General features: G+C 46.8%; 1 protein-coding gene and 2 long non-coding RNA genes across 6 annotated transcripts in view; 1 reads left to right on the top strand and 2 right to left on the bottom strand.

Moving 5' to 3' along the window:
- Nucleotides 1-4126, bottom strand: part of Skap1 (src kinase associated phosphoprotein 1) — a 307146-nt gene extending 303020 nt beyond the window's left edge. The window contains exon 1 of one of the 2 annotated variants that reach the window (XM_017597053.3): nt 3928-4126. In XM_017597053.3, coding sequence (XP_017452542.1) covers nt 3928-3973 — 46 coding nt within the window. In that variant the 5' untranslated portion in view covers nt 3974-4126. The remainder of the gene's footprint in view (nt 1-3927) is intronic. The other variant, NM_173311.2, reaches the window with a different exon arrangement.
- Nucleotides 4127-61564: 57438 nt separating this feature from the next.
- LOC120095285 (uncharacterized) lies at nt 61565-67660 on the bottom strand. The gene is made up of 2 exons (XR_005490725.2): nt 67525-67660; nt 61565-62472 (listed from the first exon to the last, which is right to left on the bottom strand). It is a non-coding gene; the product is annotated as an uncharacterized LOC120095285 (long non-coding RNA).
- Nucleotides 61728-70404, top strand: LOC120095284 (uncharacterized). Of its 3 annotated transcripts, XR_010055753.1 has the most exons (3): nt 61728-61865; nt 62363-68694; nt 70301-70404. It is a non-coding gene; the product is annotated as an uncharacterized LOC120095284 (long non-coding RNA). The 3 variants fall into 3 exon arrangements; XR_005490724.2 differs by lacking the exon at nt 70301-70404 and having other exon boundaries at nt 66880-68540; XR_010055754.1 differs by lacking the exon at nt 70301-70404 and having other exon boundaries at nt 61729-61865; nt 66888-68540.
- The last annotated feature ends 1153 nt before the right edge of the window (nt 70405-71557 follow it).

The raw sequence follows: 71557 nt of genomic DNA, 5'->3' as shown, positions 1-71557 counted from the left end.
GTTATCAATCAACAAAGGCACAAAAAGAAAACGTCTACATCTGAAGCCTGACCACCTAAAAACAGACCCGAATATTTCCTGTTCTTTCAGCAAATCGGAAGATGCCCTCCGTTCCTTATCTACACCGTGCCTTATTCACTGATATGGGACCACTTTCTGTCCCTGCGTGGGGAGCTCACAGAGCCGATGGAAGAGGCTGCTTCCTGGGATGCTAGAAGCTTCTCCTCACCTTACCCTTTGCTAAAATAACAACAGAGACAGTGTTTTGGTTTGCTCTGTTTTGATGTAAGCTTTCTACACAACTTCCCACGGCTAAGCAGGAAAAACCATCACTCCTGAAGTTAATGGCCCTTTAACGTCTGGGCCTCCGTTCGTCTGTTTTGTTTTGTTTTGTTTTGTTTTAAACCTATCTGACTATTCTTTCTTGACTCAAGAAGTAATACATGACCTTTGCACAATTTAACCAATTGAAGATAAATGTAATAAAAATCACGAACCCCTACACGTCTCTCTGTCCTTAAAAGGAAACTGTTGGGGTTGGGGATTTAGCTCAGTGGTAGAGCGCTTGCCTAACGAGCGCAAGGCCCTGGGTTCGGTCCCCAGCTCCGAAAAAAAGAAAAAAAAAGAAAAGAAAAAAAAAAAACAAAGGAAACTGTTGAGAGCGTGGGACACTTCTGAGGCTTACATAAATCTATATGGTGTGTGGAACTTTTTTATTTTGGCCTTTTGTTTTGAAATAGAAATGGGCCATTATATGTACTACTGTGTATTTTGCCTCTTTCGGCCTAAAAACATGCCATGGACACTTTGTAAGCCAAGATAGACAGATGTCAGACAGACACACAGATCTCCTGCGTTCTTTTTTTTTTTTTTTTTTTTTTGGTTCTTTTTTTTTGGAGCTGGGGACCGAACCCAGGGCCTTGCGCTTCCTAGGCAAGCGCTCTACCACTGAGCTAAATCCCCAACCCCTCTCCTGCGTTCTTTACATAAACTAAGATGGATATCCCATGATCCAATTGACCATCACCCGCTTTTCCCACCTCATGGACATCTGGGATACACTTATATAAACATATATATTCCTGGTCTTTAATTTCTATAACATGTTCCTAGAAGTGGGACTTCCATGTCAAATGAGACTCCTCAAATGTTGAAATCTTTATACTTAAAATTAATTCCAGACCCTCATTATTGCAAAAATCTCGGTATGAACCTGGCACAGTATTGTGCATATTTTATTTTTTTAAAGCACAAACACTATATCAAAAAGTGTCCCTGTCATTTTATGCTTCTATTGTTACAAATAGATAAATGTTTAAGTTATGGCTGTGATGGCCAGCATTAAATCACTGTGCAAATGCTTATGACTTGGTTTATGAAAGCAGTAATTCATTGTGGAAACTCCAGCCCCATGCTGTGCGGTAGCAACAGTCACAACTCTCACATCCTGTGACTCCCTCCCACCGAGCGACTACACAGAGATCAAGGACCTATGTTTTTCCTAATTCTTAACAGTGAACCACAGACAACAAACCGACGGCCATTTTGGATTCCTAATACTCAAAATTTGTAACAGTGAATCATTTTGCTGGTTTACACTAGAGAACACATTCCATTAAAAATAAAAACCTATAACCAATAGGTTGCTCTCATCACACAAATCTTTCGAGAACATACTTTTAAATCACTCTTCAATAGAATCGTTGGTTATATCCCACTTCACATCTCCCCCACTTCAGATCCAAGAGCACAATTACAAACTTAAAGGGGAGGGGTGACTTTAAAGAAATCATTAGCCAGCGAAGCTCCTCACAATGTAACCTCAGACTCCCCTATATCTTCTGAAGACCGGAGCACTATCAGAGATTGTTAAGACACAGCAAGTTTGATACAGAAATATGTGACATGCAATTAATCTCCATTCATAGCCGGCTCTGCCTGTCAGCAAACAAAGGTTCTGCTTTAGAAGGAGATCTGAAGACTTCAATTAAAAACAGTCGGCTAACAAGAAAATAATCTGAGCTAAGGGAAGGTGGCAGGTGCAAAAATGAGTTGTTTACCAAAGTGTCAGTTTTGAACAATAAGGAACTGCATGTCAAAAACATCGAAGCAGGGGAGGGATCGTGTCGCACTCGAGCCTCCAAAAAGAAGAGGGGCTTTCTATCGATGCTGTGCACCAAACTGAGGTATCATTTAATAAGCTTGTAAAATGGGTTTCTTCTCATAAAATAACTGACACCAACAGAGAGAGAGAGATACTCCGGCTTTAAATACAACTTGTGGCTGCAGTTCCTTCCCTAAAACCCAAGACAACCACAGCCTTCCTTTATGTATCTACTACCAAACTAGCGCTGGTTAAATCTCTTTAGGTGTCTGGTGACTTCTATCTTCCAAATAACTTGTTATTTCTACAGTTCCTTGGTTTACACACTGAGTGGACTTTAGGTAATTTAGAGAATGTAGCTCAGTGGTAGGACATCTAACGATCACGCATATGGTCCTAGATTCAATCCCCTAAGCACAAGGGAGGGCGGTGGTGGGTAAAAGTGCTTAGCACCAAGCCTGAAGACCTGAGTTTGATCCCCATCACTGGAGGATAGAAGATGAGACCCAATTCTCAACAGCTGCCATCTGAACTCCACAAACCCGCTGTGGCCATGCACACCCCACACCCACACACTCCAAAAGTAAGTAAACAAAACGCTTTTCTAAGAATACATTTTTTGAAACATCACCTCAAAAGAAACACCTAGCTTCCAGCTCTTACAGAGAAGCAATCCAGAATAGAAACAGTGCCGCAGACAGAATCCAAATGCACTGGCCAAATCCTTGATTAGAAGGCATTTATACCAAGATAACAAGGTAATGGAGATATGAAACCAATTAAATGGAGAGAAACTGGAAAGAATACAGCTTGCCAAAATCATGACCTGCCCAAGGCAGGCCATCTGTTAACTATGTGTCAGATATGTCGCCTGGATGCCAAAAGGCTTAATTCTGAGCAGTTTCCTCTTGAGACCCTTACGCAACTGCAGATTCCAGACCTCTGTCCTTCCAGGAAGGTCAGTCATAGGAGTAAAATGAATTTTCACCTTGTGAGCCAAGCACAAGATACTGTCCATCAGGAAAGTTCTTTGGAGTATCAGGAATGTATGCTAAGTGTTGCAAAGTGTGACTTTAACTCTAAAAGACTTTTTTGAAGGTGAAGCCATCACAACGTGACACTTCAGGAAGGTTAGGAACGTCATACTCTGAGGCTTCCCTTGGATAGATGACAGCACCCCCCTCCCCCACCAGTCTTCAGAATAGTAAAGGACTCCTTGGCTTACCACACTTATAAGAAGTCCTGGGGCTGGGAATTTAGCTCAGTAGTAGAGCGCTTGCCTAGGAAGCACAAGACCCTGGGTTCAGTCCCCAGCTCCGAAAAAAAGAACCAAAAAAAAAAAAAAAAAAAAAAGAAGTCCTCTAACCACCAGGCTTGGCCCAAAGACCCATATATCTCCACAGATCCCTTCTGTGTGTCGTGGGTCTTCCGCGAGGTGAGGAGTCAGGACTGGGGAGGGTAAGAACTAACCTGCTACAGACCTCAGGGATTTCCCAGGAGACAGGTTCAAGACCAAGCAAGGTGTCAGGGGAGGCCATGAACTGGCCTGCAAGACCCCAGAAACCTAGAAGTGATATAGATGCCTAGAAGGGACGGAAAATGTGTAACTCAAGGGAGATGTGGGGACCCTGAGGTGGGACAATGGGCAATAGGCTGGCTTTGGGGACAAGAGGAGGATTGAGGACTCTGGGAGCCTGGAACTTATATTATAGGGCTGTAGGGCTGATGCCTTGGTGTCTCCTTTCTTGCCTTCAGCCCAGCACTGAAAGGCCCTCCCAGAGGGGAGGGTCAGGACAGAGGTCTGGCACTGAGCCAGGAGTTACCTTCCAGGAGCCAACAGATCTCCTCCGGGAGGGCGATGGCCTGCATTTGGCACGGCGAGAGGGTGGCCACAGCAGAAGGAGGGACAAGGGACACGAGGCCTGTTTTGACGGCGGCAGGCAGAAGGAGGCGAGCTGCACCCCGGGCACCTGTACCTCGGCTGCACTTGGGGCCCCGCGCCGGGCGGGGCCGCCGGCCGCGCGCTCAGGAAGCGGCGCGCGCAGCGGGCGGCGGGAGCGGGACCCGGGGCGCAGGTGCACTGATGGCACCAAGGTGGCATGCAAGGTCAAAGGCGTGGCCCTTTGAGCCCCGCACCAAAAGATTGCTAGACTCCGAAGAGCTTTAGAGGCTAAATCTTGGCGGAAACATCTAAGCCCTGAGCAATTTGACCTTGGGGCGGTAGGTTTAAAAGGCCATGGTTGTTCCTGAACTGGGGGGCAGAGGCAGAATCCAAGAAAGGACTTGGTCCTATCCAGCTCACCGTCGGGGAAAGCCTTGCTGGTTAAAAATTAAAATCTGGAGTCCCAGCGACAATATAGATTCTCAACATTTGAGAGACTCAGCATCAGATGCAATGCACAGAGAGAGACGGAGGGAATGTCCTCTCTGGAGGTGAAAGGCTGTGGGAAGGTGGGAAACAGCTCTTTCTCGGAGCACAGGAAGGAAGAAAGTGCTCGACAAGATCACAGGGCTATACCCTTTCCCCCTCAAAGTACAGCCAGTCAGTGCCCAAGTTTGGGTTGTAGTAAGTACACCACGAACTTGGGCGGTGGTACGTGGAATCCTTTGTTATTTTTGTCAACCACTTGTCAACGGGGCCGTGAAGAACCGAGAGCAGCGGCATGGATGAAATAAGAAAGAGCATGAACACAAGGGAAGGATGGGAGCACCCGTGGGTGCGCAGGTACTTAAAGGGGAGCTAAATACCAGACCGGGTTTTAAAAGGGTGGGAAGACTTCGTAGATGGAAAATGATCTATAATTATGTGGCCTCTGCATCTCTTCACCTCTACCAACTCTCTCTCTCTCTCTCTCTCTCTCTCTCTCTCTCTCTCTCTCTCTCTCTCTCTCTCTCCTGGATTCTATTCTAAGGATAGGTAGGAAGGACTCGGAGCACATGACAGGAGGGAGGCAAACGATTTGTTTATTATGTAGAAGAAGGCAGAGCAAAGAGAAGAGGCCGTTCAGAAGGGCCCAAGGCAGACGGATGGATCTCCTGGAATAGGTGCGTGCACACAACCCATGAAGCTGTGGCCTCAAGGTTAGGGGCCCTCCCTTTTAAGGGTTTCAGTGGCGTTTATCATATCCCGACACCCGAGAAGGAATGGTCTTGGTTTCAGGACCTCATGACACACATATAAATTGCAACAAGTTGATCTGAAGGGATAGAACCTGTCAGGGGTCGCCAGGGAATCCGACTCCATGGTGCTGCTTGTTCCTTACTGGGTGAATCTATAGGGATGGGCTTGGGCTGCCTCTTCCAGGCTCTGGATGGGTGTAGGCTGCCTCCGGGGACATTTTTCCCTACCTTGCTGTCCCCCTGATAAAACCGAAGCTGCTTGAGAATCACTTGGGGTGCATGCATGTTTAAACATGGAGGCCATGTGGGTCTGACACTCTCTTCTTTTTGTAAACATAAAACCGTTCTTCCAAAGGGGAGGGTATAAGCTTCCCTCTATAGTGCACAAACTTCCTCCATTTCTCTTCTAGCAATGGGGATAAAAAAGGACAGCCCCTCCCTCTTTCTTCAGTAAAAGGCAGAAGGTTTCTAGGTTCTGAGGAGAGCCCAGAGTGCCCCACCCTCGTATTTAAGGTCAGCATGGTCACATAGGGTAGGTGCTCAGGAGTTGTTTGACAAAGGGCAGAACCCCAGGCTTCCTGCCACCTAGGGAGAAGCGAAACTGCACCGGGTAGACACACTTCTTGCATTTCTTCCCCTGTGGATGCCTGGGATGGGAGAGATGGAGGTAGAGGGAGGTGTAAGTCAGGTGATGTGTGCTGGTGACTGGCAGTTTCCAATACGCTATTGTCATGTTGCATCAAGGTTCCTCGTTGCAGACAGAAGCCTGCCTCCACACATGAGTGCTGCCCCTCCTTAATCATCTGAGGACCCCGGTTCAGCAGTCAGCCTCACTCCTAATGACATTCTGTTAAATGGACAAATTCCTTTGAAGCCCTGTCCTCCTTTGAAATCCAATTTCGCAGGAAGCCAAATCTGATTGGGGGTAGCCATGGAAACGACATGGAGGAGTCTTGCAGGAGGTGGAGAGAGGCAAAGCAAAAAAAAAAAAAAAAAAAAAAAAAAAAAAAAAAAAAAAAAGAAAAAAAAGGTGATAGTCAAGAGTCCTTTACTGCTCTGTCGGAAATATCAAAGAGATCTAGAGAGGTTGCCAGCGAGTCCCTGCCCAGGTCCTGTTCTGTGTGGCTGGGTACCTACCATGTGGCTGTCATGGAAGAAAGCAGCCAGCTGTCTCCACACACAGGCAGCGGTCCAGATCTGTCTGCCTTCCCCCTCCTCCCTCCCCCACCCCAATCCCAACATCTTCCCCTTCTAGCCATCACCCCTTAAAGGCAAACAACAAAAGAATGACAAGGTGAAAAAAAAAATACAAGGCCCCCGCAGATAAGAGGTCCTAGGGAACAGAGGCCGTGAAATTAATCTAAAATTCCTTGTAATTAGATAAGATAAGGGTATCTAGAGAGAGCAGAACAGTCAGAAATGGAGTCCAGCCACACAGCATGCAGAATACGCATGCCCTGTCCACTGAGACTCCTCACATGCTGTCAGCAGACAGAAGATGCAGAGAATGGAAGCCGTGTTGGCCTCTGGGCTACTTGAAGATGCTGTCTGCACGTCCTCTTGCCAGGTGGGCGCTTAGTATTCATCCATGGGGCGTCCAAAGGGCTCAATCAGGGAGAAACAAGAACATCTGGCACCTAAAACGCCATGGTGTCGGTAACAATCACAAGCAAAGCCGGAGCCGGCTGGCACTGCCCCACGCTGGGCTTGGTGGGTCTTGGGAGGAGACTGCAGGGCAGCATCTGAGGCTTTATCCTCAGCCTGCTATCGATCCCCAAACACTGGGTCATGACACATGGCAGAGCTGACGTCTGCCCTGTGGATGTGCCGAAGCCACATCTCAACCTTTCCATCCCAGCCGCATCAACCAGGTTTATTGACTCTTTTATTGACAGTGCTGGGGCTTAATGAGGACAAGAGTTGCACACTTCATTAAGGGATGTGGAAGGGAGAGATGATGTGCAAAGTCGGTGCCAAAACCTGGGCTCACCGTACGCCTCTTTCAAGGCCCCAGAAACCAACACGCATCATGCTACCTCGAAGGCAGAGGAAGGGCAAAGACGACAGCGTGGCGCATCGCTTCCATCATATCTGGGGCCTCAGAGCACAGGGCTTCCACCGCCTGCCAGGAGCCTTGCTATAGCGAATTAGCAAACCCCCAAAAACGTGCACCTTCAATAATGTCCCTTTCCAGGTCACACCCATAAATTCTCTGCTATTTGAAACAGCAAGGATGGCAGGTGGGCAGCACAACATATCAGAAAAGATTCCCATAACAGGTTCTCATTGAGGTCCAGGCAAAGAGTATATGAGGGAAGATTAAAATTCAGGAGACCTGAATGTGGTGGTACACACCGGAATCCCAACACTCAGAAAGCTAAAGCAAGAGGATTGTCAGAAGCTCAAGGCCAACAAAGGCTGCACGGTTAGTACCAGGCCAACCAGGCCTATACTGTGAGAAAGGATCTCAAAAGAAATAAAGGAAGAAAAGAGTGATTGCTTAGCCTATCGAGTGCTTCCAGCCAGCATACGTGTGAGGACTTGAGTTAGATCTCCAGTACTTACCCAAGAAGCTGGGTGGGCATAATGGGATGCACTTGTAATTCCCAGAGCTGGGGAGGTGGGGCAAGCAAGTCCTAAGGCTTGATGGATATCAAGACTGGCCTATCACTGAACCCCAGGTCTTAGTGAGAGATTCTGTCTCAAAGAGGAATGACAGCCAAGGTTGGCCTCTGGCCTCTGACCTCTACCTATATGTATACTAAGTACATACACACACACACACACACACACACACACACACACACACACACACACAGAGAGAGAGAGAGGGGGGGGGGTTAAAAGAATCTTTAAGGGGCTGGGGATTTAGCTCAGTGGTAGAGCGCTTACCTAGGAAGCGCAAGGCCCTGGGTTCGGTCCCCAGCTCCGAAAAAAAAGAACCAAAAAATAAATAAATAAATAAATAAAAAATAAAAGAATCTTTAAGGGGATCAAAGGATCAAAGTCAAGATGAGCATCAGACTCAGTGCTTTAGCCAGGGGCCCCCATTCAGAAGCTATTCTGGCATTAGGATCCTGTTACTGGGCTAAGTTCTGATGGATCAAAACGATACTAAGAGAAATAGTTACAACCTGGGATAGTTCTGGAATGTGCAGACTATGTGTCCATTTAAATAGTAACCTTTTTTCTTTGTCTTTCTTTTCACTGCTTCACTCTCCTCTCTTGAACTCTCCTTTCTCCAGCCCCAGGACCACAGTAGACACACCCCACCCCACCGGGGCACCCATGAGTCCAGCACAGGACCAGGGGTTCAAAGAAGTTGCTGACTCTGACACTTTCTATCTTTGATTGGCTCTCCTGGGAAGCTGAAGAGGGGTTTGGAGGGACTCAGAATGTGACAGCCTCTGCCAGATGAGGCTTTTGCTCCTGAGGAGCTGTGTAGTCTAAGCACTTGATCCACATGACAGGCAGATTGAGCCAAGGCCATAGTTGTGGGGTGGATATTTGCAGGATATTTCTTTGGAAAATGAGATAAAAAGAGGCAATCGTTTCTTTGTGGGTTAAACAATTAAAGCATTAGAAAGAACAGAGAAATAGCGGTATTCCTGAATTTCTCTCTCTCTCTCTCTCTCTCTCTCTCTCTCTCTCTCTCTCTCTCTCTCTCTCTCCCTTCATTTCATTTGTTATTTTAAAAGATTTTTAGCCATGTGGTGGTGGTGCACAGCTTAAACCCAGCACTCAGGAAGCAGAGACAGGTGGATCTTTTGTGGGGTCAAGTCCAGCCTGGTCTACAGAGTGAGTTCCCAGAATAACCAGGGCTGTACAAAGAAACCCGGTCTCAACCTCCCCTCCCTCCAGATTTTTTTAAAAATTATTTCCTAAATTCGTTCCCTTTCTTCTTCTTCTTCTTCTTCTTCTTCTTCTTCTTCTTCTTCTTCTTCTTCTTCTTCTTCTTCTTCTTCTTCTTCTTCTTCTTCTTCTCCTTCTTCTTCTTCTTCTTCTTCTTCTTCTTCTTCTTCTTCTTCTTCTTCTTCTTCTTCTTCTTCTTCTTCTTCTTCTTCTTCTTCTTCTTCTTCTTCTTCTTCTTCTTCTTCAGTTTTCCTCAGGTCATAGAATTCAGGATCTGGAGAATGAAATCCAAAGTGTGAGAAAGTGATGGTTTAGAACCTGGAAAGAAATTCTGGCGAGTGTTACACAGCGCTCTGGAACAACTGGGGTTTTCTGACCAGGGTCTCCATATCCGCAAATGTAATGAGAAGCACTCCCGGGTCAGAGAGGAAACAGCCGAGGTAGAGGATCTCAGCACAAGCACACCAGGCAGATTCCCTTTGCCCTACTGAGCCTGGTTCAGGATGACATTGCACACAATAGTGTGTGACATCAGGTTTCTCCTACTGCATCTTTCCTTCTAAAGGAAGGATGCCTCTCCTCCCCTCACTCCTCTACGGGAGTTCCTGACACCACCCTCTCCCACCATCTTCCACATCTCCAGTCTCAGCATTTTCTCTTCTCTTCCACCTTTCTGTCTATCTGTTAAAGCAAAATAAAAAGGCTTCCTTCTGGCTTGCAGCCCTCCCAGCTCTGCCTTCTCCTTTCCTGTCCCAGATCTTCCTCCTTCAGCTGTTGGGCTTTCTCTCAGCAGTCCAGCCCACTGCTATTCACAGGAGTGATTTTTCCTTCCTTAATAATCTGTCCTTTGGGGTGTGGTGACACACACCTTCCATCTCAGCGCTCAAGAAGCACAGACAGGTGGTTCTCTGTGAGTTCAAGGCCAGCCTGGGTTACATAACAAGTTTTAGGCCAGTCAGGACTACATAGGGAGATCTTGTCTCAAAAAAACAAAAGTAAATAAACTGTTTCTATTGCAGATGGCCTTGTCCTCAAATCTGGCGCCTGAAGAAATTGCTATTTTTTCCCCGTGCTTAATGACAATAAAGACAGTGTCTCAAAGTTGTTATAAGGGTTCAGTAGGCATATGCATGTACACACACACACACACACACACACACACACACACGCAGACACACAGAGAGACATACCCACACAGACACACACACATACACACACAGAGAGAGAGAGAGAGAGAGAGAGAGAGAGAGAGAGAGAGAGAGAGAGAGTTTGTGCCTATATCATGGAAGCTGCTTCCTCAGTGTTAGCCAAACCATCCATGGTCTCTCCCTTGACTTTAATTCCCCACTAAAGAATATCTGAGGATTCCACAAGGTATGTGGATGATGCTAGTCCCCAGAGATGAGAGTTCTCCTCCTTATGACATAAACTTGCTTTTAAAGAGATGCTGCAAATGTGGCTTTCTTAGTGTCTGGCCCCAATGAACCAGAGTGATGATATTTCCCTGCCCACCTCCAGAGACTCCCTCTCTGCCTCCGTCTATTTTGGAACACAGGTGGTACCCTCCCAAGAGAAGCCCCTGATTCGGAAGGCATGTGATATTAGCTTCCCTTTTCGCTCACTGTGGCAGAAACCATGCTTCCACCACAAATACAGACTCCGAGAGAACCAATCGGAAGGCAGATTATATCCATGAGTGTAGGGCTGCTGGCAGGGCTAAGATCTACAAAGAATATGGAATGGGAGAAGGGGAGGGTGTGGCAGGGGTGGGCAATAGTCTAAGTACAAGGCTATGAAAAGAGGAAACTGAGACGGATGAAAATACAGAGGAAAAATTTTAAAGAGAACAAGGAAAGGTTCTTATAGTTTGGGGGATTAGAAGCAGTCCCACTTCATTTGCTAAAGCTGTAATTTCAAGGTAACAGTTTCTACCCCGATGACTTTGAAAAGCCTCAGGGAGCCACTGTAAACCCCTGAAGAAAAGGTCTTCAGGCTGTTTGGAGAGGCTGCTGTACTTTTTAGCCTACAGGCTATCAACACAATGACATGTCTTATTGAGTAACGCGTGATATTCCGCATCGCAAGTCTATTGATGCAGAGTTTCCTTTTCCCAAACTCAATATTCCAATCAAAGACTATGGCGTCCCATCATGGAGACCATCCACTTAATGACAAGGGGTAAGATGCATATTGCAAAATATTCACGTTCATTTTATGCTCATGGTGCTTAAAATCTCCTCTAAACAGCCTCCGCTCCTGGCCTATTAAGGTGTCTGTGTTATCTACACTCCATTCAATGGTGTGGAAATAATTGTCTTCAGACTAAAGGGGAAAAAATTGATGGTCACAAGCCCAGTCAGCACTTGCGTTCTTCTCTCCCTCTGTTGAATCAGGTGTTATTTACTCTTCCAGCACCTGGGGCCTCTGATAAGTCACTCCCCTGGTAGCGTTTTCCAGGACAGTGCTGTGGGGTCTTTGGAAGAACTGGGGAATCCTTCATCAGTGGTATTGTTATCAGTACAATTCACGCTGCCACCAGATGTGCAAAGCGAAAACCACCAAGGGCATTCAGGCAAATGGAGCTTTCCCCAGCTCCATCTGGTTCCTCTGACGTGAGCTCGCAAATTAGAAAGGGAATCGGAGAGAACAACAGGGCTCTGCTCAACATGAGGGTCCACGTGCTTGGGAAAAGACGTTTACATTCCTACAAAATTAGAGTCCTTCCTGGTTGCAGCCCTAGCCTGCTCATCCGGCATCTACACCCACCCCCCAATCCTCCCTCCTCCCTACGAACTGGTCTCCACTGCAAAGACCTGCCTCTCAGAGACCTGTTTCTTCATCTCATCTCACACAGGCTGATGGAGGAGAGCAAATGCCCAGACTTCGCCTTTAAATATCAACCACACACACAGAGACAACACCATGGCAGCCTGAGAGGTTTCCATGGTGACAGAATGCAGGCCACGACCTCTGTAAATGTAATCAGAGCACTGGGATTGGTGTGTGAGACAGGTTTAATTTCTCCTCCAGTAGAATCTCTGTGGTCCAGGCCAGACGTAGGTTTTATACGTTGACAGACAACCTGCTGTCCTCACCACGGCCGTTCTGCATATGGCAATCCCCCTGCCCCAGAGCTGATTTCTACACTGCCTGAGCAGGCTACAGGATATAAAATGTTGTTCAGGATTGGAACAGCAGTCATAGCAACACCTGGCATTCCTACTCACTCTCAGGAGGTGGGGCTGTCTCTTAAATGAGAAGCGATCACAATACAAAAGCCAGACCAAGGACTCAAAAGATGGGCCAAGATTTTCATTCTTCCTCTGACACCTCGGTGAGGCTGAAACTTTCAGCTTTCAACTTCTTCACTGTAAGGGAGAAGATGCCCTGAGGCAGGGAAGATGGCTAACCTCAGGAGTCCCAGGAGAAGACAGTACCCAACCATGCTTAGCAAGAGACTTCTGCTACCTCTGCTGGAGCCCTGGCCCCAGAAGTGAACTTTCAATATTACTGGTGCCAGTACTGTCAATCAGGGAGCGCAGGGGTGGAGCTAAGGGGCTTCAGTGAGCCTTCCTCACCCCTCTCCTTGCAAACAAGACCAAGATAAGACTTTGTGCTGTCCAAAATAGGTAACAGGAGTTTTCCACTAAACTGATGAGATACCAAGGTCTAAGCAGCGTCTAAGGAGAATTCTACAACCTCTTACCCTAAACCCCACATGGGCTCAGCAAAGAGTTTCCCTCCAGTTGAAGGTTGGCATCCCGATTCCATTTCCACATCATGTGAGATGCTGGCAGAACTCAGTGACCAGCCAACCCGCTTCTCTCAGTCTTTCACTGAAGTACTCTGAGAAACACACACACATACACACATGCATGCACACATGCACAGACACATACACTACACATACATGAATAGACACACTACACATGCATGCACTGACACATATACTACACATACATGCACACACATACATTGTACATGCTTGCACACAAACATATTCTACACATACATGCACACACATACACTACACATACATTCACACACATACACTATACATACTGCACATAGAGTACACATACATGCACACATACACACACATGCACTACACATACATGCACACAAACATATACTACACATACATGCACATACATACACTACACATAATGTGCATAGAGTACACATACATGCACACATACACACATGCACTACACATACATGCACACTACACATACATGCACACACACACACTACACATACTGCACATGGAGTACATATACATGCACACATGCACACCCATGCACTACACATGCATGCACACACATACACTACACATACATGCACCCACACACACGCATGCACACATGCACAGCAGTATGAGCTAGGAAGAGATCCATAGGGTTAGAGGACATGTTTTCCTTCCCAGTTGACACTATCAGACTCCTTTACAGAAACTCATAGTTTCAGATCTGGAAGGAATTTGAGAAGCCCCAGAAGAGAAAACCCGAGGTCCAGACTAGAGAAATGTCACACTTAGATTATTGCAAACCAATGGAGGTGCTGCAGGGCATCAGGGACCAGCTCAGCTAAGTGCTAAGTTACCCCCTGTGTGCCCGTGAACCTCAAACTGAAGTAGAAGGGAAGTGGGGAGGATTCAGAAGTGAGGACTGAACATGAGCATCGGGAACTGGTGATTTGGCTGACCCTGTAAATAATAGCTTTACCGCTTCCTGTGGCTGCCGACTGACAAAGGAAAAGAAAGTTCTCGGAAAGAAAACAGTGACAGCACTGTGAGCTTCCATTCGACTGCTGCTGTGCCGCCTGTATGCCCGTACATCCTCTTTTTTGCAGGCCAGAGAGGGGAGGCGAGCCTAATTGTTCAGAATTCTAATTGATTGATGTCTGGCATGGAATCATGAAGTCAAAAATAATGGTGTTTGTAGGAACACCTAGCCTGGCAGTGCATTTCCTGCTTGCTGAGTAATCAAACCATCCAAGACAGGCTATTTGGTTGTCTTTAGTAGTAAAGGACCCAATTCCTAAACTGCAAATGAAGAAACAAGCTGTAACGTGCCAGGATTCCAGAATCTCCACAAGTGGAAAGATCCCAGACCTTTAAGTGTTTAATTATACACGGAGTAATGTGTGTCTTGTAAACAGTGCATGCTCTCCTTGCTCCGACTGAACATCACGGCAAGCACGAGAGTGTCCAAGTCCCAGGGGCTAGCGCAGACTCCAGACTAGAAGCAGCGAAGCTCTTTCTAGTGTTTTTAAAAGGAGGAAGAGGCAGCCAGCTATGTTTTATTCATGTCAACCCAAGATGTTAACACTCTAGCTAATAGAACAGCCCGGGGAAGGCCAATTCTGCCATTTGCAGTCAAGGTTACATATAGGTTTAGTCCTCGGTGGGTTCATCAGTCTCTTGCAAGAAAAGGAAAACAGAACAGAACAAAACATTTCTGTTCCTTGGAATTTTTATTAGCCAAATTCCGAAAGGGTCCAGAGTGTTTCTGTAGTCAGAAAGAGAACCAAAAATACTAGTGTAGCTTCCCCCTTCCCTTCCTTCCTCCTTCCCTCCCTTCTTCCCTCCCTCTCTCCTTTCTTCCTTCCCTCCCTCCCTCCCTTCCCTCCCTCCCTCCCTCCCTTCCCTCCCTCCCTCCCTTCCCTCCCTCCCTCATTCTTCCAGCATTTATCGAACCAATATTATGTTCAGAACACCAGGACACAAACATGTACAGACAACCCAGTCCTCTCAAAAAGTGTACAATCTGGGGGCTGGAGAGATGGCTCTGGGGTTAAGGGCACTGGATGTTCTTCCGGAGGCCTGGGATTCAGTTCCCAACACCCATCTCAGATGGTTCACAAGTGTCTGTAGCTCCAATTCCAGAAGATATGCATCTTCTTCTGGCCTGTCCAGGCACTGCCTGCAGGTGGTGCAAACACGCGTGCAGGAAGCACATGCAGGCAAAATACCCATCCGCAGAAAACAAAATTAATATGTGTCGATGTATTTTTATATGCATGAATATTTTGCCTGCATGTACATGTGTGCACCGTGTGTATGTCTGGCACATAAGAAAGTCGGAATTGGGGAGCTGATTCCCTAGAACCTGAGTTATAGGGAATTATGAGCCACCATGTGGGGGCCAGGAACTAAACCCAGATCTTCTACAAGAGAAGCTAGTATTCATGACCATTGAGCCAACTCTCCAACACCAACACCTTTCTCTTTGTAGCCTTGGCTGTCCTGGAACTTACTCTATAAACCAGGCTGGCCTCGAACTCAAGAGATCCACCTGCCTCTCTCTCCCAAGTGTTGGGATTAAATCGTGCAACAACACCCTGCCAATAAGTGTATTTTTTTTTAAAGTTCAACCTGGTAGTTGCTGCAAGTTCTCATCTCCGTATTGAACGCAAGCATACAAACTGTAAGGCCTTGGTGATCATTGCAGCGTGCATTGCTCAGTTCTGAAAACCAGACTAGCAACGCTGGATGAGGAAACCTCCCATCCTTCTGAGCCTCACCTAGGGAAGGCTTTGCCACTCCTGTGGCTCTGAGTAGTGGGGTCCTTGACATAACCACCCCCATGTCAACAATACTTACTTACTCAAATGTCGTTAGAGGGATCACATGACAACACAACTCTCTTTAAAGACAGGAATATTTACCTAATTAAGAGCTCCCGTTTTAACTGAATGCTCAGAGATGTTTAGCACTAAATGGAGTTTCTTTCCATTGGGGATCCATTGGGTGCAGACCAAGGCCCATCCAGTCTACAAGCCTTAACTCTGAGTAAGGTACTGTCTCCCAAAGTCTGAGTGAAAAGGAGAATACTCCATCTATTTCGGTTCAGCAGACATTAACCGAATACTTGGCGTGTGCCAGAAACTGTGTCAGAAGGTAAGAATTCATAAATAAATAAGACATGAATTACCTGGAGGTCCAACGTGTCAGAGTATTCACAGTCCTTACCCCATTAGTACCTGTCAGTTTATCAGATTAGTCACTGTCCTGGGGAACTGATATAGGACACAGGCAGGTACATTTTGATAAGACACTGAGTATTACCCAGGAGAATTCAGGCCCAGATGAACGTTAAAATTCATCGAAGAACTGGGCACCAAGGGAGGATGGGAAACAAAAAGGATTGGTAAGGGGGTTGGGGATTTAGCTCAGTGGTAGAGCGCTTGCCTAGCAAGCTCAAGGCCCTGGGTTCGGTCCCCAGCTCCGAAAAAAAGAACCGGAAAAAAAAAAAAAGGATTGGTAAGGAAGCAAAGTGTGTGTGTGTGTGTGTGTGTGTGTGTGTGTGTGTGTGTGTGTGTGTGTGGTGAGAGAGAGAGAGAGAGAGAGAGAGAGAGAGAGAGAGAGAGAGAACATATGGAGGTCAGAGGTTCACGGCAAGCATCTTCCTCAATTACTCTCTTATTTTTTAAGACAGGGTCTTGCATGGAACATATAGCTCACAATTTGACAAAATTTGTTGCCACCAAACCAAGGTCTAGGGATTTTCCCGGTTCTCCCCAAAGATGGACCCACAGACACACCACGACACCTGGCTTTTTTGCAAACATGCTGGATCTCAAACTCGAGAACTCATGCTAGCGAGGCGAGAGCTTCACTGACCCTGAGCGAGCCGTCTCTCACAGCCTCCTGTCTGGTTTTACCTAGCAGCTCTTCTGCTCATTGTCCTCTGGGATCATCCCAGCTTTGGCTAACCATACGCAATTCCTGGCCAAGCCCTGGGCTTCCTGGGCAGCTTTTCTTTGTGCTAATAGAAGTTTTAATGTGGTCTCCATTGTCTCTCAGGCAAGGTCACTTAACAATTTACTTAAGTCCACCGGGTCGAAAGCCCTCATCCGCCAAGGGCAATTATCCCAGTCCTTCCTCGTGTCTTTCTGAGGTTTCCAGGGCTACTGCACAGATTCTTCTGCCTCCGCTGACCCATTTGGAGCCTGTTGGTTCTCAGCCCAGCTTTATAGAATCTCTTCTTGCCATACCGCCACTGAGGTGTGGTCCTGTTTACCTGATGGAGAGATTCCACTGCAAAGCGGCAGGTTAGGAGGACCTAGGAAGAGCCACACGCTGCCTTCTACTCTCATTTTGCCACTGAGTCTGGCCCCTCTGCAGATTCCGTTCTTAAACGCCTGTGCTTTTACTCCGATCAGTAGAGCTGTGCTTCTCAGCCTTCCTGATGCTGCCACCCTTTAATGCAACTCAACTCTTCATGCTGTGGTGACCCCCCCCCCCAGCCATAAAACGATTTTGTCGCTACTTATTAACTGTAGTTGTGCTGCTGTTAGGAATTGGAATGTAAGTATCTGTTGTACAGGATATCTGATGTGCGACCCATGAAGGGGTCAAGACCCACAGGTTGAGAACCTCTGCAGTCGTGGCTTGGCTTCAATGTTCATGGAATTCTGCCACATACAGTGTTATACTGTTTACAACATTGTTGGGGTATATGGGGGGGACCCAGATTCCACGGAAATAAAATTTAACCTCGTTCTTGACCATGCCTTTCCTCTTCTTTTTTTTTTTTTCCCGGAGCTGGGGACCGAACCCAGGGCCTTGCGCTTGCTAGGCAAGCGCTCTACCACTGAGCTAAATCCCCAACCCCTGCCTTTCCTCTTCTTATAGCTTCCCAAAGTCAGTGTCACGGGTAACCCAAAAGCCCAATCTGGAAAACCTGGGCTGTTCGCCATTCCTCTTTCTCCTTCATCCAGTGCTACTTGCTAAGGAATTTCCAAACTCTCTGTTACCACCCAGCACCAGTGTCACCATCCTGGTCCAAGCCACCACCATCTCTTGTCTCACACCCTTCTCATCTTACGTCCCATTGTAATAATTAACTTGATTGTCAGCTTGATTAGATTAAGAGACATTCGTGCTAGAATATTAAATATCTTTAAAGGTGTTCCTAGAGATATTTAAGACCCAGCATGAGTGTAGACACCACCATCCCGTGGGCTAGGGTCCCAGAGGGGATAACAAGTGGAAAACTCCAGCTGAGCACTGGCATTCACTCCCCCTTCTCTGTGCCCTGGTTGGAACCACAGACCATACCGCCATGACTTTGCTGCCATGGTGAACTGTGAGCCAAATAAACCCTGATTTGTCTTTTGGAGGTTTTGCTTGTTTGTTTTTTGGTCATGTTTGGTTTTGGTCATGTATTTGGGCACAGCGACATAAAAAGTAGCTAGTATACTTACAAACCCTTCTTGCACCCTGCACCCAAGAATCTCTTTCTAAGTAGAATGGCTAATATAGAGATGGCTCAGGAGGTAAGAGCACTTACTGCTCTTCCAGAGGACCCGAGTTCAATTCCCAGCCTCCATATCAGGTTGCTCACAAACTTCTGTAACTCAACACCTCTGGCCTCTGCAGACACCTACACTCATGTGCATATGTCACATGTGCACACATGCATACCTGCACCTACCTGTACATACATTAAAATAATAATTAAAAACCTATTTAATGTCCCTCATCTACCAACAGCTTTATCTACTTCCCTAAATCCTCAACACGGTAAACACACTTCTACCATTACCACCACCATCACCACCACCATCACTACCACCATTACCATCACCATTACCATTACCACCATCACCATTACCACCACCATCACCACCATCACCATCACCACCACCACCATCACCACCACCACCATCACCACCACCACCACCACCATCACCATCACCACCACCATCACCATCATCACCAACACCACCATCACCACCATCACCATCACCACCATCAAAATAGGTTTTAAAAAATCTAAGCCTACAGCCATCATGGCCCCCACCATCCCCACCACCATCACCACCTCTACCATGACACTAGAGCTACTTACCTCCCTAGTTCCTCCCTCTTCCTGGTCCCTGACTCTGTCTTTTCTTTTCTCTTCTTTCCTTCTTTGACAGGATGTCACTGTTTATCGCTGATTGGTCGGGAGCTTGATATGACTGGCCTTAGATGGACAGAGATCTTCCTGCCTCGGGCTCCTCAGAGCTGGGATTAAAGGTGTGTGACCCATGCCCAGGTCTCTTTCCTTTCAAGTAACAAACGCCTTATTTTCTCAAGCAAGTTGCATCCCACTCTTGTTTTTCACAGAATGTCCCCTCCATCTCCAACCCTTTCCCCCTGCCCTTCACTTAGCTGACCACCACTCACTCTCTTCAAGTCACAACTTAAAACATCATTTCCTGTGACAGCAAGCCTTGGCTGCCAGAACTGAGCTTTATCCCTCTCGTGTGTTCACACTGTGGTTAGCGCCTGTCAATCAAAGCTCAGAGCCCGTCTGTAACTGCACGTCTGCCTATCACTTGTCTTCCCCAGCTGCAAGATCATCCCTGTATCGGTTATCATCTTTTAAAGAATTATTTATTTTATGTATGTGAGCACACTGTAGCTGTCTTCACACACACCAGAAGAGGGCATTGGATCCCATTACAGATGGTTTTGAGCCACCATGTGGTTGCTGGGAATTGAACTCAGGACCTCTGGAAAAGCAACCAGTGCTCTTAACCTCTGAGCCATCTCTCCAGCCCCCTATTAGTTATCATTTTATCCCCAATATACATAGGGGTGTCTAATAAATGCTTATTGGACTGAGGAGTTGGAATACCCAGGACCCACATAAATACCAAGTGGGCATGGCAACATGTCTGTGATTCCAGCCTGGGACAATAGAGACAGGGGATCCCCAGAGCAAGGTGACTAAAGAGACTAGCCATATCTGAAGCTCTGGGTTTGATTGAGACCCTGCCTTGTGAATGAGGTAGACGGACAATTGAGGATAATGCTGGACAGCCATCTTAGGCTTCCACACACTCGTGGGTACACACACACACACACACACACACACACACACACACAGAGAGAGAGAGAGAGAGAGAGAGAGTTAAAAAATAAAAATTATTTTATTTTATTTTATGTGTATGGGTGTTTTACCTGCATGTAAGTCTGTTCACCACTCACATGCCTGGTGCTTACAAATGCCAGAAGATAACATCATCCAGATGGATGCTAGGACTAGAACTCAGGCCCTCTGGAAAAGCAACCAGTGCTCCTAACTGCGAGCCACCTCTCCAGTCATAGAAATAAGCAATTTTAAAAGCATTTATTGAGACGCTGCCTCATGAATCAGACAAGGTCAATCTGTTCATATTTTTTTAATGTTTTAAATAATTTCAAACTTACAGAAAGGTTTCTATAATACATAAGCCTCTTATAGATCACTAACTTAGATCCATCAATCATTAACTTCTGGCCTATTTATCATTTTCTGTCCTATATATTTTCCTGGACCTTTCAAGAATAAATTACAGCCGGCTCCTTTTTTTTCCCCCTGAAAATTTTAGAAGTATTTCCTAACAATGAAGGCACTCCTGTTCAAATTGATTAAAGTAAAGAACTTTAATAAAAATGCATGCATAATTCCAAGTGTGCTGTTTTTAGAAAAATAGAAAGTAATTGGGGCAGCTGGGGATTAAGTATAAACATTGTGTCTTTCCTCCCTCCTATCTCCCTCTGCTCTTGTATCTTGAGGGCTTTTCTCAAACCCTGAAGCTGTAGGACTTGAGGTTTAAGGCTTGCTGGGCGTGCTCAAGGCTCTGGGCTCCAACCTAGGACCGCCATCTACACAGTCATCTCTGCCCCTATGCCTTTCTTTCTCCTCGTCCACAAACCTCTATTGGAAATGGGTCCCAGAGAGGGCGGCCTAGCTCGCCGGAAGTGGAAGTTAGAGGGACAAACAAAGTACAGGAAGTGGGAAGGTGGCTCCTGGGACCCCCGATCAGGCATGAGCGGTTCAGAGCTTCGGAGAAGGCAGGGAGATGAGCTGTGTGGCGGAAAGATTTGCACACCTTGGGTCCCGGGACTGTCCTGCTCAGCTGAGTGGAATACCAAACGAGGGTGTCTCGAAGCTGAGCTTCACCTCAGCCAGGCAATCGACAGGAGAAGCAGCGAGCGAGACCGACAGACTGTCACTGGCAAAATGAACTGTCACCTCCCATTTTTCAGAGGCACGGCGGGATGAATTGCAGCCTTGAACCGTGCGGCCCGCTGCTGATTGAGTTCCGCTGTCTTAGAACCCCGTCGAACAAGGCGAGTTCATTTCAGACTGACGTCCCGCCGCTTATCAATTTAGGAGCTAGTAAAATTAACCGCTTCGGAGCTGATTTTCGCCCTCCCCCTGGCTCGGATTCCACATCCGGAAAGGTCACGAAAATAAATCTCTCTGGGTCCCACTAACATAATACGAGGTCTAGAAATGAGGTCTCACAAGACTGAAACCAAACATAACCCAGGTCCCAAAGCTTTCCGGGGGCCCTTTGGAGCCACCAGCCCATGGCAATAGTGTGGCATGCCAGGCATTTATTAACCCTACGCCTGCACACACCAGCTCCCAGGAGCCTACCATTGGGAAGGGTTGAGTAGCAAAGGATGAAGCCGGTTCCCAAGTCCCCCATGACCTTCTGCAGAGAAGTGTGCATTCCTTAGCTTCCGGTCCTCAGGTCCCTCCATACACATAGCAAATAAGACATGGTGTTTGCTAAAGCACTGGTGATTATTTCAAAAAGTTTAGACACATGTGCAGGGACAGGGCTTTGGTATGAGGAAAGGGAGAAGGATTATGCTCCAGGAAAATATTGTTTATCACCAGCCACTCCCCCAACACATTCCGTACCGGAAATGGCTCCTGAGGGCAGAACTGAACGCACACCAGAACAGCATCTCTGTCTCCAGAAACAAAGAGTGCCTTCTGCTTCGACTCTTCAACCTGGTTTAACTGCTCTGAAAGGCCACATCTGCATCATGGATACGAACTGGGTCCTCTCTACCTCTATCTGGAAGTGTCCACCTCTTTATTCTTTTTTTTTTCTTTTTTTTCTTTTTTGAGCTGGGGACCGAACCCAGGGCCTTGCGCTTGCTAGGCAAACGCTCTACCACTGAGCTAAATCCCCAACCCCCGCCCCCTCCTTCCTTAACAAGGGTATCCCATCTCGGAATATGGGACACCTGTTTTCCCTTGGAAGCCGCGTGAGAAAGAAGGACCTGTGGGCATCCAACTGGCTCCAGATAGAAAGCAGATGCTCTTTCCAGCAAACATCAGGGCAAGGGCCCGATGGTTTTGCTCAGCCACGGTTTAGCCTAGAGTACCCGTCTCTGCTGTAGTTTTGATCTCAGCCTTTTCCTAAGAAGTTTACTTCTGTGTTTTAACTGGGGACTTTAAAAAACGTCTAGATTTCTTAAAAAAAAAAAAAAAAAAAAAGCCAGGGCATGGCGATGCACACCTTTGATCCTAGTACTTAGGAGGCAGGGGCAAGAGGATCTATGAGTTCAAGATCAGCCTGGTCTATAGATGAATTCTAGGACAGCTAGTGCTACACAGAGAAACCCTGTCTCAAAAGACACACACACACACACGCATGCACACACACACACACACACGTGTGTGTGTGTACATATATATGTATACATGTGTGTATGTACATATACATATAGATATGTATATATCTATATCTTCATGGATATATATGAAGCTGCAGGAGTTTATGCACACCACACACAGGCATATTCATGGTACCATGCAGGCCAGTACAGGCCTTGGATCTCTGGAGCTGGAGTTAAAGGTTGTGAGTGGTGGAATCAAACCTGGATCCTCTGCTGAGAAGCAAGTGCTTTTAACCTATGAACCATTTCTCCAACCCCTTTACCTGGGACTCTTAACCCTATAACTGGAATGAAGGAGAAAACTCTCTCCACCTTCCCTAGCCATAGGGAACTTGAACAAACACATTAACTTATCTAAATCCCAACTTGCCCACCAAAGAACTCATCTAATAGCTTAAAAGGTTGTTTGTTCATTTGTTTGTTTGTTTGTCTTAAAGGGAGCTAGAGAGATGGCTCTATGGTTAAGAGCACTTGCAGCTCTAGTAGAGGACCCAAGTTCAGTTCCCAGCACCCACATAGTGGCTCACAACTCACAACTGGTTATAACTCCAGTTCCCACATAGTGGCTCACAACTGGGTGTAACTCCAGTCCCAGGAGATCCAACTCTCTCTTCCAGCTTCCAGGGAGAGCAGCACACAAATAAATGTGAGCGCGCACACAGAAAGAGAGAGAGAGAGAGAGAGAGAGAGAGAGAGAGAGAGACAGACACACAGACACACACACACACACACAGAGACACACACAGAGATACACACACACAGAGACACACACAGAGAGACACACAGACACACAGACACACAGACACACAGACACACACACACACACACACACACACACACACACGGTAAAACATCCATGCACTTATAATAAAAATAAATCATTGTTTAAGTTTAAATAACCTCATTCATATAAAAACCTTAGTACAATATACTATATACAGATGTTAGAGTTTATTTATTTTAGTCCTAGCAGCAGGAAAAAAAATTGAAGAAGAATGTTACAGATTAGCTCAAAATTTGACCCAGAAATTGCACTTTTAGGAACTCATCTCACAGAAGTGAGCACAGGGATTCAGAGGGGAGAGTGTGTGGGGAACGTCACTGCGGTTTTCGAGAAGTTGGAGACATCTTTAATCCTGTCAATAAAGGACTGAGTAAACAGGTGGCGGTGTATATATATTGTGTGATAGTACGCTGTATTTTTAGAGGACAGGGAAAACGTACACTTTAAACTCTTCAAGCTCTGAGGTGAACTGTTGGCATCGCTCTTATGAATGACACGTGGTTATCACATCATGAAGGACTCCACTGACCATGAGATAATCAAGTTAAGAGTGACCATAGAAAAATATGCCCCACTAACCCGCAGGAAATTACCCAAAGCTTTACGTGAAAAATGGTTGTATTTCATTTAATGTATGGTGGACACCTCTTCATGCCAGTACCTTTTAATTTTATAAGTTAAAAAGCTACAGCTAATAGAATAGTGGTCCTGTATTCTGATAACAATTCTCATCTAATGATGGGAGCGAGACAAAGAGATTTATGGGTAGTCGAGTGTGTGCTCAGAAATATAAATCCATAATATTCTAGCAGTGTAAGTGTAGCCTCTCGCTTGAAGTTATAACAGCCCTAAACCGGGAAGCGGGTTCCAGCAGTATTGTCCCAGTGCCACCATTAACTTAGTACATGACATCAACCTAATCACTTATCTGGGCCCTGGCTTCCAGTTCCAGAAAATTAGAGTGTTGAAGCACATGTTCTCCAAGGCCCCTTCAAGCTGAGGATTCCGCAGTTCTGTGAAGTCAGTTTTCAAAGATTCAATAAAGGATGTTTATATATAATTAAAGTCCCTGATCATTTCTGGCAATAACAGGAGGATTTTAACAAGGCCTTGAACACTCATAGGAAGAAAAAGTTCACTAAAAAAAAAAAAATAAAATTTTTTATTTAACCAAAAAAGTTCCTGCCCTCAAGAAACCTATGATTTAAAAAAGAAAACTAAGACAGCTAAATCAATTGGCATATGAAGTGCCGAGTTTTACAAAAAGATAAGGGATCAGCAGTACTCAAATTTATTTATGTGGGGCTGGGGATTTAGCTCAGTGGTAGAGCGCTTACCTAGGAAGCGCAAGGCCCTGGGTTCGGTCCCCAGCTCCGAAAAAAAGAACCGAAAAAAAAAATTTATTTATGTTCCTAGAAGAGTTGGCATTCCTAGGGGGCTCATAACTACTTCAGGGATAGGACAAGGGGACAACAGGGTGAGTGGCCCGTGTCCCCATCCCTGATTTAGTCAGAGTGTCTCTGTTCCCATTTGTAGGAGAAACCTCAGACATCGAAGACTTTATAGCAATAAGGCTGTGACAGCAAAGCCGGTCCCATCCACAGAATCCCATGGGTCTGAGAAGTAAGTTTTTATACCCTGCATTCCATGTCGCGCACACATGGGAAATGAACATCACAAAAGCCTATTCTCCTTTAAAATACACCGTTATTTGGTGATGTGGCTAAGGAATCTTAGGAGCTGCTGTGTGACATGCTCAGGTTTCCTGCTCTGAATATTCTGAGCATGGGCCATGGCCAAAATCACAAAAGACTTGAATGTGAGCATGAGGAAGGCCGGGGCCATCATTAAAAAAAGATTTACATGATTCCTGCAGTACCAGGGAGAAGCTGCCAGTTTGGTCATTAGGCAAAAGATTGAACTACATAGGCTTGATAAATGCTTGTTGCTTGCTTGACTGATTGACTGACTGACTGACTGACCTGAATGAATGAGTGAGTGAATGAATGAATGAATGCTGCTTCCAGTTTACCAGTGGGTGCACCTCAGCTAGTCTTATCCTTCTTGGCTACTCTTTTCCAGTCAAATCCTGTTAGTCCTAAGCGGCCTTTCTTCTCCAGATCTGCTCTTTCTCCACACTGATCATCTCTAGGTAGCTAACCTTGTGCGTAATAATGAGGTCAGCCAGGGTTAATACAATGATGAGATTCTTTTAACAATAGCTTTTCTCTTGAACGAGAAACAGTTTCTTGGCCTAATAGGGCCGTATTTTTAATAGCGAACATATTAGGTGGGCATTGGAAGTACGTGGGAGTTGGGAAACGGCGGGCAGGGGGAATTTAAAGGCTTCTATCTGAGGACTTTTTAAGCAATGTCACCCACTGGCATATATTAGAATTCTCGAGTTTAAATTGCAAAGCATTTAGATACTAGCACCGAGGGCCAAGAATGATGCTCTATCGCTCCATGGTAGAATGCTTATCACGTACAGGGCCTTGGGCTCCATCCCTAACACAGAAGAAAAGTAGCAACAGCAGCAGCAGCAGCAAGAACACCTACCCTGAGTGTGTGGTCTCCACCATAGTCCATTCAAAGAGATGAACTTTGGTCTGCCACAAGATTTTGGAGTTCCCTGGTGACAGACTCCCCTAAAGAGGAGTCAGTGATGTGTTTGCTTAGCATGGATCTAATCTGTTAGAGATAAAAGAATTCATCAGAGGGATCATTTTATCGGATGAGGACACTGAGGCTCAGAGCCCCAGGCGACTGTTGCTCAAAGCCATGAAGCCAAAACTAGAGATGAAATAAAGTTTCATCTCCTCAGGCTGATAGGCATGACCCTTGCTTTCAACGACTCCAAATCAGCCTGGGAGTTCTTGTGGAGCCCACTGTTGGCCACAGAGCTCAGAATATAAAGGCTGCGGCTAAGGCTTCTGGACAGCATCAGTGTTGTCAAATCTCAAGGTTAAAATCCTGGCTACTGGGGTTGGGGATTTAGCTCAGTGGTAGAGCACTTGCCTAGCAAGCGCAAGGCCCTGGGTTCGGTCCCCAGCTCCGAAAAAAAGAAAAAAAATCCTGGCTACATGGAAGCCGGAGAATATAGAATTTTACAGCTCAACCCCTGCAATATTGAAAAATCATCTAAGATATGGCGAGATGGTGAGGGCTGGAGAGATGTCTCCTAGGTTAGAAGCGATGGCTGCTACATGCCTTTGATCCCAGATCTCAGGAGGCAGAGGAAGAGGGATCTCTGAGTTCAAGGCCAGCTTGGTCTACTCAGTTCCAGGACGGTCAGGGCTACACAGAGAAACGCTCTCTTGAAAAACCAAAAAGAATCAGGGCAGCACTGGCGGCTCCTGCAGAGGACTTGCATTCAATTCCCAGCACCCACAGGGTGGCTCACAACCATCTGTAAGTCTAGTTCCAGGAGTTCTCACCCCCTCTTATCGTCTCTATGGATACCAGGCACACAGGTTACAGGTTATGTATGGGCATAGACATACACACAGGCAAAACAAGCCTAACATAAAATATAAGAGCGAGAAGGGTACCAAGTACTAGTCAATCTTCTCAAATTCATTAGACATTATTTTTCAGAATCACCTGTAATCTTACCAACTTGACAGAATCGGTATATTGTTTTAATTAATACTTGATTTTGGTAAGAATGAGCTTTTAAAAGATGCCTCCATCTTTTATATATCTGTCTTCATATATTTGAATTTTTACTTGTGTTATGTCTTCTCCATTTCCTTTTTGCAAGGATTTATGCTCTCTCCACATTTCTTCTGGAGCTATAGGAACTCTTTATGTATTAAAAGTATTAATTAACCCATTAGCCAAAGGCTATTTTTGCTGAGGCCAAATTTGCCAGGAACCAATCCTGGTGCAATTAATTGAACTAACGGTACTAACGGTTTCTTTGTGTAGCAGACCCTCAACGCCAAGAGAGTTGAGTTTTCCCCCAGTATTCAGCTCTCTGGCTGGATTCGAGCTTCCCAGCCTCCACTCTCCCGGCAGCAGAGGGACGCTGGGTCACCAGAGCACTCTGTAGATGACAAGCCCAAGCAAACACCTGCAGTCTGGAGACGTGGGAGGTGAAGACGGATGCTGCCGAATGGATGGTCAGTCCATTCTTGTTCAGTCAGGGCTATGATGGCGGCTGATACACCTGGAGGTTAGTTAATGAGATGAGGTGGGAGAAATTAGAGCCCAGGCAAACAGACTGCTGTTTGGAAAGACATTTATGGTCACAGTCCAAGTTAACACATCTCAATGGCCCCAATCTTCATCTATATTTCCTGCCCCGATGGGAGGATGTGGTCTCAGGAGCTCGAACCACAGATATAAAGGAAACGACTCTAGCAGAGGAAGGAAGCAGTGTGTAAAGGAGCAGATGCGTCCTATCAGATGCGCTTACTGCCTGTCAGATACATCTCTTGCAGAGACTGAAAATATGAGGCTCGATTGCAACTAAAAGTGGTCACGTGGGGTTGGGGATTTAGCTCAGTGGTAGAGCGCTTGCCTAGCAATCGCAAGGCCCTGGGTTCGGTCCCCAGCTCCGAAAAAAAGAAAAAAAAAAGTGGTCACGTGACTCCGTTCCAGCCACGGAGGAGTTATGAGACAAACTGGGTGGCCCTTCTAGTCAAAGGGATGAGTAAGCTTGAGGTTACTATTTCTTCTCCTATCTCTACGAACGAAATTGCGTAAGAAGTGATTTCAAGCCGGGGATGGGAAGGGGATAGCGCATGCCTTTAATCCCAGTACTCAGGAAGCAGAGGCGGGAAGATCTCTGTGAGTTCAAGGCCAGCCTGGTGTACAGATCGAGTTCTAGGACAGCTGAGGCTGCACAAAGAAACCCTGTTTCAAAAACAACAAAAGAAGAGACGTGACTTTAATTTGATGTGGTACTACATACCTGTCACTCCTTCTCTTGGGAGCCGAGGCAGAAAAGATCATGAGTTTCCGGGTCAGCCCAGGCTACAGAGGAAGACTGTCCATAAAATAATTCAGGAAAAAAATTGAGACAAAAAAAAAATCCATCAAATATGGCAATGGCAAAGCAACAAAACTGACAGCTCAAAAAAATAAAAACAAAACAAAAGAAAAAAGAGCTTGGCCTTGTACTAGTTTTGAATTAATAAATCAAAATAGAACCTAGACAGCTTACTTTATATGTAATGTTTGTTGAGGCTTGAAGGATTCTCTGATGTCTCTCAGAACTTTGATGTATTTTTTTAAAAATGAATAAATGAATAAATAAATAATACATAAAATAAAATTAAATAAATGAATAAAAATAAAACAACAATTTATACAAGAAGCCAGGATTACGAGTCTACATCTGTTAGGGGCAGATTACAGTGACCAATTCTAGAATGCTCTATAAAGTGCAAAGATAGAAATACCCGACCCCTTTTGCTCCTTTTCTACAAATGTTGCACTTTTCCAGGGCGAGACCCTTTCCTAGGCCTCTATCTAGGCCAGAGTTCCCATTCCCTAAGGGAGCTGCCGGTAACAGGCAGACTAATGTTAAATGTGTTCTTGCCAAGGTGTTAATGACAGATAATGGCTTAATGCATTACTCCTCCAAGATAACATTTCCATTTTAATAGAGTCTTTAAATGCCTAACCCAAAAGAAACCCCACAGAAAAATGCAAGGACAGCAAATACCTTTGCTCTTTCCCTAGGCCTGGAAAGCATGCATGTTCCCTGAGGCCTTTCCTACTAAGCCAGGGAGCAACCTAGGCAGCCCCTACCCGCCAGCCTCTGATGAAAGATACAAGGCGGAAGACAAGCTTGTCTGCCCACTCTACTGTGGAACAAGTGTTTGTGCAGGCGTGAGGAGTCCTGAGTTCTATTTGAGGCTTTGACATTAGCTGGACAGACAGACAATCTTACAAGTTCCTAAACATTTGCAAGCCTTTCTCTTCTTCAAAGGAAAGGATTGGCATTAGAAATAATGTCTCCAAATAGTATTTCATGCTTGGCTAGGGACCCAAAGCCTGATTTGATGGCCATATACTTCATCTGATAGAAAACTAGTGACCTGAGTCCCATCCCCAGAACCCATGTAACGGTAGAAGCCGAGAACTGGGCCCATGAGGCTGTAGCCCCCACATGGATGCCATGTCATGCACACGCACATGCGCACGCGCGCGAACACACACACACACACACACACACACACACACTAAAAAAAAAGTTAAAAACTCTTGTTGTTCTGGTTTGGGAAATGCTATTCACTCCCTATAGAGAAAGGCCCCAGGGAAATAACCTAAACCAAAATTTAGAGGAACTGCAAGTAAGAAGCCCGGAGAAACTAGGAGTCTAGTCTCGGGGTTCAGTGAGTCCAAAGGTGACTCGTGGGAAGTATTCTGAGCCTCTGCGTGCAGACGAGCAGGAGCGGTCCAGAAGACACATCCAGCACGTCAAGTGGGGAAAAATCAGGTGTGTGGATAACGTTTAGTAAAATGCCTTTCTAATTCTCAGTGCTCCAGGAAGGAATCTCAGAGATTAAATTAAGTTGTTAACCCTCTAGGCGCTCCTGTCGTTTATTGTTAAGGAATTAATAGAAACGCGGGAATGCAGATGGCCTGGCTGTCAGCTCGGAGAGGCGATTTTTCTGATCTCCACGGACGTTTCCAGCATCTTTCATTAACCGCTCATGTACCAATTTGTCATTTTAACCTAGCAGAAAGGAAACTCCCTACCTCAAGGGCTGGTTGGGGAACCCTCCCAGGGCCAGTCCTCCTGGGTGGCACGTGCTTGGAAGCAGGGATGGGATGTCACGTCATTTTAGGAAGTCGGTGTCCCAAAGACCGGCCATCCTGGGCACAAGCTTCGGAAGACTCTAGGAGTCTGGCTGTAGCAATATTATACAGAGCAAGAGATGTAATGAAACTTCTCGATTTGCTGAGACTTGCCGGACGCAGGTAGTTAGCTCAACACAGAGAGGCGCCACCTACAGGAGAGAGGGAGATTTGCCATCTGTCCTCTGGTACAGTATCTGAGGTTGAGCCTCCTCCAGGTGCCAGCCGGGAAATTGATCCAGAGCTCCAGACGCTGTCATAAGCACTTGACATATACTGAATCTTTTAAAGTCCCCAGTAACCTTATCAGATAGGTTTTATTGTCATTTTCTTTTTAGTAAATAAAAAATTACAGCTTCAGGAGAATAACTTGCCAAAGTCAAGTTATAAACGATTAGCAAGTGGGAAGCAAAGATTTTGAGCCCTCGAGACCTGATTCAGATCTGGATCCTCAGCGCAACAGCCTGAGAAGTGTGTCAAGAATTAGAACTAATCCCACCTGTAGTTCACAAGGGACCATGAGTACTCAGCTCATGGGCCCTCAGTTACGCAGTTTAGGGTCCCCATGTTGCTAAGACTCCCTTACTCATTTGGAAAGAAAATCGCTGCTAAAGAAAGTATAATGTCATTTAATTTTAAAAGGGGCCAGCATGTCAAGAGATTGCATAACTGTCATCTTAAATTTATACGTGACAGAGAAATAAGGGACTGCGTCTTAACACACTCTTCCTAACAGAGCAAGAACTAGCATTAGAACCCAGGTCTACAAACTCCCACCCTGCTTTTCCCTCCACTCCTTGCCCCTCTTTAATCTTTCATAGCTGAGACCTTGTGAGTTCATTGTCATCAGGCCCACTCTCTGACCAAAATATGCTTGAAAAACAAAACACAAAACCTGGTGGCCGGGTTGGGGATTTAGCTCAGTGGTAAAGCGCTTGCCTAGGAAGCGCAAGGCCCTGGGTTCGGTCCCCAGCTCCGAAAAAAAAAAAAGAACAAAAAAAAAAAAAAAAAAAAAAAACCTGGTGGCTGTTGACTGAGGTCCCATGGTCATTGAATCCCACCCTCAATGACTTGCCTTCCTCTAAGACATCAAACCTAATTAGAACAGCACTGTTAGGCTTTCGAACTGGGGACCACCATTTTGCCTGCGTACGTGACAAGGTTCCTAACGCCTTCTGAGATACGGGTCACAGGCTCTGCCCTGTAGTTCACTGAGTCAGAATTGCAACGTTCACCAACTGTAGTGTATGTGCATAATGGATCCGTTAAAGAACTGATACAAAGTTACCCAGGGACAATTGCTTCTCATCTCATCGTCTGCTATCTGGGTTCAGCAAGGGTGGAGAGGAAACTATGTATTTCTCAATAGTATCTATCACCTGAGACCAGCCATCCTGGTCTGGGGACTCCACTTTAAATGATATGGACCTAAAGAGTTCTTGAAGGAAGATATTTGTGGGGTACGGGGTGGGGGTGGTGGGAATACCCTGGAGTAGACAGATGGGGAAGTTACTACTTCGGGTGTGTGTGCAGAGGTTGCCGTTCATGAAATCTTAGAATCCAAACAACTGAGGCGTGAATTCACCCGTGGACCTGGCATTTCTCCATCTGACTACATTCAAATCTAAGGCCATTCACATTTATCTAGCCCGTGGCAAAACCTGTTTGTTGTCTCAGGTTTCACTGTGCCCTGCCTGCCTCTGTTACAAATGAGACTCTTCCAGGTCCCCTCTGACCGTCAGTTACCTTTTCAATTTCATTCCGGAGTTAACTGCACTGCAGTGGCGGACAAAGCTGTTCCGATGACAGGAATACCGTTCCCGGATGGTATCCGAGCCTCTTCCGTATTTACGTTGGCTATGTGACTGTCACTTGTATACAATCGCACAGAGACTCTGATATTAAGCCCTAGCTAGGAAATCACCCCCCTGGCACAACTCTGGTGGAAAAGGAAAAAGGGACTTCGGTGGCAAGCAGATATCAAACACAAATTACATGGCCCTTGTACCAAAACAGGGATCTTTAAGAAGTCATGTCTTCTGGTCCTCCTTCAGGTGATATGGTACCCAGAGGAACCCAGATAGATAACGACCTCTTCTATGTGTAAAGGCCGCTTGTGAAGGAAACTCCATAAGCTCTCTGTGCTGCAACGGGTTGTTCCGCAAGCATTCATTCGATACTATGTCCCTCCATGGGAGAAGTAAATTTGTCAGCGCGCCACTGACTAGGGGCCCGGTCATGTGACTTCCTCCAACCAATGAAATGTGAGCAGAGAGGTTTTCAACTCTGAAGGCTTGGCTTGGCTTGGCATCTTGCCATTCTACCCTTTGCTGCGAGAAGGGCCTGCCCCTGCCTTTTCATCCTGAGTCCCAGAATAAGAGACTACATGGAGTAGTCACAGAGAAGATCCACGACGTGCCAAGAATTCTACTGCAACCAGTCCACAAACGTGCGAGCAAGAGCTATGTCGTAAGCCTCTGAGAGTTCTGGATGCGCGTCTCTCAGCCTTCTTGCACTGAAGGTGACTAACACCTAACCTACATTATTGGATCTGTGATCTAAATGGGAGGGGTCACTAGATAGGATGCTTAATTCTAAACATCTGAGAGTGGTGGAGGCTATAACTCAATTGGTACAATGTTTGCTTGACACACACAAAACCCTGGGTTCGATTCCCAGCAAGGCATAAAGCCTGGTATGGCGGTGCACACTGCGCGTGGAGGTAGAGACAGGATATGAAATCCAAGGTTATCTGCTGCTGCATAGGGAATTAGAGGCCACACTGTGTTAAATCTGTCTCAAATGTTCTTTTAAAAAGGAAATGGTCAAGAAATATACCAGATTGTTTGATATCTATTTGAAGCAATAGAATAGAGATGCTCTCAGAGAACCGTTTGTTTACAAAGTGTCATTAGTGCTAATAGGTCTCTTTGGAACTGTTAAAATGTGGGTACCGATACAACTGGAAAAGCAGCAAGCCCTTGGGGCCATGGAGATGGCAGTTTTGGTTCCCAGCACCCACACCAGATGGCTCACAATCACCTGTAACTCCACCTCCAGGGGATCTGACACCAGCCGGCCTCACCACACATGCATACACGTTGTTTATTAAAGTTTAAAGAAAAGAGAGAACTAGTAAGAGATAAGATTAGAGTTGAAAACCTGATTCCAGTACTATAGAGTTCCATTGTTCTCGTTTTCTGCTCTTATACCCCCCCCCTCTCTCTCTCTTTCCCTCTCTCTCTCTCTGTGGGGTAGCTCCAAGACAGGGCTTCTCTGTGTAACCCTGGCTGTCCTGGAACTTGATTCGTAGACCAGGCCTCAAACTCCCAGAAAACGTTTTGTCTGTCTGTTGGTCTGTCTGTCTGTCCGTCCGTCTTGCCCACTAGGAAAATGTTTCCAGTGGGACAACTGTCACTCATCTCTGGGTCATTGTTTTGCTCACAGCTAATGCTAAAGAAGTGAGTGATGAGGATATCAGTAACCCAGGTGAGGGGATGGGCTTAGACACTACGCAAATCCAGCCTGCGCCCTGGGTGATCTCAGCTCACCGGATCTCAGAAGTCCATCTGCCGTCTGCAACTTCACGCTGCTGATTTGGCGGCTGATAAGCAGAAATGTTCAAGACCAAGTGCCTGAAAAGTCAGTGTCTGAGGAAGGTTTGCTTCCTCCTAAATGGCACCTACCTCCTAGCTGCATGCTCACACAGTGGAAAGGATGCCTTAGCTTCCTGGAGCCTCTTTCTAAGGGCACTAAAAGCATTCAGAAAGGCTGTCCTCAAAATCAAATCACCTCGAAAAGGCTCTGCCTCCTAATACTGTCACCCTAGGGGCGAGTGTTTCAATGTCTGGATTTGGGTGAACACACATGTGCAGCACTCATTACAATTCACAGAAGTGGTACCTAATTAGGAGAAAAACATTGGATAATAATGTCAGTGAGAGGCTGTTCAAGACTTCTGTCTAAGGGAGGGACATGACGAAGCCAGCGCCTTAGCAGATCTCTGTGAGTTCAAGGCCAGCCTGGTGAACTTAGTAAGTTCCAGGCTGGCCAGAAATACATAGGGAGACCCTGTCTTAAGACAAACGAATAAAAATGTACTGGCTGGCTTGTATCAACTTGACACAAGCCAGAGTCTTCAGAGAGGATGGAGTCTTAGTTGAGGAAATGCTGCCATGAGACTCAGCTGTAAGGCATTTTCTTAATTAGTGATCAAATGGGGAGGCCCCAGCCCATGGTGGATGGTTCTATTTCTGGGCTGGTAGCCCTGGGTTCTATAAGAAATCAGGCTGAGCAAGCCAGGGGGAGCAAGCCAGTAAGCAGCACCCTCCATGGCCTCTGCATCAGCTCCTGCCTCTAGGATACTGGCCTGTTCCTGTTCTGACTTGTAAGCCAAATAAACCCTTTCCTCCCCAACTTGCTTTTTGGTCACAGTGATTCATTGCAGCACTGGAAACCGTAAGATAAAAAACAGAAGCAAAACAGTATCTCAGGGCCAGGCCATCTCCAATTACATACAAGTTCCAGTTAAGCTTGGACTATGTATGTAAGATCCTGTATCAAAACAGCAGGGGCCCGTTAGATGGATCACTAATTAAGAGTACTTGCTGCTCTTCTAGAGGACCCAAGTTCAATTCCCAGCATCTACATGGCAGCTCACAACCATTCGTAACTCCAATTCTAAGTTTCTTGATACCTTCTTCTGGCCTTTGAGGGCACCAGACAGACATATGGTACACAGATGTACATGCAGGCAAAATACCCATATACATAAAACAAAAGTATGCATATGGGGCTGGAGAGATGGCTCAGTGGTTAAGAGCACTGACTACTCTTCCAGAGGTCCTGAGTTCAATTCCCAGCAGCCACATGATGGCTCATGACCATCTGTAATGGGGATCTGATGCCCTCTTCTGGTGTGTTTGAAGACAGCTACAATGTACTCATATACATGAAATAGATCATTTTTAAAAAACAAAGTATACATACTTATTTATATATATATAGTGGCTTGAATGAGAATAGCTACTATAAGATCGCATGTTGGAATACTTGGTCCCTAGCTGAAGTATTTTGGGAAGGATAAGGAAGTGTGGCCTTGTTGAAGGAGGTGTGTCATTGAGGGTGGGCTTTGAGGCTTCAAAAATCCACACCAGACCCAGTGTCCTCCTCTCTCCCTCCAACTTTCCAATCCAATGTGAGCTCTCAGCTGCTGCTCTTGTGCCTGCCAGACTGCTGCCATGCTCCTAGCCATGATGGTCACGGACTCGCCCTCTGAAACTATAAGCAAGCCCCCAAGTAAATGCTTGGTCCTGCCATCTCTTCAGAGCAGGAGAAAAACAACTAAGACAATGTGTATATCATTGTGCAGGCCAGCCTGGGGTATATGGCAGGCAAGGTTGGAAATCGGGGAGAGGGAGCATCTCAGGATGGTGTATATGATTGCTGTGATCAAGGTTGGGTTAACAGAGAGAGACCAGGGCTGGGGATTTAGCTCAGTGGTAGAGCGCTTACCTAGGAAGCGCAAGGCCCTGGGTTCGGTCCCCAGCTCCGAAAAAAAAGAACCAAAAAAAAAAAAAAAAAAACAGAGAGAGACCAGCTGGAAGGCAAATTCAAACTGACAAGGAAAGGGCCTCAACTATAGTGTGGCAAAGGGAGGTAAAAGTAGATTGATAGAAAATTCAATGATCATACCTCTTGATGGGAAGGTGATAGGGGCGAGTCAAGGCAGTTCTGAGATTCCTGCTTCTGTGTTGAAAGAGCAGGAAATCTAGTGGCAGTGGAGGCCTGTGCCTTTAATCCTAGCATTGAGACACAAAGGCAGACGGATCTTCCTGAGTCCAGGGCCAACCTGATCTACACAGGGAGTTCCAATCCAGCCGAGCTAAACAGTGAGAGCCTGCCTCAGTGTATATACTGTAAGACTGAGGGTGTAGCTCGGTGACAGAGCACTTGCCTGGCCTTCACAAGGCCCGGGGTTTGCTCCTCAGTGCAGAGGAGGAAGAACGTAGAATAGAGGAGGACGGGGATGAAGACACAAGATATGGATGTTAGAACAGAGGCCAGTCCTGTTCAAGAGGGACAATGGTGTTAATGCAGTCAAGTAGACCGTTCAATGCTGATGGGAATCTAACTCAAGTGCCCAGCACCAGTTTTTAACTTGGGTCAGCATCTTTAGAGGGAAGCGAAGGTGAAAATCTGCAGACCGCAAGACGACTGTACGCGGATGGAGACAACATCTGTACGCAAGGAAAAACCAAAGCCCAGAGCCAGCCTTGCGGACTGCTGAGTTAGAAGACAGGTGTGGGTGGTGTGGCTGGGGACTGGCCAAGGGCAAGGGGGGTCCACAGAGGCTCTCGGGAGCCAAGAGAGGGGACAGTTTGGATACCCAGCTATCTCTTTTAGGATCGATGCAAGGGAGACCTCCTCAGAAGCACAGAGTAACATCCCTCACCCCAACTCCTCACCTCTAACCACTTGGGTGTGGGAGAAGGGGCCCTGAAGGCTTTGCAAGGCTTTGAAGAAAGACTCGGGGCAGAGGAAATGGAGAAATGCATACGTAATGCCATAGCCTGTTTGCTTCCACTTCGTATGCAGGAAGTAATCCAGGTCTGTGGCTGGTGCTCTGATGGGTGTGTTCTGGATGTTCAAAAGGTCATCTGGCATGGAGACAGGGTAAATTACGGCTGGACTGCATGAATCTGAGGAGGCTCTCCATTAACATTTATTAGACATTGTCATCACTTCGACCCGAATGGGCCCCAGATGTGGAAACACTGGCTGCCCCAGACTTTTCTTCCAGGCTGCGATCTCCTCTCTGATTTATTGTTATTAAACATGACCAGATTTTGTAGAGGGGAAAATTGAAGAAAGCAACACACACATGGGGAACCGTTGGGTGGAGGCTGCCAAGAGAGACAAACCATTTAATGATTTCTGGTGGCAGGAGAAACACAAGGAGATACAGGCATTGTTCAGAGACTCTGGAGGGCCTTCATCCTAAATCAACGTGACACAGGCTGGACTTCTGGGCAAATGTCTTCACCCTGAGGCTGAGGGGCAGTCGGAGGTAACAAGAAGGTCTAAGAATAGAGCCAGTCCTGAGAATTCTGGGAGCAGCGTTAGAGGCCCTTTTCCTTGGAACGTATTACCTTGCAGGTGGTGGCTTCCTGAATCTTCACAGTCAGCGGATGTTAGGTCTTTTTCTTCCCTTCCCACTTACATTTACCACCCTGTTGTGTAACTATTTTGGGAGATGCCAAGAAACCCAAGTTAGAGCCCCACCTCCCCGTAGCACGAGTTCTGATTCCTTCATTCACTCATTCAGCTTAATTTATTAAGCACAAAGTATGTGTCAGGCATTGTTAAAGTAGTTGAGGTAATAATCGTAATAATCGTAAATAAAAGAGACCATGTCTGTGTTCTGTAGATACATGTCCGTCAGGGATATATATACATACATACATATATATATATATATATATATAATTTCATATGTGTGTGAATTTTGCCTGTGTGTACACATGTGTGCTGTGTGCATACCTGTTACCCTGGGAGGCCAGAAGAAGACATCAGAACCCTCTGAAACTAGAGTTACAGATGGTTGTGAACCATTCTGTGGGTGCTAAGATTTGAACCATGGTCCTTTGTAAGAGCAACCAGAGCTCTTAACTACTGAGTCATCTCTCTAGATCTATGGAGACAAAAATCAGAAAAAAAAATAATAATAAAGACACACAGAGACAGACAGACAAATTAGCTGCTACAAATATCTGAAGAGGAAAGCAGACACAGAAAACAGTACTGTGTTAGGGACCAGGAGACCTGAACTCCAGTCCTGTCTGCTTTGCCCAAGACTCTTCTGAGGTAAGGCAAGTTATTTAACTCCATTCAACTTCTTTGTTTTTTAAATGATTCCTTTTTATTTTTTTTATGTGCGTTGGTCTTTTGCCTGCATGTATGTCTGTATGAGAATGTTGTATCCCCTGGAACTGGAGTTAAGACAGCTGTAAGCTGCCATGTGGTTGCTGGTAATTGAACCCAGGTCCTCTGGAAGAGCAGCCAGTGTTTTTAACCACTGAGTCATCTCTCCAGTCCCTCAACTTTGTTTCTTCTTTGTAAAGGGGTCATACACCTGCCTCGTTGTATCTCACAGATCTGTTGTAAAAATTAAGTGTGATTATGTATTTAAGAGTCCTTTAAAAGCTGTAAAGTGCCCATTGAGGCACTGTGAGTGCTATGGGATGGGACCTTACCAACTAGGAATCCAGAGACTCAGGTAGCTTCAGCTTTCTCTCAGGAAAAGGAGGAGGGACTGTCCCCTGACCATGGAACATTTGTCTTTTAAAGGGGCTTCTTGGACTTTAGAGGCCTGTTTTGTGCAAACCACCGCCAGGGGATTCTCAACTAACCCTGCCCCTGCTTCCTAGATGTGTACACAAAACTCCCCATTCTATGAGTAGTGAACACAGGCACTGAGGTTACAAGGCACTGAGAGAAGCCTCTGAAGGCCTAGTGGCTAGTATTTCAGAACTCATCTCTCAGATTCTTTTGGTCCTAGAAAAGGAACGGTATAAGCCTTCTTGATTCATCTTCCTGTGAGCATTCGCTCCCCAATGCACAAACATCGCACACACAGCTACTCACTGGTTCACACCAGGGTCAGGTGCAGAATTAGTGGGGATGTTCCTAGGGTCGGATTTTCTTATCATGTCCGGCAATGGACCAAGGAGCCAGGGGGAAAGACCACAGCCGCTTCCCTTCTGCCTCAGGTTTCCGTCCCACATCTCTAGCGTCTCAGTCTAGTCTATGAGGAGTAAAGGCTTAAGTTAACCTGTTTCCTGGCACAAGCTGAGTGAGGGCTCCTACTAACCAGAAATGGGGCCTGTCTAGCTTCTGTCTGTCTAGAAGTGACCTTTATCCTTGTGACCATCACTTCTATATACGCATTTCTTATGTGATGTGTCTTAGAGCTGTAAGCTGTTCCCAGACAAGCCTTCCAAACGATTGGCAAGAGGTGTTAGCAATGGGGAGGGAGCTTCAGTTGTAGCCAGAGCTCAGTGGCATCCTGTGGCTTAGCTGGCAACATTTTTCTTTTGGGAGAGAATTGGTTTCCTCCAGCATCTGGACTTAGAAATGAGAATAAGGAAACCAGGGCAAGACGAATGCAGATGAGGCTAGGGGTTAGAAATATTCCATAAGGATTTCTGCTGCTGGAGAGACCTGGCTCCAAGTGCAGACCTTCCACAGACTCACCTTGGCTTTGAGATAGGAGAGGGGGCATCAGAGGACTAAATTCCGGCTTGTTGCGGTTGGGTTGCACAGGAAATGCATTTTGGTAACAGGAAAAGAACAGGAGTCAGGAAGTGAAAGGCAAAGACCAGGACTTTTGCTTTTGCTTATAACCCTGCTTCTCCTAGAGCTTGGAATAGTCAGTTCCATGTTGGACCGTGTTACCCAGACCGTAGTTCTTAGCCAAGGGGCTCTACTTCACCTGGTTCCGAGGCCTCCACCCAGAGAGTAGATTTGCTCAATCAGAACTAGATGTAACTAGATGTGGTGCTTGCTGTGCTTGTAGTCCCAGAGCTTGGAAGGCAGAGACACGAGCTTTGCTGAAGCCTAGGAGTTAAACTACACAAAATAATGAAACACAAAGAGAGATAAAAAGGAAAAGAGAAAGAAAAGAAGAGAGGGAGGAAAGGAGGGACAGAGGAAGGGGAGGGCAGAGGGAAGGTGGAAAAGAAATGTTTGGGTAAGGAAGGACAGACGGACAGGAAAGAGGGAAGAAGGAAATTACCTTTATTAAAATTTAGCTTGCATACATGCCACAACAAATGGACGTGGACGTCAGATGGCAACTTGCAAGAATTGGTTCTCTCCTACCATCCAAGGTCAGGCGTGGCACCTTTATTCTCCCAGACATCTCACAAGTGCAAAAGTTACCTTTGATGCTGTGAAGGAAGTTACTACTCACAATGGGCTGGATAATATCTCTGTCCTTCCAGAGCCCCTCTCTGTCCTTCTACACCAATCAATCCACTCTTAATATAAAATAAATGAACGAACTCACTGCCTTGTGTATTTCCTCAGAAGGTTCATTACACAGCAAGTTCCAGGCCAGGCGATCCCAAGATCGGTCTCCAAAAATCGGAAGGGAGTAGCCAAGCGTGGTGATGAACGCCTTCAATCTCAACATTGGGAGGCAAAGGCAGGCGGACCTCTGTAAACTCAAGTCCAGCCTGGTCTACAGAGTGAGTTCTAAGCCAGCTGCAGTGAGACCCTGTCTCTAAAAACAGAGAATGGGGGCTGGGGATTTAGCTCAGTGGTAGAGCGCTTACCTAGGAAGCGCAAGGCCCTGGGTTCGGTCCCCAGCTCCGGAAAAAAAAAAAAAAAAAAAAAAAAAAAAAACAGAGAATGGCTTTACCTGAAGTATCTGGGGAAGAGATGGAGAGTACATTTATAACGTGAAGAAGGACCCTGGCAGGCACTAGGCCACAGGGACCCCAGCCTCAGATCTTTTAGGTGGCGTCTTCATGCTATGCTAAGCCTCAGGCTGACGAAGTCTGGGTTCTGTAACTAAAGGCCACAGCTCTTGGGGGGCAGCCCTGTTCCCTGGGGCCTTCTGCTTCCTTCAGGCCTGGAATGACAGTGGTTCCCACTCTGGCTGGTTCCTCCTTCTCTAGGGACTTCTCTGATCCCTGCCTGTAGTTTTGTAAATATGACTTTATTAAACTTTTCTCAGTCAGGCATGGTGGTACGTGCCTTTAGTCCCAGCTCTCGGGAAGTGGAAGAGGATGGGGCACAGATGGACTTCTGGGAGGTCAAGACCAGTTTCATTTACAAAGCCAGTCGCAGGCCAGTCAGGGGTCGCACAGTAAAACCCTGTCTCAAAAATAATAATAATAATAATAATAATAATAATAATAATAATAATAATAGAAACCTCTTCTCAGACTCTGTTCAAGTCTGCCACCCATTTCCCAACATGCTCCTGACTAATGCCATGTCCTGAAAACCAGCCACAGACGGGCTTTTGTTTCTGGTTAGGGAACTGGCCTCCGTGGGCATTTCCAGTTTAGGAATCTTTGAGACTGAAATAAATAATCATTTTCAGTTTGCTGTGCTGTATCTTGTGCAATTCTTGTTTCTGGAATAGCAAAATATATATATATCAAAGAGACATTTGGCACCTTCTCCAGCAGCCTCGGCTTCTAGGCTGCAGCCTGTCTGTCTGCCTGCGCAACTGTGAGTCACTAGGGGTAGCTGGCAACTGTCACACTTTAACTCCTGGGTATGAAATGTTAAATGCATCAGAGTTTTTTATAAGTTTTTTTTTAAGACCTAAAATTGTGAAAGTTAAGACTAAGTAAATTGTATTTTAAAATAAGTACTGTGGGGCTGCAGAGTAGCCCGGAGAATAAGAACATTTGTTCCTCTTGAGGACATGAGTTCAATTCCCAGCACCCACACTGTGGCTCACAACCATCTGTAACTCTAGCCCCAGGGAGTCTGTCAGAGGATCTGATGTCTTCTTCTGACGTCGGGCACCAGGCCTGCACGTGGTGCACATAAACATACATGTAGGCAAAACACTCATACACATAAAATAATGAAATAAATCTTTAAGAGAGAGAAAGGAAGAAAGATGGGGGCGGGGGCAGGATTAAGCAAGCCAGAAGGGTCAAGGATACCACAGTAAAACCTGCAGAGTCAACTAACTTGGGCCCATGAGGCTCACAAAGACTTAATCACCAACCTAAGAACATACAGGGGCTGGACCTAGGCTCCCCGCCACATTTGTAGCAGATATGCAGCTTGGTCTTCACATGGGTCCCTTAAAGATTGAAGCGAAGGCTGTCTCTGACTCTGTTGCCTGCCACTGCATCCCCTTCCCCTACCTGGACTGTCTGGTTGGGCCTCAGGGGGAGAGGAGATGCTTGGTCCCACTGGGATTGAATGTCCCGGGATAGGGTGGTACCCGGGGGTGGGGGGTCCTCTTCTCTGAGGAGAGAGGGAAAGGGCAATAGGGGGAGAGATTTGTAAGGGTGGAACTGGGAGGAGAGGAAGGAGGGGGCTGTGATTGGGATATAATATGAATTTTAAAAATGAATTATGAATTTTTTTTAAAAAAGAAAGAGGAGAGAGAGATTACAGGACAGGAGAAGGCTCAGTTTAACCACTGAACCATCTTGTCAGCCCCACACCTCACATTTTTATGTGGATGCTGGAGATTGAATTCGCTCATCATACGTGTGTAGCAAGCATTCTGCCATCTCCAAACCCCAGAGTTGGCCGGTTGTAGAAAATGCACACATACTAACTTCTACATGAGTTGATTCTCTCTATGTACCAGGTGGGCTTCAGAGATTAAAGCCAGGCTGTGCAGCAAATGGGGCAAACCCTGTGGTGTAATGACTATGCTTGGCCCATGGGAAGTGGCACTTTTAGGAGGTACGGCCTTGTTGGAAATGTGTCACCGTGTAGGTGGACTTTGAGGTTCTATGCTCAGGGTCTGCCCAGTGCAGAAGAGTGCCTTCTCCTGGCTGCCTGGGAAGACAGTCTTCTGCCTGCCTTCAGATCAAGATGTAGACAGAAACTTGCGCTGGGCAGGAACTTGGGAGTCAGGAGCTGAAGCAGAGGCCATGGAGGGATGCCGCTTACTGGCTTGCTTCCCCTGGCTTGCTCAGCTTGCTTTCTTATATAACCCAGGACCACCAGCCCAGGGAAGGCACCACCCATCATGGGCTGGGCCCTCCCCCCTTGATCACTAATTGAGAAAATGCCTTACAGCTGGATCTCATGGAGGCATTTCCTCAAGGGAGGCTCCTTGCTCTGTGATAACTCCAGCTTTTGTCAAGTTGACACACAAAACCAGCCAGTACAATGACTACTTCCATTCATCTATCAAAATCAAAGAGAGAAGTAATCAGACACTTCTTAAAGAGAGAAAACCAGAGGCCAGGAGGGTTTGAGATCTTTCAAGTCTCAAAAATGAAGGCCCAGATGCGGTGACACAATATGAAGTCTAGAGCTAGACCTGACTGAACTCCCTCCTACACCAGATACTTATGAAACCTTAAGCCTAGTATCTAAGCTTTCTAATTCACCACTTCAACTGTGGAAAGTTATGAAGGGAATAAATGAAAGAATATTTGCCAATCACCAAATTACAAGGGCAGTGCTCTCCAAAAATATCTGAAGTGGCATATTCAAGAATGACATAGGCCCGAGCATGGGATAGGCCCAAAGATGTTATAAGGGTGTAAGGGTATAGAAGCAAGAAATTTTTATTATTAAAAAACAAACAAACAGGGGCTGGGGATTTAGCTCAGTGGTAGAGCGCTTACCTAGGAAGCGCAAGGCCCTGGGTTCGGTCCCCAGCTCCGAAAAAAAGAACCAAAAAAAAAAAAAAAACAAAAAACAAAAAACAAACAAACAAACAAAAACCCTCAGTTTTCATGGGCATAGTGGACAACATTCTTTTTTTTTTTTTATTAACTTGAGTATTTCTTATATACATTTCGAGTGTTATTCCCTTTCCCGGTTTCCGGGCAAACATCCCCCTCCCCCCTCCCCTTTCTTATTGGTGTTCCCCTCCCCATTCTCCCCCCATTGCCGCTCTCCCCCAACAATCTAGTTCACTGGGGGTTCAGTCTTAGCAGGACCCAGGGCTTCCCCTTCCACTGGTGCTCTTACTAGGATATTCATTGCTACCTATGAGGTCAGAGTCCAGGGTCAGTCCATGTATAGTCTTTAGGTAGTGGCTTAGTCCCTGGAAGCTCTGGTTGCTTGACATTGTTGTACATAAGGGGTCTCGAGCCCCTTCAAGCTCTTCCAGTTCTTTCTCTGATTCCTTCAACGGGGGTCCCGTTCTCAGTTCAGTGGTTTGCTGCTGGCATTCGCCTCTGTGTTTGCTGTATTCTGGCTGTGTCTCTCAGGAGAGATCTACATCCGGCTCCTGTCGGCCTGCACTTCTTTGCTTCATCCATCTTGAGTGGACAACATTCTTTTTTTTTTCTTTTTTTTTTTCGGAGCTAGGGATCGAACCCAGGGCCTTGCGCTTCCTAGGCAAGCGCTCTACCACTGAGCTAAATCCCCAACCCCGACAACATTCTTAAAATCCCCACAGGTCGTCCAACAACAGAGGGATTCACTGGTCTTACTCCTGGCTCCTCTATTTTGTCACCTCCTCTTTCCTGTCTCTTCTCTCCTGCCTCCCTTCTCCCTCTCCTCTCTTCCTCTCTCCTCCCTCTTTCTCCTCCTCTCTCATGCCAAGCAGTTCCCCCCCCCCCCCCCGGCTCTAAAGTGTTAGTGACATTGTTCTTATGGTAAGCACATAGCCACCCAGTTTTCTAAGCAGAATTACCTTCCTAAGAGGAACTCCACCCACAGTTACAACTTCCTCATGCATATACGGTGGTTTGCTAACGGGGTTCTCATCCATTAGTTCCTTTGAATCTCAGAGCCACCCTGTGGCAAGAATTATAATTATAACCATGATGTTGAAGGGTAACAAGGCCCAAGGAGTTTCCCAGAATCAGAACCTATAAGTGCTAAGGCTGGGCTTGGACCTGGTAGCACTTTACCACATAGTTGTGTCTCTCCCTCCTTCAGAGTAGGTGTGCTCTAGTCATCTTCTTTCTCTTCTTCTTCCTCCCCTCTCCTTTTTACTTCTTCCTTCTCTTTTTCATCTTCTTTTTCTTGTTGTTCTTTTTCTTTTTCTTTTCCTCCTCTTCCTCCCCCTCCTCTTCCTCCCCCTCTTCTTCCTCCCCCTCCTCTTCCTCCTCCTCCTCTTCTTCCTCTTCCTCCTATAAGCCTATTCTCTCTGCCTATCAGTCACTCAGAGCCTTTAGCAGGCTGAGCTAGATGCTAGAGATTGGGAGACCCATAGTAGGGCCTATGATACACGAACAAGACTGGAGAAGCAGGAAGGTGTCATGTTGTAAGCAAAAACTGCATTCTAGAAACTATATGCCAGAAAACACCAATTACATCATTTAACCTTCTCTAGACTTCTTTGAGAATATAGCAATCATTATCTTAATTTCAAATAATATTAAAGTAGAAACTGAGGCTCAAAGAGCTGAAGAAATTTATCTAAGTTTATATAAATGGTAAGTGACAAAGATGGCATTTGAACCTGTGTCTTCTCTAACCCTAAATTTTACTCTAATTTCCCTATTCCACGTTGTCCCTCTGGGTCTTGTATCTGTGTAGAGGTGTGTGCATGTGTGTGTGTCCCTCTGGGTCTTGTATCTGTGTAGAGGTGTGTGCATGTGTGTGTGTCCCTCTGGGTCTTGTATCTGTGTAGAGATGTGTGTGCATGTGTGTGTGTCCCTCTGGGTCTTGTATCTGTGTAGAGGTGTGTGTGTGTGTGCATGTGTGTGTGTGTGTGTGTACGTGTGTGTGTGTGTGTGTGCGTGTGCGCGCGTTGCTTGGAATCAAACCCAACGAGGTGTCTCAGTCAGGTTTATTCTTAGATCTACTAGTTAGGGTTACTCGGCTGTGATGAAATTCCATGACCAAAGCCACTTGGAGAGGAAAAGATTTGGCTTATACATATTACTGTTCATCATCAAAGGAAATCAGGACAAGAACTCAAACAGGGAGGGAATGTATAGGCGGGAGCTGACGCAGAGGCCATGGAGGAATGCTGGTTACCGGCTTGCTCATCCTGGCCTCATTGTTTAACCCTGCTTTCTTATAGAACACAGGACCACCAGCCCAAGGATGGCACCATCCACAATGGGCTGGGCCCTCGCTCATTTAAAAATGTCCTGCAGCCTGATCTTATGGAGGCATTTTCTCAGTTGAGGTTTCCCCCTTTCAAATAACTCTAGCTCATGACGAATGGACATAAAGCTATCATGAGCACACAAGGTGAGCATTCTACTGCTGAGTTGTGTCCCCAGCACTTGAGTTTGTTTGTTTGTTTGGTTTGGTTTGTTATGGACAGTCCCACTATGTAGCCCTGGCTTGAAACTCACTTTGTAGAGCAGCAGGCTGGCCTCAAACTCACAGAGGTCTGCCTGCCTCTGCCTCCCTAGTGCTGGCATTAGAGCCATAAGCCACCATAGCCCACGAGTTGTGCATGCGCACGCACATTCGTGCATGTGTGTGTGTGTGTGTGTGTGTGTGTGTGTGTGTTCTTTGATTGTTTGGTTGGTTGGTTGGTTGTTTTTTTTTTTTTTTTTTTTTGAAACAGAGTTTCACTGTGTAGCCCTGGCTGTCCAGGAAGCATGTATGTTGAGTGTGCTTTGATGTGAACACAAGCTCCTAATTTCTCTGGGTCCTGCCTCCCACATCACTCAACTGGTAGACTGCGTTGTCAGTCTGGCAGAGGTTGTGGAGCTGGGAAATCTTCATGCCATTATCTATCTTCTCCAGAGTTCAGCGTTCAGAGGTCAAAGGTTCACTTCAGCCTGCATTCCAAGATGATCTGACGTTTGGGTGGGGCCCGAGCAGCCGTGCCTTGCCACCTCTGCAAGGACAGGAGAGTGCGGCAATGAAGAATGATATCTCCTGCTCATGACTCATACCTAGCCTGGGGCGGACTATTCATTAAGGGACAGGCAAGGAGGAGGCCAACCAAGAGAGCACAGAGATCCATCAGGGTGCCAAGCTGACAGGTGAGCACACCTGCTCCAGCCAGAGGAGCTAAAGGCCAGTGGGAACCTGCCTCACAGGAGAGAATTTTGTCTGGAAAAGAGAGGGGGTGGGGGAGGGGGAGAAGGCGAGCGAGATCGGATCACTCAATTATACAGCTCTAAATCACCAAGAAGAACCTTGGCTCAAACATCCGCGTGGTGAAGGATGGGTCTTTACTTTGACTCCTACTAATTTCCATTGATTTATGTGGCTTGAAGGCATTTATTTCCAGCTCCGAGGCAGCCCGGCTCTCTCGGTAAGGAGTTGCAGGACTCCTCTAAGCGCTCTTGCTGGGGAGAGCACGAGGACAGAGGCAGAAGTGCTGCTCCGTCTCAGCCACCACCTCAGAGCCAGGAGGGTCTAGTGGGAGCCGCTGGCCCTGTTGCAGCCTCCCAGATACCTCCCCGGAACCCGCCTGTTTCTGGTCACAGCTCCTTGAGTTTAACACTCCTGGCAGCTTAGGACTCCGGTTTTTATGGGCGAGGCCGTAATATTTGGTGAGCTGTGAGATGAGGTGGGGGCGTCTGCAACTGATGCTTTCCTCCCAGCTCTGGCCCAAGATCCGGGCCAGTGATAAAACAAAATAAGGCCACCTCCCCTCTCCACTCTGGCCCCCCACCTACGGCTACTTGGCAGAATATAGATGCTTCATGGTCATCGTCGTCAGTCCTCCCCCTACCCTACCCCACCCCACCCCCACCTCATCCCTTGGCTGCCAGACTCCCTTAGCTCTTGGCTTTTCAAAGAAAGCATTTCAGCTGCTCACATTCCAAACCATCTGCTCGGCTAAACATTTTGAAGAGCAACTCTGAGTCTTCCCAGGACTGCATTCCAGGTAGAGGCTGACTGGCAGGGGCTTCTTAAAGGCAGTGGGGCTCTGTGAAACTTCTGAAGAAAGATCAAGAACTGACAAGGAAGCTAATGAGTCACCCACAGTGGGTCAGTTTTCCTGGGAACCAGAAGCCCAGGGAAGCAGAATCCACACCTTACCAATGTTTCCTCTTCCTGGGGCTCAAGACAAGTCATTTGGGGACTTGTGCCAGTCCATTTCTCCAGACCGATTTATTTTTCATTCTAGTTCATTCTTCTTCCCCTTTACTTTCTTTAGGACTAGAACAAGGCTTTGTACATCATTTTTGCCATGAGGGTACAGGCAAAAGAGAATGAAACGTATGCTCTGGAGGAGACACGTCTGCGTATAGATGGGGAATTTCCTCAGAAAATTACTGAGACAGTGATTCTAAGTTCGATGCAGACCCAGCCTTCATGTCCAAGATAAATACTTGGACCTGTTAACATGTTTTGTTTTGTTTCTGAATAGTGTCACCAGATATAATGTCTCATGTCTGTAATCTTAGCACTTCGGAGGCTGAGGCAGGAGGATTGCCACAAGTTAGAGGTTGGTACGGATAAACATGAGTTACAGGCCAACATGGGCTCCAGGGTGAAATCTGATCTCAAGACACACTAAAGTAAACTAAAATAAGCATTCAAAACTAGAGAACAACTTAAACATTTGTCACCGGTTGTGGCTGGCCTAGAGAGGGACACATGAGTCAAAACCTTCTGGCCTCTTGAAGGACATTCACTGCAAATAAATAATCAGTTGGAACGATAGATTAAGCTCCTCTAAGTGGCTCTCGATTGAGGAGTCTTGACACATCCCCCTTTCTGTTGAGTCTTCTCTGAGAGGCTCACACACTCACACTCTGGCCTCTGCTTTGTCCTTTCATCTGAGGGCCTCTCTCTCTCACCTCACCCTGGTGCTTACGCTTCTACTGAAATGACCTTTTCTAATCACCAACTCTACGTCATTGAATAAGTCAACCCTTCTAGTAAAGATATCCTAACACTCAGTGGCTTAATAGTTCACTTTCTCTCACCAAACAATCTGCATTCCCGGGAGGCAGAGGCCTCTCCCCTCTACTGTCATCCAAGGGCCCCTCGTCTTGCTTTTCCACCATCTTCATGAGGGAGGCCCTTGCCTGCAAGTGCTAGATGACAGATCGTGTTCTGGGTCTCAAGCAAAATAAAAACCATGGACAAAACATTCTTATTCCTTAGGGGTCCCATCATTTTTACGAGGGATAATGTCTTATGCACTGTGGAGAAGCATTCCCTGCCAATAAAGAGCTGGACGGCCTTCAGCAGGGGAGGAGAGCATAGGTGGGAGTCCTGGGTAGATTGGAACTCTGGGAGAGTCAGCGGGAAGGATTTGCCACCTGGACTAGAAGGAAGTCGGATATATGAAGCTAAGGAGAGGTAACTAGCCTTGTGGCAGACATAGACAGTATAACCAGGATAAGGGGGTTAAGAGCTAGTTGGGGAGCAAGTCTAGCTTAAGGTCATAAGCATTCATAATAATAATAAAGCCTCTGAGTCAGTATTAGGGAACAGGGGCATGCATGCATGCCTGTAGAAATCCTAGGATACACTTCCGCTTACAAAGTTTCTGCTATGAAGAACTTTCTCCCATCCCTGCCCCCCCCCCCCCAGTAGTAAAGAAAACTCTCCAATCGTTCCAGAAGAAAGCAAGAGTGGAGTCTTGGACGATGTCATTACATGCATCCCATTAAATTCACTACTACACGTAACCCAACATCACCCCCTAGAAAAAAACGTTCGTTTATACTAAGTAGTTAAGAAGGGCTGGGCCTGGAGAGACGGCTCAGCAGTTTACAAGCACTGGCTGCTCTTGCAGAGGATTCTGATTCAGTTCCCAGAACCTACACGGCAGCTCCCAGTCGTCTGTGGTTCCAGTTCCAGGGGATCTCACACCCTTTCTGGCCTCTGTCAACACCACACAGATACTATAGGACGCAGAGCCACACGCAGGAAAACACTCACACACGTAGGAAATGAATAAAACAGGAAGCAGCAAGGCCCAATCTGTAGAGGACGAAGGATTCTTCAAACAATGGGGCCCACCCTTAGACGAGCATATTTTGTTTGTTTTTGCCAAGAAGCTGGTTCAGAGGCAGTCAGCAGCAGGTGTTTGTGCAATGGCCTAGAACATGCTTTGTATTTCAACAATGCCTTAGATTTGTAAAGGACCGTTTATACCTATTACCTGACTGGATGTTGAAAACGTTCCTTATTAGAGAAGCCAAGTCTCAGAGAGGCAAGGGATTATGAACAAAGTCATACAGCTCATTAAACTGTGGTGGGATCTAAACCCATCCTAGAGGTTCAAGCTCTGTGCTGTTTACAGAGCCAAGCGTTCTGTGTTGCCTTGATGGGGGGAGAAAGAGAGACATGCTGAATCTGTATAGAGTCTTGGCCATGACTCCCCACCCCGACAAATGTGTCCCCTATGCCCATAGATATTATAATAGGACCCCTAAGTGTCTTTTTAATTTTCAGTGAATGTGCCCCTTTTACAGATAGGGAAACTGAGACACAGATGAGGAAAATAACTTGCCAATCATATTTGGGCTAATTCTGGGAAAACCAATACAGCCATTTGATTCTCCAGACTCCAGATCCTGGTCTAAGAGCCTGCCCCACCTGCCTCTTGTCAGAGCATTCTTCCCATGGATAAGCAGAGGGACACATCTCAGCTGGCTCTGTGCCTCCCCAGTTAGGACTGACCCCTTTCCCAACTCCATTCCCACCTAGCTGGGTGAGCTTTCGAGGCAGAGCTAGCCTGTCCTGGGCTGCAAGATGTATTAATCAATTTGATGAGGATGTTAAAGCTTTCTCTTTGCAACTAATTATGGCCTGATTTATAGGCCTGGCCTTGGTTTGATAGAGCTCTCCTCATGACAGGGATGGATGCGGCACTGGCATGAACCCCTTCGTCTCTTCCATTTCTCTCCCTTCCTCCCTCCTCCTCCCGCTCTCCCTCCCACATCTCCTGCCTCCTGCCTCTGCTCTCTGTTCCCACAGGAGCACCCTAATGACACAGTGACAAGCTGGTGAAGCATGGCTCCCTCTCAGTTGCATCTGCCTTTGACACTGCCATCCCTCCTGTGTCCTCTGACGTGGGCAGATGGGTGCAGTGCCAGTGATGCCGCTCTATGCCAGCCTTCCCTCTGGAATCAAAGAATAATATAAATATTTCGAGTTGGCCCAGCGTCTTCCTTCATGAACACTCAGCAAACGAGTGAGTGGAGAGAACTGAACTGAGGGTGCATAGAGGGCTTCCGGTAGGGGTCTTTCTTCTTTCCTATGATCTGCAGATGGGAAAACTAAGGCAAGGAGAGGATGTGTCTGCAGTTGCACACACACAGAACAGTGAGAGGAAGGGCGAGGGGAGGGGTGTGAGGTCCTGGAACCAGCGCCAGCATCCCCCTGTGACAAAGTCATCTTACCACTGTCTGAGGGACACCTTCCAGGGGTGCTTCCCTGTACCTGATTGATTTCCTAGGAGAGTTCCCAGCATGCACTGGTTTCCTAAGGCAGCTGGTTTTCACCAAAGTTTAGGTCTCATAGAAGACATAAGGAACAAACCTGAATTCTTTTTTTTTTTTTTTTGGTTCTTTTTTTCGGAGCTGGGGACCGAACCCAGGGCCTTGCGCTTGCTAGGCAAGCGCTCTACCACTGAGCTAAATCCCCAGCCCCACAAACCTGAATTCTTACACCACTACCCTTCCTAAGACTTGAAGGGCATCTTAGAGTCACTCCACAGCCAGGCGTATGTGTCATTCCAGCACTTGGGAGGTGGAGGCAAGAGAATGATGCCCTCCTCAGCCACAGGGTAAGTATAGGGCCAGCTAGAGATGCATAAGACCCTGTTTTTAACAGCAATAACAAGACAAGACAGCAACAAAATCCTTACAGGCTCAGCAGGAAGCTCCCCAGGGGAGTCTTGGTACTTAAAAGAAACTGCTTGAGTCACACAGAGGTCTGGCTGCCTCTTAATCCCATGGTTCCCACTTAGGCCTGGAAGCCATTGTGGAGGATTTGTGCAGTGCATTCATCTCAGCAGAACAGTTGCCTAAACCGAAGGAAAGTAACAATGTTAAACCTAGCCTGAACCCGAGCCAGTCCTGGCCCTAGTCCACCCTGAAGGTAAATTCTAACATTAACCTTAATTCTTACTTCAATCCAGTGGTTCTCAGCCTCCCTCAGAAAATACTGGACAAAGAATAGAGAAGTGTTTGGTTCCCACAGGCAAGGAATCCTTCATATCCCCCACGGAGTGCAGATAGCCAAGGACTCTCCACCTTTTCCTGTCTGAAGGCACCAGGCGCATGCGCAGTTGCTAAGAGGAAACCGAGTCAGTAACAGTGTGGAATGAGCGGGGTCCATCCACCTGCCAAGTGCTCAGTAGTAGCACGCTCTTCGAAGATTTGTTTATTTGCTTATTATTTTATGTGCCTGGGTGTTTGCCTACCTGTGTGTATGTGAATCAATTTCATGCCTGATGCCTCAGAGGCCAGAAGAGGGCGCTAGATCCCTGGAGCTGGAGTTACAGAAGGCTAGGAGCCACCATGTGGGTGTTGGGAACCAAACCCATCTTCTCTGGAAGAGCAGCCAATTCAAAACACTCACACAACATAAAATAAAAACAAGGCTTTAGCTTCACTTTTGGTGCTGACTTTAGAAAGTCAAAGCTCTTGATCTCTCCAGCCGGAAGTTGAGAAGGCTGGGCCAGGACTCGATGTCCCCCCTCACCTTTGACACTCCAGAATTACTGTCTTCCCCTATCAAAACCTCTGTGTACGTATCTTTTTCTAATTCTTCGCTCCTTCTGTATATCTGAAGCATCCTGGATCTCCCTGTTGTACCCTTACTTTCCCTTGCCTTGAGTTTGTTCTCTGGCACGGAGGAGCACCGATTTCCTCCCAGTGGACACAGACGCCTCTGGAAAACACAAACAGCCTCTGACTCCCAACTCTTGGTGCCTCCAGTTCAATGCGGTACTGACTGGCAAGGCTCTCTGATTCCCCAGGCAAAGATGCCTGTATTGTCCTGCGGCCTTCCCTTATGCGTTGGAAGTGGCCCTTGCCCCACCATATCCTGTCCTGCCCCAGATTCTAGAGCTGCCTTGCCAGGAATGTGGCAGAAGTCTCTCACAGCTGTGCATCAGCCCCAGTCAACTGTACCCCAACCCCCAGCTGCTTAAAGAATGATGTCGATGTTGAAGGTCCCAGTTGTGTGGAGCCCATATAAAAAGCTCCTTCACAGTAAAATATTCCCTTGGTCGCAAAACAGTAGTTTTGCAAAATCTCCCAACGAAATTTTTTAAAAACCCAAGAATAAATATGAGTGAAGAGTTGAGGCTTCTCAAAGACAAAAAGGCAGGGTGGAGGAAGTGATCTTAGACAGACTGGATTCTTCCATCTCCTGAAAGGCATCGCCCCAACTCTCCCTGCCAAATCCCTACCCATTCCACTCAAGCCGAGCTAGGCTGTGCCTCTCCCTCACAAGGAAACACGTGGTCCTGAACAGATGATCATCTGCTCAGACTTTCTTCAAGAGGGAGAAAACCAAAACCACAAACAGCTGCCCTTGGAGTCTTCCTGCCAAATTCCAGACTCCAGCTCAGACCAGGAATCTTGATGACCTCATCTGTATCCAAGATGAAACTTATTTCTCTAAGGCCAGCCAGGCAGCTAGCATTTCTACCGACCAACTATGTAGCGTCCTTGAAATGAGAGGAGATTGCCTACATGGCAGGTTAATTTTTTTTAATTTATTTAATGTATACGAGTACATTGTAGCTGTCTTGAGATACGCCAGAATCTGTTACAGATGGTTGTGAACCACCATGTGGTTGCTGGGAATTGAACTCAGGACCTCTGAAAGAGTGGTCAGTGTTCTTAACCACTGAGCCATCTCTCCAGCCCCGTAGGTTCCTTCTTGAGCCACACATAAAAGGTGGGCATTGTGCATTTGCATCAGAAGCTGGGGCAGACAACCTCTCCCTCCCCCAAGATCCGCTGTGACCATTTAACAAGCTTCTTCGCTTGCTAAAATGAAAGACATTCTTAAATTAAAGACTTGTTACCGTCCATTTTGGTCCAAATGGAAAAGCAAATGAATGCCTGCCTGTGGCAGGTTTTACTAAACCGCATGAGACCATAAAGAGGCAGAGGAATTAAGAGGCTCAAGAGTTCAAACATTTGCAGGGTCAGGACAGAAGAGGAAGTCTTAGAAGCCATGTAGAACAAACCTGCTGCATTGCCGGTGAAGGAACCACACACAGCCCAGAGGAGGGAGCGTCTCTTTCACCAAGTTAACAGCAGAAACTGGGACTCTGACGTTCTGACTGGTTCCTGGGCCTGCTACAGAGAAGGGAAGTCCAAGCCCTGCACTGCAAGCTTTGCCTGGGACTGTCCTGACTTCAAAATATGTGGGATCTCAGGGCGCAGTGGCAGAGTGGCCAGAATGGACAGAATGGGCAGAGTGGGTGAGAGAAGACAACATGGAAAGACTTCATCTACTTCAGGTGGAGTAAACAGTTAAGTTTTGGATTAGTCGAGTTGGAGTAATGGCTCAGTGATTAAAAGCCCTTATCTCTCTTGCAAAGGACCTGAGTTCAGTTCCCAGGACCTGCACGCTAACTCATAACCATTCAGAGCTCCAGCCTGCGAGTTTGATCCATGTAGCAGCATGCATCAAGTTTTCCCCCTCTGGAGCCCCGAGAGATGGTTCAGTGGTTAAGAGCACTGGCTGCCCTTCCAAAGAGCCAAGGCTTCATTCTCAGCACCCCACGTGGTGGCTCACAACTCCTCTTCCAGGTGGTTCAGCGCCCTCTTCTGGCGTCTCTGGGGAGTACACCCAAGTGGTAAACAAAGGCAGGCAAACCGCCCATACGCTTAAATTTTTAAATTAATTTAAAATGCACACTGAATGTCTAAACATTGATTTACTATATTATTTCTCTGTTATCCTAACTATTTTGTTTGTTTGCTTTTGAGACAGGGTTTCTCCGTGTAGCCCCGGCTATCCTGGAACTTACTTTGTAGACCAGTCTGCACTCAAGCTCAGAGATCTGCCTGCCTCTGCCTCCTGAATGCTGAAATTAAAGGTGTGTGCCACTATGCCTGGTATGTATTTTGAGATAGGGCCTCATGTAGCCCAGGTTGGACTCAAGCTCACTGTGTAGCTGAGGATGGCCTTAAGCCCAGGTGCTGAGATTAGGGCACGCACCCCCATACACACACCTAATGTATCTATCATTTCTGTATGACTCTCTTTGTACCCCAAATCCTCAGCATGGGGTAAGGCCTAGCTCTTGTATTTGGTAAGATCTCTCCTAACATCTTTCCCTAACATTCGGGAACTTGCAAGGCAAGAAGAAGCCCATACACCCTCATATTCTATGAGCCCTCAACACTTTATCAAAGACCTTTCTTGATGACATTTGTTAAATCGAAGTTTCCCAAAGATGGCCTTGTTGATGTTCCCTGTCAGATAAGTCTTTGATACCAAGGCCATTCAGTGCATCCTAACGTGTCTATAGAAGGTTTTTAGCAACATTCCTGGCTTCAACCCACTAGTTATCTATGGCATTCCAGTTGTGACCATTGAAATGTCTCTAGGCAACACCAAAGGTCCCCTGCTCTCAGGGTAGGTGAAGGCAAAGGAAGCTGAGAGCCACTGGCTGAGGCTAAAGCTTGAGAAGGAAGCTTTTATTGCCGTGTGGAAATAGAAGAGATTCTGCTCATTGAGAGGGTGAGTAGTCATCAGTCCTAAGTTGTTGAGTAACAAGCATGCACGGTCTGGGTCTCTCTGAATGGAAACAAGGAAGGTTCCACATGAGTGAATTCTTGCCTTGAAGAAAATCTTCCTGTCTGATCCTTGGGGTGATAAAGAAGGAAGCATGATGTCATGCCTTGTGAGAAATTACTGGAAAGAGCAATTAGTTCCCACTGTTCAGACAGGATACACCGGTACTCTGAACTTGAGGTCAAGTACATAAAAGATTCACTCTGGATGGTTCCTACCTGGCTAAGGAAAAGAATCCCAGAGACCAAGTGACTTCTCTAATGTTGCACAGCACAATAAAGATCAAGCCAAGGCTTGAACCCACTTGGCACTGAACATACAAAAGACAGGAGCACATGGTCTAACCCAGTGTCCTCTTACTGTAGGATCAGAAAGAGGCCATAAGGTCTATGGGTGACCATTTCCTGGGGGGTGGGGGCAGTGAAATGGGGAGAGGCTCTTCTTTGGGACAGGCTATTTCCCAAGATGCTCTGGGGTTGCTGGCTTCCGAGCCTGCTATCTCGATTTCTCCTTGTTGTGGACTGATAAGCTATCAATCTCTACACATGGTCAAATGAGGAAGTGGGAGCCAGGGAGACCCTGAGGCCATCAGGAAAAGACTGGCAGAAAACAAAACAGAAAAGGCAAAGCCTCCTGGGGATAAAGCTGCTGACTGGATGCCTATGACGCAGAAAGACAAAGAAGATTCGAGGCTGGGAGAAAATCGGAGAGAGAAAAACAGGAAAGACAGAAAGACCCACAGAACCACGGAAATAGAACAGCGAGTTTCCCTCCCCTCTCTTTGTTGTTTAAATAGTTTGTTTATTGGTGTTTTGCCTTCATGGAAGATGTTGGTGTGAAGGTGTTGGATCCCCAGGAACTACAGTGACCCATGGTTGTGAGTTGCCATGTGGGTATTGGGTATTGAACCCAGAGCCTATGGAAGAACAGCCAGTGCTCTTAACCTCTCTAGCCCCTTCCTTTCCTATTAAAACATCTATTTAAAAAGCTTCTTATTGGGGGTTGGGGATTTAGCTCAGTGGTAGAGCACTTGCCTAGCAAGCGCAAGGCCCTGGGTTGGGTCCCCAGCTCCTAAAAAAAGAAAAGAAAAAAAAAAGCTTCTTATTGGCTTATAGGTTTATCTTTTCTTCCTCCTCCTACCTGTCTTCCTTCACCTCTTCTAGTGGAAGCCAGAGGAGAGAGAGCCTCAAGCATCAGTCCTCACCTTCCTTGCTGAGACAGGGCCTCTTTTTTTGTTTGTTTGTTTGTTTGTTTCCCTGTGACTATAATAAGTCACAGGTATTTGATCCTCCTACCCTTCTGGACTCCCTACAGAAGCACTAGGATTACAAACTCCCAAGCTACCATACTCTATTTGGACTCTGGGGATTTGAACTCATTTCCTTGCACTTGCGTGAGAAGTGCCTTACCCACTGTGCCATCTCCCCAGCCCTAGATACGCTATTTTTAAGTGTGCTTTTGTTCTGTCTTTAGTCTCCCAAGGGTTAATAATGCAAACCAGATAGTCTTAGAACTTACTTGTGATTAGATAAAGAATCAAATCTTTGAGAGTGATTTACTGTGTGTCTTCAGGAAAGTCACTCAACCATACTGAGCAGTGAGGCCTCCTTCTTATTTAAAAGGAAATCTTTAAAAATGTAGAGATTACTCCAGCCAGCTCTAAGGAGAGCCCTCATTGTCTCACTCACTGGAAGTGCTAAAGAGCTGTTCTTTCGTCTGGAACTACCTGGGGAGAGATTTTCTTACCGTGAGCTTTTACATCCTCATTCATTTGAATTGGTGTTCTGGGAACTGGGCAGGGAACAGGTATTTTTATCTTACTTTAATGGATAAGCAGTAGCGGAACTAGTAAAAAATGGATCTCTCCTTTCTTACACTCCTCTGAGAACCCAGGGAAAGCCCAGCCATTCTTTGAGTGGGATTAAGAGAATGGGATGGATTTTGAGGAGGGGAAATTCTGCTCTTTCAAGAGGAGAAAGAGACCCACAGACCAAGAGGAAGGCTGCTGATGTCAAGTCAAAACTCATGTCAAGATGTCCTGGACAGTCAGATGGGGCCACTGTATTCGCTGCTGTAGTTTCCTTGGGGACATTTGGTTCCTTTGAGAGGAACCAAAACAGGGATTTAAAATGGGTGTCGGGGTGTGGCTTAACCATAGAGGCTTTCCATGCTCCGAATTATGAGAGTTCCCAGCCTGGGCTCTCAGTAAGGAGTTGTGCTTCCTCTCTTGGACCTGCTTTCTCTCTCCTCAAGGCCTTCCCTGCATTCTCGCTCAACTTGTGGGTGGCAATAATTATTTATACCCTTCCGTACAGCCCATATCCCCCAGGGGTCAGCTCAGATTACACCTGCCCTATGAATCCTTCCGTTACTTTGTTATTAGATCCGCAAATTTGTCGACAGAAACAAGATCCTCCACGCAGAGAAAAGGACAGCAGTAAATTAGGAGCGAGTTATCCGCCCTGGGTAATGTATGTGCCCACATGTGTAAGCCAACACTCTGAGGATGACGTCATGAGCTGTCCAATGCACTGCCTTGGGCTCTAAAACCCTCGTTTTTTTGGGAAGCGGTTTTTGCAGAGTTTGAAGGGACTGTTTTGTTTTGTTTTGTTCTGTTTTTCTGGGTATTAATAACTAGTGGGTTCTTTCACTGCACCACACACACAGTCCTGGCCCTATGGTCCCATCTCTCCAGGACAAGGACTGAATTGGAGCATTTGTCTAAATAAACATTTCATTCAGGACCGCCCTAGACCATCATTGTCCTAGGTTTCGTTTGTTCTGTTTTGTTGTTGTTGTTGTTTTGTTTTTAAGCATTTACCTCGCTGCTTTGAAGTCCAGCATAGAAGTGAGTCTCCGGGAAAGAGGCCTCCAATATGCACAAACGAGGAAGGAGGAAGGTGATTCCAAGTTCAAATCCAGGAACAGGACTAGCGGAAAGGGGGGACCGACCATAAAGCTGGAGGAGACTTCTTCCCTTATAGGGAGAACACAAAGTTTCCAAGCAATGAAAGGGTGTCTTTTTTCTAACCTAAGCGACACCCGGAATGTCTTTCCAGATCAACCACAAAGAAAGAGTTTATTTGTTCTTGCAGAAGACCCTGGGCCGGGCCAGGTTCCCACAACCCAAGAAAACTCCTAGGACAGGGAAAGAAAATCCAGGCTTAGAGTTCCTCCACCCTGCTGCAGCCACATAGTATGGAATCAAGGAAGAGTCTGGCAAGAATCAGAGCCAAGCCAGTGGCTGGGAACCTGGAGCTTTTGGCGCGCAGCAGCGGCAGCCGCTAGGGTGCAGCTGTGGGCTGATGTGGGGCTCGCACCAGGGGCGGAGCTGCGCAGGAGAGGAGCTGGCAGTGACGAGGTGGTTCGGTGTTGTGTTTCTACTGTAACTATAATTAGGCGGATTCTGTGTTTATTTAGGCTGAGAGCTGTAAGATAAATGACAGCTTCGAAGATGCTTTTCAGCACTTCATAAATCACCCACCGGCCCGGGCAGTTTGCTTGTGTCACGTCTCAGTTCTCCCTCTGTGCCCTGCCGGTCCCCCCATTCACCTCAGAAGAGGGCACAGCCTGGACGACCCAGGAGCCCGCGCCACAAAGGGCAGGGAGCAAAGGGGAACTTAGTGTCTGTCCTTCTCTAAGCTCTCGGCGCCCAGGACTCAGTACCCAGCAGCTGCCTAGAAAGCTGTCAGGAATAGCTTCCTCCCGAGGTGGTCCCTAGGCCCAGTGGGCATGGGTTGATGGGCAGGCCTGCCCTCCTCTGGGAGAATATGGTCTCTAATCGGCTCTAACTCTTTCCCACTGCCTCGCTGACACAGCTGGAGATTTACGGGAGACGCTGGAGAAATATTTATAGTACAAGGAACCGTCCTTTCCCCTCCTATGCCTGTCTGCGTGTCTCCTGGGGCTGGGCTTTTCCCATTGGAAAGCACATTCTGTGGTGGAGCTTCTCTGAGGGAGTTTGGAACTCCTTGACCATTTGAAAGAGCAAAGAACCAGAGGGCAACCCATCTCTCCTACCTAGGCCTGGAATAGCTCTGTCCACTTCGCAGGAAGGGCAATGACTTAGACTGGCAGCGAGTCTTAGGCTTGAAGCTTGCAAAACAGACAGACTGCAGAGGCACCACCCCGGCAGAACAGCGAACTCTGGATCAGGCACCTTTCCAGGCAGACTGTTGCCTATCGGAGCTGTGGCTAAAGGGTTCAGAATAGACCTCAGTGGCCACAGTATGGTTTCTAAGTCTTTGACTGTGAATTAGGAAAGTTGCATTCAAATCTTAGCTCCCCTCACAGTGGGCATGTGTGCTTGCTCTGTCTCTGGTCTTTGGTTTCGCATCTTCAAAAAGGGGGACATGCCAGGCCTGGCGACCCAGGTTTGTAATCCCAACAGTGGGGAAAACGAAGGAAAGGGATTGTGAGTTCGCACCCATCTGGGGGATACCTAAAGGCATTCTGTAGTCTAGGATGCAGAAGAGAAGGCAGCCTACTTTCTAGGATAGTTTCACCACTGCCAATCTAAGTTGTGCCCTAGAAGGTGTATAGTGTTTTGGAGATGTGGCTGTGTTTGTGGCGTTGATTGAACCTATGATCTCACAGGTGAATACCTCGCTTCAAACCCATCGAGCCATGTACCTTAAACACCTAAAACTTTTTTTTTCTTTTGTCTTGTTTTCAGAGCTGGGGACCGAACCCAGGGCCTTGCATTTGCTAGGCAAGTGCTCTACCACTGAGCTAAATCCCCAACCCCGCACCTAAAGCCTTTTGTTTGTCAAGTACACCCCAACCAAGCAGTTTGTCTTTAATGCTTGCACAGGCTGGGCAGAGAGCTTAGTGAGCAAAGTGCCTTCAGGGCAAGCCTGAGGACCTGAGTTCAGAACCTCAGCACCCACACAGAAGCCAGACACAGAAAACAGCATCTGTAACCCCAGCCCTGGGGGATGGGGACAGGTGGATGTCTCCTGAGTCTACTGCCCAAGTCAAGTTGATGACCTCCAAATTAAGTGAGAGACCAGGTCTCAAAAAATGGTGGAGAGCAACAGCTGAGGATGTCCAATATTGACCTCTGACCTACACACACAAGTACACGTGCAGGTGCACCCACACATACATATATACAGAAACATACCCACATGCTTACACATATAGACACGCAAATGCATGCGGCACACATACAGGAAAAGAAAAGGTGTGTAAAATTCAAACATCAAACAGGGCGTTAGTGGTTTCACAAATGGAGTGTAGAAAATGTATCGTTGCCCTCGCTCCTAAGTGATGCTCTATCATTGAGAAGTGAGTGATGTCATACTCAAAACGACGGCGTGTCATCGGCTGTCCTCGGCCCTGACAAATTCCTTTGTGACATTATTAACAGCATGGTGGTGACAGTGAGAGGTAGCGACGTCAATACCGACAAGGTCAAACCTCCAAAGCCAGCATCATTTTAGCCTTCTATTGCAGACTCGGGCAATGCTGGAGAATATGGCTCTTCTGGGGCTGGGAGGCGGAGCTTGGCTTTTGTTTTGTTTTTGGTTTGCAGGACCTGGATCTCTCTGATTGACTTGTCTTTGTCTTCCCATTCCTTCTGATCGTCATATTTTGTCAGTGTGCGCGGAATGTGCTATACACGCTAGTTAGATGCTTAAGACGAGAGTGAATTCTGGTTAAGAATCTTCCCCTGGGGGTGTCTACCGTCTTTTAAAGAGAGACACATGAAAACGGAACAGGTAAACACACTAAAGTGCGGGGAGTTCAGGGACAGAATCTGCGAAGGGCACACTGGAAAGTCACGGAGGAGGTGGCTGGAGCACCCTCACAGTGCTCTATCCGTGTTGGACCAAGAAACGCACCAGCGAACAGAAGAGCTGGGGAAAAAGTGTAATCCCAACAATGCTACGAGGCAAACCGTCTAAATGAAAGGAAGTAGGAATAGGTGTGTACCTTCTGGAAAACAGCCCCTTGAAGCCAAAATTATACGTGTGTGCTCACTGGCACCGTCTTTCCTTCTACTCCTGCTCTTAGAACATCCCAAGGCTGTACCTACCATTCCTGTAGGGAAACCATTCTTGTTCTGAAACGAGCTAAACAGAGTACCACAGATGGAGGCTTCGTTTCCACCCATTTCATGTTTGCTGAGCCCCGCCTCCCAAGATCAGTGGGAAAACAGACACCGTGAGTCACTGTGTGGCTTCTAAGGAAGTTGGACGAGGATGAACCAAGTCTCTCCACCCTTCCTATGATCAAAGGCCTCGTCTCGTCTTGCTGCATGTGGGACTTGCTCTGAGGCCTGGGAGCTGACGTACGCAGAGATGACAGAAATAACAGGATTCTGCCCGAGGGCTCCAGATTTCTCCAGACACAAAGGCTGGATGCGAATTCGTGGGATCAGGCTACACGGCCCTACCCAGGTAGGGAAGGGGAGAAAAAAAAAATCTGTAGCTGTTTGGAGAGCGTAAGGATTGATAGTTTCCTTCTAAAAGGTAGTGTACTCCTTTCATTTGCGCTTCGGTGTGCGGTGCTAAAATGCAGGGAGGCATGGAATAGCTGTCACATTTACTAATGGGATCCATCTTCATAGCCCAGATCTTCAGAAAACTTTGTGCAGCATAATAATTCAACCCACCTCACAGAGCTTTCCTTCATTTCTGCTCTCTTGGGGAAGCGAGCAAAGAAACCAAGGCGTTTCCTGTTCAGCGCTCATGTGTTCCTTTAAGATGTTCTAAAATCCCTGTCTGCTTCACTTCGGGGGTTTTTCCATTGTCAACAACCTCGGGGTGGGGGTGGGGGCCCTCAGACTCTGGCCAGCATTTACAGACGAACCCAAGTGACTGTCATCAAGCAACCTCTCCCCGCTGACCCCTGCCTTCAAACTGGGCTCAGGCAACGTTCTCGACTTTTCCCACAGTCTGTGTGCTTCCGGCCAGAGAAAATGTAGCAAAGCCTGTTTTCCAACGTGAGCTTGTACACGCCACGCTCACCATCTCCGTGCAGAATTCTGCAGCTCCTGGCTGAGACCTGCGCAGAGAACAGAGAGACGCAGACAGTAGAATCTACTTTGAAAATCTGGGGTCAGGAAGAAGGTATCACTACTCCTCCCGTGAGGCCCTGTAATTCAAGTTTCCTAACCCATCATGCCTCTTTACCAGCCTGCCCTTGGAAAACAACAGCGAAGAGCTTGAGTGAATGCCAGGTGATTCTATTTGGCTCAACAAATATTTGTTAAGGCGTCTGCTGAATGCCAGGCACGGCGACGGGTTCCAGCAATTACTGCCTGCAGCCTGTGCCTGTGAACTGGTTGGCCATGTTAGCTGTTAGTTAGCAGGGGACAAAAGGACTGAAGGCCAAGCCAAACCTTTTCAAAGAGCATCCCATATGGCCCACCATGAGAAAGAGGCAGAAACATAAGGGGATCCTCTCTCAGGAGAACTCTTTGGCGTGGCTGCTCATCTTGCCTTCTGAATCAGAGTAGAGTCCACAGAGCTTGGGATCTCAGGTCTAAAGGCTTGGTTCAATTCCTCCACTTAAGGGAACAAATGGACGAGCATCTGACCGCTGAGTCTCAGCTTCCGTTAACATGGCATGAAAATAACACTCGCTCTGCCTGGCATGAGATGCTGTAGTGTGGGCCAGTACTCACTCTCTCAATCTCTCTGTCTCTGTCTCTCCCTGTCTCTGTCTCTCCCTGTCTCTGTCTCTCTCAATCTCTCTGTCTCTGTCTCTCCCTGTCTCTGTCTCTCCCTGTCTCTGTCTCTGTCTCTCCCTGTCTCTCTCAATCTCTCTGTCTCTGTCTCTCTGTCTCTGTCTCTCTCAATCTCTCTGTCTCTGTCTCTCCCTGTCTCTGTCTCTGTCTCTCCCTATCTCTCTGTCTCTGTCTCTCTCAATCTCTCTGTCTCTGTCTCTCCCTGTCTCTGTCTCTGTGTGTCTGTGTGTGTGTGTCTGTGTGTGTGTGTGTGTGCGCCTGTGAGAGAGAGAGAGAGAGAGAGAGAGAGAGAGAGAGAGCGCGAGCGAGCCCTGGAGATTCCCAGTCAGTACATGTGGGTGGGCCTGAGATTCTGCATATCTAACATGCTCCCTGCCAATGCTTCTGAGGACAGGCCAGGGATTGTGCTTTGAGTAGAAGAATACAAACCACTTGTTAGTCAGATAGAATGCGTGGAATAGATGCCTATGATGGCACACCCCTTTTTTTTTTTTTTTTTTTTTTTTTTTGGAGCTGGGGACCGAACCCAGGGCCTTGCGCTTCCTAGGTAAGCGCTCTACCACTGAGCTAAATCCCCAGCCCCTGATGGCACACCCCTTAATCTTAGCACTTGGGAGGTAGAGGACGGTGGATCTCTATGAGTTCAAGGCCAACCTGGTCTACAGAGCAAGTTTCAGGATAGCCGGAGCTATATAGACAGACCTTGTCTCCAAAAGAAAAAAAAAAGAAAGAAAAGAAAGAAAGAAAAGAAAAGAGAAGGAAAAAAGAAAGAAAAGATGGACTAATATACAGTGCAGACTACGTAAATATTGAAAATGCGTTCAGAATCCCCTCAGAGCCCTACTAATTGATGAGAACTAGGACTTCTATGGCATGGTCACACCACACTCTGGTGAAATCATTAGAAGATATTAATCCATCCAAACTCAGAAGTTTGGTCAAAGGGTGAAATAAAAGGAGGTTGGAGGAGATGGCTAAATGGACATACGGGTAAATTTCAGATCTCCAGAATCCATATTAGAAGCCATGAATTTCTGATACGGGCAAAGAGATAATTCAATGGTCAAGAATTCTGGGATTAAAGGCAAGCACCACAATGTTCACCCATGAAATCCCAAGACTGGACCAGATGATGCTAAACTGGACTTCATCCAAATTGTACAAAGATACCTCTGAGAACATTTCATCCCTTCTCTGGATACTGACGTCACACATGATGACAAATAGCTTCCCTGTTCTTCCAGGTGCCTTCAGGAAACATTTCTTTACTTCCCTAATAAAAGCGGCCTGCTTACTCACATCCTCAAGAGTATCAACTAGTTAATATTTGTGTGACTCGGGGGCTTTCCTAGTCCCAAGTTGTCTGGAAGAAATGAGCTTCACTCTGCTCAGTCCAGTTACAGTGAGGTGATCCTGTTCTTAGCCCCTGCAGGCCTAAGCTTCCAAGGGACAAAATGGGGTACAACTGAGGCACTTGCTGAGTTATATAGAAAATGTCACAATTATAATAAAAGCAAGAAAGCAGCAGGCCTGGTGACACACACGCCTTGCATCCCAGCGCTCGAAGGTAGAAGCAGGTGGATCTCTGAGTTCGAGACCAGCCTGGTTTGCACTGCGAATTCCGGGCCAAGCAAGGCCATATAGTGAAGCCCTGTTTCAAAAAAAACAAAAGCAAGAAAGACCCTGTTTTTAGGTTGACATTATCCCTGTGGGTTTTTTTACCTGCATTTAAAAACACTTGTTAGTTTCTGCCTTCTCTTAACCTATAGGGTTAGGTTCAACAAGAATTAAAGAAAAGGGGACTGGAGAGATGGCTCAGTGGTTAAGAGCACTGACTGCTCTTCCAGAGGTCCTGAGTTCAATTCCCAGCAACCACATGGTGGCTCACAACCATCTGTAATGGGATCAAGGTCCTCTTACGGTGTGTCTGAAGACAGCTACAATGTACTCATTATATATACAAAATAAATAAACAAATAAAAAAGAATTGAAGAAAAGCAAACAAGGTTATAACCAGAGTCTTAGAGCCTATTTCCCTCCAAAATGTCTCTGGAAAGCAGCTGGGTTGGGGACTCCAGCTCTATTCCAAACCTGTTGAAACAGAGGGGAGTCTGGCCTAAAGGAGGAAGGCCCGGGACAAATGAGTGGCGACAGTTTATCTGAAGCTGGCGCTGGCTTCATTAAGAGGCCTGGTGCGGTTTATCTGCTTCTTGTCCACAGAGCCAGCTGCTCTGAGCACTGAGTCAGGGCCTGTCACCAGCCCAGTCCCGGTGGCGTCAGGTTGGAAGGTTCTGAAACCATGAGTCCCCTCCCTTCCTCCTCTTCAATCTCCTCTGGTCTCTAACTGCCTGTCCTCAAGGGGTCAGATAAGAGCTGTGATTGCTGGAAAGAAGCTCGAGGCCCTGTGTCCTTGGGGACAGTGAGTCTTCCCCACAACCATTTGACTGCTCCAGTAAAGGAGGTAAAGGACAGAGAGACTGCTCTTGGCTTTAATGCAAGCCAAGGCACTTGTATTAAATTGCCTTTGTCCATGGCACAGTCTCAGGATGCGCTATGGGATAAACTTCCATAGTTCATAAGAAGAAGCCCAGAATGCAAAGCTGGTGTTGGTTGCTTGGTTTTAAAGCTAGGATCTCACGAAGCAGCCAGACTGGCCTCAAATTCATCTGAAGCAGAAGCTGACCTTGCACTCCTGAGCCTATGTCTCCTGTTACAAGCACGTGCAACTACACCCTGTCCAAAGCCTCTTCCTTATATTCCCCAAGAGCTTGGGAGAAAACTCGAGAACAAAACACAAACATTCTGAGTCCTAGACTAGCCCTTCCTGAGCTAGCAAGGCTCAGTCCTTCCCTCAACTGTCATTAAATCCCCAGCAGGTGTGGCTGAGAGCCAAGGTGTATCATGTGATTCCATTGCACTCTGTAGCCCAGCTCTTGAGAACCATCCTACAACAGGTGCTAAAACATCCTACAGCATAAGCTAAAAATGAAAAGCAAGCGCTCTACCACTAAGCTGCACCCTCAGCCTCAACTATATGCCATAGACCTGAAAAACTGAGATGACCGACTTCTCCTGTACCAAAGAACACCATTGACATGTCCTGCTATTGAAATTTGCTTCCAAGTGGCCATTGCATTTCCCAAGGGAGGTAAAAGACAGTAAATGCATTTACCCAAGTCAAGGAAATGGTTGCTTTAATGGAAGTGTGGGTCTTTAAAACCCTCTAAATCTGCCAGGACCCAGGGAATTCCAAGTTCAGCGTCTTTGGTTTGTCCGGGGGGCAGGGGGATGGGGAAATCCTGCTTGCTCTACAATATCTGCCTCCCTTCCCAGTACCTCATGTTCAAGAGTCAAGATTATCACCAAGAGAAACTAGAAACAGCAATATTCCTAAGAACTTTCTCGCTGGTATCTGAGAGCCTGTAATCCTCTTTCTCTGTAACAGAGAAGCCAGACACCAGTGCATGCACCCAGAATAGCAAGTAGAGTCACGGCAGAGAGGATTGCAGATTTGGCCAGGAGACAGCCAGGCTCAAAGGGTACAGGGGCAAAGACCTCGGAAAGGTGAGGCTGTCAGCCGGGGTGGTGCTGCCCGTTTGGGAGTTTGCCGGCTCTCTCCAGTGAAGATGCTATTAAGAACTTTCAGAAGCAGCTGATTTAGGGAGCCCTACTCAGAAGGCAATGTTCCCTTACACTAACTACGTATTTGTTGGCCCCTTGAGGACTGAAGAGGAGAAAGTGCCTGAGCTGGGATGCTGGATCTCTCCAAACCACAGGACCTGATGTGGGGGTCAGCGCAAGTGACGACCCAGAGACAATTTGACACCGCGCTGTCTGAGCAACACGCTGGTGTGCACCCTCGGACCGTGTCGCCTGTGTGGCCTGTCTGCAACTGCAGGCTGCTGTGGACTTGGGATTCTGGAGCCAAGCTATCTGTGTTTAAATCTCCCCTCTCCTTGTTATTAGCTGTTTACCTAATCTCTCTAAGCCTCTGCTTCCTTGTATGTTAAATGGATGTAATGAGAGTATTTACCTCTTGGGATTAAGTAAGATCAAGTGCTCAGCACAGGGCTTGGGTCCATGCTAAGCACCTCGTAAAAGTTAGCTCCAATCACTTCTTTCTTTCTTGGGGCTTTTAGGGGAGGGATTCCACCCTTTCAGATGCCTATGTCTAGCCCAGAAGGACTTTCCCTTTGCTGTCTGTTCCCTTCATTATAAAATGAGATTAGCTCTAATGTCCTCAGCCCAGAAAATGTCCTTTCTCTCTTAGTTCCTTGGAGGAAAAAGGGGGCAGATGGGTTATTTCGGTCACTACTTCCAAAACTCTGTAAACAGAGAAAGAGCAGAAAGCCTAGCCGGCCAAATACCTGGAATTCAGGGCCCACTTGGCCTCTTCTGTCACCCCTCACAGTTCCTCTGCCCGGGCTCCACCCAGCCCTGTTGCCCCTGGCAACTGAGATGGGGGGTGGGCAGCTCCAAGAAAGGTCGGGAGAAAGGTATGTGAAGCCTGTAAGTGGCTCTCCCCAGCTCCTCAGAAAGCTGCTTATCAGGGACTGAAACACTGGCCCAAGCTTGCCACGACAGCAGGAGCTGCCTGAGAAGAGAGGCTGAGATAAATGAAGTATCCTTCATCCCCATCAGCGCGGGCCAGACAGAAACCAGGTGCGAGGCAGCGAGCCTTCATCTTCTGTAAACAATCTTCCACCGCCCACTGCAGCAGCTAGAGGGTGAGATGGGGATTAGAGGAACAGCTTCTGCAGGCCTGGGGCCTCTCAGCTGGACAGAGAGTTAAAGGGTACTGGAGAGATAGCTTGCTGCCAGGGAAAGATGCTTGAGGAAACGCAGCCGTTTGTCAACAGGGGGCTCGCTGGACCTGGCAGGAGAGAATCTGATATCTAAACAGTTCCCTGTGTCTCTGAAGCACTCTGAAAAGTTCGCCAGCTAAATATTTGATTCCACAGCAGATAACAGCCCCGGGCTCTTCCCACGGGCTTGAGAAAACTGGCCCTAGAGAGGCCTGGACTTGGCTAAAACCAGACAGGGCTGGAGGTGAGGTAGGCACATCCTTGCCCAGTTAGGGGCCAAGACAGGACCTCGCTGTAAATCCATGAAGAGGATTGGAGTCTAACTCCCTCTCCAAGGAGATTCTTCCCTCCTGATTCTGCACCTGCTCTCTACTCACGACCCTTTTCTTCAACAAAGGTTTCTCTTGCAAGAAAAATAACCATGACCCCTGTGCCCGGATGGAAGAGAGACGCGAATTTCATCAACCGGAAGTTACAAAACAAAGCTAAGTGCTCGAATCCCCTCAGGGAGGTGGAGGCAGTCCGGCCTGGCAGCGGGAAAGAGCTTTTCTGTTTATAAATCTTTAGCTTTCCAGCAATGTTGAGAATGGCGTCTCTAGTTCCAAGGTCTTCCGGAGATAAGAGAATGCACGTCCATTGCAAAGCAGTATTGCCTCCGAGAGATGGACAAATGTTGGAAGGCAGCAGAGACTTACAGGAGCTCCTGGGCCTTGAGTTCAAGCCTCAGCTCTGGTATTTACTAAGGGCATGACATTAGAATGTCTGAGTTCCCTTTTTATCTTGTCTTTTCTAGGGAGTGCATGATCAGATGTGTGACGATGGCACTTGTTAGAGTCCTTGACACTGTAAACACTCAGTGAGCAGGGCCACTAGAGTAACGAGTTACGAGAGCTAGTGAGATGGCTCCGTGGCTGAGAGCACTGGCTGTAGATTCAGTCCACAGCACCCACATGGTGACTTGCAACCCTCTGTACCTCCAGTCCCAGGGGATCCAATGCCCTTTCCTGACCTCCAAGGGCGCTGCGTGCACATGCACAGGCCAAACACTCGTGCATATTAAGTAAGAATAGTTCTTAATGAGAAAGAGAGTCATCAGATCTTTTTTTTAAATATTTTATTTATTTATTTATTATATATTATGATTACACTGTCGCTATCTTTAGACACACCAGAAGAGGGCATCAGACTCATTTCAGATGGTTGTGAGCCACCATGTGGTTGCTGGGATTTGAACTCAGGACCTTGGGAAGAGCAGTCGGTGCTCTTAACCACTGAGCCATCTCTCCAGCCCGAGTCATCAGATCTTGACCATGAAAATAAAGCTTGGAGGGCTGGAGAGACAGCTAAGTGGTTAAGAACACTTGTGGCTCCTGCAGAGGAACTGGGTTCAAGTCCCAGCACCCACATCATGGTTCATAATCAACTTCAACTCCACTTATAGGGGATCTGATGCTCTTTTTAGACTTCCACTGGCACCAAGCCCTGCACATGGTGCATAGAAATGCATGCAGGGGGTTGGAGGGGAGGCTGGAGAGATGGCTCAGCGGTTAAGAGCACTGACTGCTCTTCCAGAGGTCCTGAGTTCAAATCCCAGCAACCACATGTCAGCTCACAACCATCTGTAATGGGATCCAGTGCCGCCTTCTGTTGTGTCTGAAGACAGTGACAGTGTACTCACATACATAAAACAAATCTTTTAAAAAGAAAGAAAGAAATGCAGGCAAAATATGCACATATAAAATAAAATAATATGCCTAGGAAGCGCAAGGCCCTGGGTTCGATCCCCAGCTCCGAAAAAAAGAACCAAAAAAAAAAATAATAATAATAATAAACGAATAACTATATAAATAAAACGATAAGGCTTGGAGACCGGTTTGGGGTATGTCTCAGTGGGTAGAGCACTTATTTGGCTGGTTCAATTCCCAATACCAAACTTTGAACACAAGCTTTATGTAAGAAAGCTTTCAAAGCTGACAAAATAGTTCAGGAGACAAAGGTGCCCACTGCCAAGCCTGACCACCTGAGTTCGATCCCTAGGACCCACAGGATGAAAGTTGAGTACCAATTCCATATGTATGAGTGCATATGTACCGGCTGGTTTTGTGTGTCAACTTGACACAAGCTGGAGTTATCACAGAGAAAGGAGCCTCCCTTGAGGAAATGCCTCCATGAGACCCAGCTGTAAGGCATTTTCTCAATTAGTGATCAAGGTGGAAGGGCCCATTATGGGTGGTGCCTTCCCTGGGCTGGTAGTCCTGGGTTCTATAAGAAAACAAGCTGAGCAAGTCAGGGAAACAAGCCAGTGACAGCTCCTCACCAGCCATGGCCTCTGCATCAGCTCCTGTCTCCAGGTTCCTGCCCTGTGTGAGTTCCAGTCCTGACTTCCTTTGGTGATGAACAGCAATGTGGAAGTGTAAGCTGAATAAACCCTTTCCTCCCCAACTTGCTTCTTGGTCATGATGTTTGTGCAGGAATAGAAACCCTGACAAAGACAAATTGGTACTGGGAGCCTGGTATTCCTGTGACAGACTGGCCATGTTTTTGTGAGGACTGTGGAACTCTGAGCTAGAAGAGCCATGGGGTGTTAAGAGCTGTGTGGGATGTTCTGTAGGAGCTTGGAAGATAATGTTGAGAACAGTGCAGAAGGCGGAGGCCTGGCTTGTGACATTCCACAGGGAAGATTAAAGACTCTTATCAGGGCCCTTGCTGTTTTGCTTGTGGTTTTGGTTAGCTGGGGCTGAAGGATCAGCTGTGATTAACAAGATACCAGAACTACTAAAGCAAACCCTTTGCATTACTGGGACAATTGATGCTGGTCAGCTGGAGCTAAAAAAAAAAAAAAAAAAAAAAATTAGCAATGACTAAGAAGAGACCAGCATCCCTAAGGTGGAATCTTCTGGGAAGTGTTTCCTGAGAGCACAGAGAAGGTGTGTCCAGAGGCAGACACGGTTGTACCTCGGGTTGGCAGCCAGATTTGGTGATGTGTGAGTCACCCAGGTGATGCTGGCTTTGAAACATGAAGGAGAAGCAGATGATGCTTGGCACTGTGAGAGGCCAGGAAAGGTCATTGGTGAACGTGTAGCCTTAGTGGTGGTTGAAGGCCCAGGACTGATGGGGGCATACAGGGAAGTTGAGGCTTAGCACCATGGAAAGAGCTTATGCGAGGCTCTTAGTGAAAATGCAGTCCGGTTGCAGCAGAAGATAGCAGAGTTTTGAAGATGCCAGTACCACGAGGTGAACAGCAGCAGCAGTGGAGTGCAGGCAGCTGGAGCCAAGAAGATGAGGTGTGCGCTACAAAGGGCAGAGCTGGAGAAAGACCCCAGGCCCTTGGACGAGCCCAGAAGATCGTAAGTGGATCCCAGATATTGGACAGTAGAATTTGATTTTGCTTTTGACTGTGACTGTGCCCTGATTTTTTTTTTCCCTCTTAAAGTAAGAAAGTATTTTAGTGGAGTCCACAGTTGAGAGACTTTAAACAGTAAAAAGACTTTGAATTTCTAAAAAGATTGAATATTTAAAAAGAGATCAAAATTTTAATATGTCAGAATTTGTAAAGACTGTGGGACTTTTAAAATTATTTAGATGTTGGGGATGA

This window comes from Rattus norvegicus, chromosome 10, assembly GCF_036323735.1.
Source record: "Rattus norvegicus strain BN/NHsdMcwi chromosome 10, GRCr8, whole genome shotgun sequence".
NCBI lineage: Eukaryota > Metazoa > Chordata > Mammalia > Rodentia > Muridae > Rattus > Rattus norvegicus.
The sequence above is the reverse complement of the archived record's forward strand: the minus strand, read 5'-3'. Positions and strand labels throughout refer to the sequence as shown.